The following is a 61,497-nucleotide window of genomic DNA, read 5'->3' as shown; positions in this document are numbered from 1 at the left end:
AGGTCGGGAGTTCAAGACCAGCCTGACCAACATGGTGAAACCCTGTCGTGAAAAAGTAAAAATAAAAATAAACTTAAGCCTCTGCTTCCATTTTATTTGGTTTTTTTTTTTTTTTTTACTTAGACGGAGTTTCGCTCTTGTTACCCAGGCTGGAGTGCAATGGCGCGATCTCGGCTCACCGCAACCTCCGCCTCCTGGGTTCAAGCAATTCTCCTGCCTCAGCCTCCTGAGTAGCTGGGACTACAGGCACGCGCCACCATGCCCAGCTAATGTTTTTGTATTTTTAGTAGAGACGGGGTTTCACCATATTGACCAGGATGGTCTCGATCTCTTGACCTCGTGATCCACCCGCCTCGGCCTCCCAAAGTGCTGGGATTACAGGCTTGAGCCACCGCGCCCGGCCCTAATACCTATTGTTTAAGAGGAATATATATGTGATGGAAATAAAAAGCCTGGCTTCATTTAAGTTAGATTACATTTATTTGTGGACACAAACAGAGGCCCACGTATGAGAGCAGAGAAGGGCAGAGGAAGGGAGCAGTGGGGAGGACGGTGTAGACTATGTGGGGCCCTGCTGTCCACACAGCAACCTGGAGCTTTTAAGGAGAGCATAGATTCAATGGGACTTTCACTCTGACAGGATCCCTCAGCCTCCCTGGACAGAACAGAACCAAGTGGGTCATGGCAGTCACAGAGAAGCTAGAAAGGTGTTTCCTGGGTCCTCCAGGAGGAGGGATAGGGGCTTGAACCAGGGAGGCAGGGGTAGGGTGAGGATATGCTTTTGGATGTGTGTGGAAGGTTGAGCTCACAGGGTTTTCTAATGGATGTGGTCAGCAAGGGGAAATCAAGACCAAGGATGAGGCCCGAATATTCCCCTGAGCACCTGAAAGGAAGGAGCTGTGTCCATAGAGGACTTCAGAGGGAAGGCTTTCAGGGGCGATGGTAATTCTGAGAATCCCCCTGACATCCAAATGGGAATAGGACAGAGACAGCTAAATGCAAATGCCTGGAGTACAGGAGGGGGGTCCAGGCTGGGGATGTTTCAGTGCATAGCTGGAGTGAGGTGATCATCACATATGAGGTAAGGAAGTGATGACGACAGGTGGAAGAGGACACATACTTGTCACTGGTGCTTTTGTGACAACATATGCTATCTTCAATCTTTTTGATAATAGTCATTCTAATGGATACAATCAGATCTGTGCCACACGATCTAGGAAGGCAGATTTCCAAATCTCAAGTAAGAGATCAGCATGGCCATACTGTCTGTAACTCTTGACAAACAAGAAGGAGCAAGAGGGTTAGGAAATTTCTGAAAAACTAAATTCCAACAAGACAATTACAAACACATGTTAATGCCCAAACAAGCAGCTCACGAAAGAAAAATACAAATAGCCATAAACATGAAAAAGTAAGCCTGAACTTTTATTAGAAGGGGAACCTCAAACCCACACATGGTCAGAAGTCATTCACCTCTGCACAGGGTGGAGGAAAACTCCAAAGTCAAGTGTTAAATATACCTTAAAAATGAAGATGTGAATCTCACTGCATGTATTTAGTGAACTTTATCAGGCATAATTTACATGAAATAAAGTGTCTGTATATTACACTCATATTATCTGAAAATTTGTCTTTGGGCCACATTTATCTATGAGAAGCATATTTTTTCATTAAAGGAAATGCTAATCTCTATAATGAGTACCTTTAAAAAAATCGCTCCTGTCCACACTACACTGAGTAGCAACATTAACCAAAAAGAAGTATCTTCTGCACTGGTTCATAGAATATGTGTTCTTCTTTACGTTTTACACGAAGATGCTGCATGGTTCTTATTTTAGAGGTGTCATTGAAACTGCAAATCTGTATACTACTTATCAGGGAAAAATTCTATAGCCACATTTCTTTAAAAATACCCAATATGCTACCATGACACATGGCAAAATCATCAGTGCCCACAGCTCTAAAGCCAGACAGTGTGTGTGTGCTAAGGATGTGAGGTGATGGATGGGGAGCATCTCAAGGCTAGGGGCCAGGTCAGTGCTATCTCTTCTCTCCATTGGCACCTAGACACAGAAACTATTTATTTGGTGAATGAATGAATGGCTACCACCTTCACTGCACCTAGGGCCATTCTTCATTTATTTAGTCCCAGACACTCCCACAGACCCTACAGAATCCTATATCCTGCAGGATCAATGACCTCATGGCTCAAGATGAGGCTGTGACTGGGGCCAGGAGTGACCAGTGCCCAGGTATAAACAGTGATGCACAGAAAAACACCTCAGAGTGAGAGGGTTTTCGACATGGGTGTCCCACACTTCAGATGTCCCCAGAGGTCCTGGTCCACACTGGCATTGGAGGGAAGTCCTGAGGTGGGAGGCAGAAAGTTGTCTCTTTTCCTTCTCTGGTCACCTTTGGGCAGGTCTCTGAGGTCACTTGGCTTTGGAGTTTTCCTCCATTCTTTCTGCTTAGAGGCGGATGACCTCTGACCATCTGTGGGTTTGAGGTTCTTCTTCTGTGAACTGCCAAGATCTCGTGCTTCTCCCCACAATGTCTCTTGTGACCTGGTTCGGTCCCCACAGTCCTCTTCTCTGCTCACACAGGAAGCTCGGGAAGCCTCTGCCTCAGAGATGCTGCTGCTGCCGCTCCTGCTGCCACTACCCCTACTGTGGGTAGGTGAGTGTCCCTGGGGCTGTGAGAGGGGCTGTGGGGATGAGCCCAGCTGACCCTCATGTCTCTACAGGGGCCCTCACTGAGGATGCAGGATTCCGGCTGGAGGTGCCAGAGTCTGTGAGGGTGCAAGAGGGTCTGTGCGTCTTTGTGCATTGTTCAGTCTTCTACATACAGTATGGCTGGAAAGATTCTACTCCTGCTTATGGGTACTGGTTCCGGGAAGGGGTCAGTGTAGACCAGGACACTCCAGTGGCCACAAACAACTCAACTCAAGAAGTGTGGAAGGAGACCCAGGGCCGATTCCACCTCCTCGGTGACCCTGGGAGGAACAACTGCTCCCTGAGCATCAGAGACGCCAGGAGGAAGGACAATGGTTCATACTTCTTTCGGGTGGAGAGAGGAAGAATAAAATTTAGTTACAAATATCCCCAGCTCTCTGTGCATGTGACAGGTAAGGCATGGGCTCCAGGAGTGGCACAAGGGGAAGGTTAAGGGGGCCACGGGGAAGGGCTCAGATGGGACTTGTATCCTTGAAGGGTGTTAGGAATGAAGCATGTCGGGCTTGGGAGAGGAGCTAGACCAGAGCCTGAGCTTCCTACAGGGCTACACCTTGGAAATCCCTCCTGATCCCTCATCCCCACCTCTGTCTTCACCAGCCCTGACCCACAAGCCTGACATCCTCATTCCGGAGTTCCTGAAGTCTGGCCACCCCAGCAACCTGACCTGCTCTGTGCCCTGGGCCTGTGAGCAAGGAACACCCCCCATCTTCTCCTGGATGTCAGCTGCCACCACCTCCCTGGGCCCCAGGACTTTCCACTCCTCGGTGCTCATCATCACCCCACGGCCCCAGGACCACGGCACCAACCTCACCTGTCGGGTGATGTTCCCTGGAGCTGGTGTGGCCACAGAGAGAATCATCCAGCTCAGTGTCTCTTGTGAGTGCTGGGGCCAGGATGCCTAGGTCCCTGAGGGTGTAGTGGGGAGAGGAGGACCAGGAGATAGGAGGACCAGGACTGGGGCCATTTGGTGGCTGTGTCTTGGACGCCTTGCTGAGTAGGGGAACTAAAAGGACCCAAGCTGTCACTCGACATTTCTGTGGGTTTCTAGAGGAGTGCCTACTTTCATCTCACCCCCATCCCAACTAAATGAGAAATCCTCTCTTGCTGTACTAGATCCTAAAATGAACCCAGCGATTGAAGTCTCCCTAGAAGATGGCACAGGTAGGACAGAGCCCCTCACCGTGGCACTGAAGAGCAGGGCCTTCAGCTCAGGGCAGAGCCAGGCTCTTGCCTCATCCTGACTCACTATGGTAACCAGAGACCCCTGTTGGCCAACTCAGGGATCCTCCCTATCCTCAGCTCCCATGGACACCCGAGCACGTGTCTGCATGGGCCCACAGATTCCTCCAAACACACGTCCTGGCCCCACAATAAAGACCAAGTGACATTCACACAGCAGGACCAGCCTTTGAGCCCTTATCCTCCACCTCCTAAAAACTCCTCCAGCCTCAACTTTTAATATTTCCCAGGAGTTTAATGTACTTCTGGACAGGTAATATAATCATATGGGCAAAAATGCTAAATCCATAGCAGAGTATGTCCTCAGATGCCTGTACCTGTCCCCAGAACCAACCAGTGTCCATCCTGGCTGCTCTGAGCCTTGGTGTATTCCCTGGAAGGATCTCAGAGGTCATTTGCTATCAGCAGCACAGACTGTCCTCACTCTCCTCTTGGACTGTGTAGTGTTCATTGAAGAGTTGGATCCTAATTCTGTATATATCTTCTTGAAATGGAAAATCATGTTTCTACCAACAGAAACAATGGATTGAACAGTCTTCTATCTACTTTACAAGTCTATGTCTATGTCTGTGGGATCAGTTCTTTAAAGCAAAATAGCTGGGTCTTATGTTCTTTCTGATTTTGAGAGATATGGCCAAATTGTTCTCAATCAATAGTGGATAAGTTTACATTTCCAACGGCGTGGGGTGAAAGTCTTCTTTTCTTTCTTTCCTTTTTTTTTTTTTTTTTTTTTTTTCCCGAGAGTCTCACTCTGTCACCCAGGCTGGAGTGCAGTAGCATGGTCTCAGCTCACTGCAACCTCCACCTCATGGGTTCAAGCAATTCTCGTGCCTCAGCCTCCCAAGTAGCTGGTAGACTACAGGTGCCTGCCACCATGCCTGGCTAATTTTTTGCATTTTAGTAGAAATGGGGTTTCACCATGTTGCCCAGGCTTGTCTCCAACTCCAGAGCTCAGGCAATCTGTCTCCCTCAGCCTCCCAAAGTGCTTGGACCACAGGCTTAAGCCACCATACCCAGCCGAAAGTGTGTTTTCATCAACCCAATGTGGAATGAAACATTTTTCTTTTTCCCAGTATTAGATGAAAATTGGTATCTCCATATAATTTTTTTTCTTTATATGAACTTTTAAAATTGAGATAAAATTAAATTGAGAAATCATTAAATTTACAATTTTACTCATTTTAAATTGTATGGTAAACTGGCTTTTAGTCACATATTGCACAACCATAATCATGATCTAATCCAAGAACATTCTCTTTACTTCAAAAATCCACTCCATTCGCATTAAGCAGTCACTTCTCATTATCCCCTCCTCTGGCAAGCACTAATCTGCCTTCTGTCTCTACAGATTTGCCTGTTTCTGACATTTCATGTAAGTGGAATCACACAAAATACAGCCTCTTGTGTCTGATTTTTTTCACATAACATAATGCTGTCAAGATTCACCCCTGTACTATGCATGAGTTCTTCATTTCTTTGGAAATCTAATATCCCATTGTATGGAGACACTACGTTTTGCTCATTCACTTCTCAGTTGATGAACATTACAGCTGTTAACACTTTTTGGCTATTACTAATAATACTGCCAAGAACATTCATGTACAACTTTTTGTTGGAACCTATGTTTTTATTTTGCTTGAGCATATCCCTAGGAGTGGAATTTTTAGGTCATGTTGTAATCCTGTGTTTAACTTTTTGAGGAGATGCCAGCCTCTTATCCAGTGTCAGCACCACTTTTCACTGGCACCAGCAACATATAGAGTTGCAAATTCTCCATATTCTTTTGAACATTCTCATTTTTCTTTTTAAAAAGAACTATGGCCGGGCACGGTGGCTCAAGCCTGTAATCCCAGCACTTTGGGAGGCCGAGGTGGGTGGATCACGAGGTCAAGAGATCGAGACCATCCTGGTCAACACGGTGAAACCCCATCTCTACTAAAAATACAAAAAATCAGCTGGGCATGGTGGTGCGTGCCTGTAATCCCAGCTACTCAGGAGGCTGAGGCAGGAGAATTGCCTGAACCCAGGAGGCGGAGGTTGTGGTGAGCTGATACCATGACATTGCACTCCGGCCTGGGTAACATGAGTGAAACTCCGTCTCAACAAAAAAAAAGAACTATGGCCTTCTAGTGCATATAAATTAGTAACTCATTGTGGGTACAATATGCATTAACATACTGATGAATGGTATCGAACATATTTTCATGGACTAATTGGTATTTGTATCTTTTTTTAGAGAAGTTTTCACTCAAGCTCTTTGTCTACTTTTAAATAGATTAATTTGGGTTGTTTGTAATTTGAGTGGTTTGTAAATTACATGCTCTTTATATATGCTGGATACTACACCCTTATCAGATCCGTGCTTTACAAATGTATTTTCCCATTCTGTGGGTTGTCTATTTGCTTTCTTGATAGTGCCATTCAATGCGAAATAGTTTTTAATTTTGATAAAGTCCAAATTATGTATCATTTCTTCCTCCAACTGCTGGACAGACAGGGCACAGCTTAGGGTGAGCCCTGGGCTGATGTGGTACCACATCCAGGGATTCAGGAAGGATCTGGAGAACCAATGTCCAAGTTGTCTTGGGAGAGGAAGGACACGGATTGTGGTTTAGCAGGTGAATGGGCCTCATCCCACCTTTTTGCAGGGAAATCAGGAACCATAGCAGAGGTGGTTGTTTTGGCTGTGGGAGTAGTGGCTATGAAGATCCTGCTTCTCTGCCTCTGCCTTATCATCCTCAGGTTAGCACTACTTGAAGACCAAGGGCAGGCATGGGGAGGGCAGAGGATATGATGCTGAATCTCAGAATCTCAATCCTGGGGCTATGCAGATAGTTTAAGAGGGCCTGGGGCCAGGCAGGAGGCTGAATTGGTGGTGAGAATTTCAGATGGGCCATTTGTAGTCAGTTTGTATCTTTCCCAACTGTGGGACAAATGTCAGGATGGGGTGCTTCCTCCTGTCATGAAGGAGGTCCAGACCTGCTCTTCCTCCCTTATAATCCCTCCAGCCTCTTAACAGGGCATAGGAAGGTGAGTTGGCTGCCCTTTGCTCCCCCATGTGGCCACACTGACAGGCCCTTGTCTCTTCACTCAGTGTCAATTTCTACAAGAAGGCAGCAGTGAGGGCAGTAGAAGTCCAGGAGAATGTATACACTGTCATGGATTAATCTCTCAGGTGAGTGATGTGGACCTCTCACCCTCCAACATCCTGTTGGACACCTCCTCCACAATGGCCTCCAGGATTGTTCTGCTCATGGCCAGAATTAAGCTAACTGTCTTCCTCCTCGAACCCGCTTCTCCTGGGATCTGCATCCTGCAGATGACATAGAGGCCACATCTCTAAAGTCAGAACCAGAGTGTGGGTCTCCACCTTGACCCCCTCTCTTCTCCAGATCCCATAAATCACTAGCTCTTGTCTCCCCTTCTCCTAAGCAGGGATCATCTTTTCTCCATCTTGACCCTGGTCATTCTTGAGGCTCACCTCTTCCCTGGTCATTGAACCCTTTTCACCTCCTGCCTCCATCTCTCCCCAACACAGGCCTCCAGACTGTGCTTCCAGATGTCTCCTCATCTAGTTCGTCCATAGTCTGAACGGCCATGTTTCCTCTCCATTGCTGGAGAATGAAGTGAAATGCCACTGCCTGGACTGAAGGCCTTTCATGATCTGTCCTCTGCTGGACTCTGCTCCTCATCCCCCTTCTTGCATCACCCAAAGTTTCACCACACCCATTAGGCCAAGCCCTCTGTGACTCTGAGACTTTGCATGTATAGTTCCTTCTCCTGAAATGCCCTTCCTCCCCATTCCTGCCAATTCAGGTCTTTATCATCCTTCAGGTTGTCTTAAATGTCACCCAGATGCATGTGTAATTTTGTGTAATTCTTCTATTATATTAAGCGGAGATGTGGCATTTATTCATTCATTTACAGGTATATTCAGTAACTATACTCAATATATATAACTACTATGTGCTAGCATTTCTGAATGTGCAAGAAGTTCATCAATAGATACAGATTCAAAGATCTCTGCCATCAAGCTGTTGTTCTGAAGAGCAGAAGGATAAAAATAAAAAGAAATAAATAAAACAATATCTCCATGTTGGATGGAGATATTTGTTCAGAGAAAAATAACTCAGGGAAAGAAGCACAAAATGTATTGGGAAACAGTTTCTATATCTGACAGTGGAAAGAGGTGATGTTTAGGCAAAGACATGAAGGTGCTTAAGAGGCAGGCTCTGTTTCTGAATAAGAGAAAAGCATTCCAGGAAGAGGATAAGGGGAAGAGCAAGTACATTGCTCAGAGGCAGCAGCAGGCCTGGGTGCTATAGACAACTGGGGCCCCGTGTCTGAGAGTAGAGAAAGGCTAAGGAGGGGAATAGCAGGGAGGATGCTGCAGACTGTGTGGTGTCCTGCAGTGCATACAGGAACCTGGAGCCTTTGGGAAGAGCAGAGACACAACTGGACTCTCACTCTGACCTTGACTGCCCAGGTTAGAGCTTGCCCAAGTGGGTCATGGCAGCCACAGGGAGACTGGGAAGGCACTGTTGGGTCCTCCAGGAGGAGGGATGAGGACTGAGCCAGGGAGGCAGGGTGGGCTGAGGACATGTTTTTGGATGTGTGTGTAAGGTCAAGCTAACAGGGATCACAAGCTCACAAGCTAACAATGTGTTCAGTGAGGGGAAGGCAAGACCAAGGATGAGGCCAGAGAGGACTTTGAAAGAATGGCTTTCTTAGGGGATGATAATTCTGAGAATCCACCTGACATTGGAATGGGATTAGGAGGGAGACAGCTGGATGTAAATGTCAGGAGCTCAAGAGAGGGGTCCAGGCTGGAGATGTTACAGTGCACAGCTGGAGTAAAGCCACGACAACAAAGTAAGGAAGGGGCAATTACAGACAGAGAAGAGGACACACATTTGTCATTGATGACCTAGGCAACAGCAGGTTTTTGTTTTCTTGTTTACTAACTCTAATCATTTACTTAGATCCTCTTTGATTTTTTAAAATCATATTTTCTGCTTTATTGAAGTGTAATTGACAAATTAAAATTGTATATATTTTCAGTGTATGTGATATTTTGTGGCTGTCCACCTCTTCCCTTCATTATTATTCTCTCTTAATTGACAGACAAAACTTGTATGTATTCAAAGTATACAACATCACATTTTGAAATACTGTATGTACACATGGTAGAAGGCCAAGTCTAGCTAAATAATAGACCCATTACCTCACACACACATGAACAACTCTGCAAGTTAAACTAACACCCTGTAGTCATCTGAAGATTGTTTTGTATCTGGCAATATTTGTTTTCTTTTTATTGATTTTGTTTTGCCTTGTGATAAGAACATTTGAAATTTACTCTCTTAGCCATTTTGAAATGTATGACATAGTATTTTTAACTGTAGTCACCATGCTGTACATGAGATCACCAGAACTTATTCCTCCTGTGTAATTGAAACTTTGTTCTTCCACCAACATGTGGCCACTGTCCCGAACCCCAGATCCTGGCCACCAAGGATCCACCCTCATTTTATGACTTTGAATTTTTCAGATTCCACATAAAACTGAGATCATGCAGTAGTTGTCTTTTTGTGCCTGGTTTATTTCACATAGCCTAATGTCACCCAGGTTCATCCATTCTGCCAGGGGCAGAATTTCTTTCCTTTTAAGGCTGAATAATATTCTACTCTGTGGATACTTATGCTGATTCCATATCTTAGCTATTGTGAATAATGCTGTAATAAACATGGAAGTGCAGATATCTCATGGGGTTACTGATTTCCTTTCCTTAGGATATATACCAAAAATGGTAGTTCTATCTTTAATTTTTTTGAGGAACCTCCATACTGCTTTTCATAATGACTGTACTAATTTACATTTTCACCAATAGTGCACAATGGTTCTCTTCTCCACATCCTCACCAATACTTGTTATCTTTTGTCTTTTTTACAATGTCCATTCAAACAGGAGTGGGATGATGTTGCTTTGCCGTTTTTATAAGCATTTCCCTAATGATTAGTAATGTTGAGCACTTTTTCACATGCCTGTTGGTCGTTGTATATCTTCTTTTGAGAAATGTCTATTTCGTTCCTTAACCCTCTTTTAAAAGGGTCATTTTCTTGTTACTGAGTTTTTTCAGTTCCTTCTATAGTCTATTTGCTATAGAGGAATACCTGAGGCTGCACAATTTACAGATAAAAGGAGTTTATCTGGCTCACACTTCTGCAAGCTGTATAGTCAGCATCACACCAGAATCTGCTTTTAGTGAAGGCCTCTGGTTGCTTCCCCTCATAGAGGAAAGTTAAAGAGAGCTGGTGTGTTCAGAGATCAGTCATGGTGACAGAGAACAAGAGACAGGTTGGAGGTGCCAGTCTATTTAAACAACCAGCTCTCCCGTGGAAACTACCTGTCCCTATGACCCAATCACCTCCCATTAGGCACTACCGACAATACTGCAGATCAAATTTCAACATGAGATTTTGAAAGGTCAGATATCCAAACCCATAGCAGATATTAACCTCTTACCTGATGTATGGTTTGCAAACATTTTCTCCCATTCTCTAGGTTGGCTCTTAATTCTAGGTTGTTTCTTTGCTGTGCAAAAAGTTTTTTATTTTGATGTAATCTCATCTGCCTATTTTAGCTTTTGTTGCCTGTGTTTTTAGGGTCATATCCAAAAAAATGATTACCTTGATCAACATCATGGAACTTTTTCCTGGTGTTTTTTTCCTCCAGCAGTTTTATAGTTTCAGGTCTTATATTTAAGTCTTTGCTTTGTTTATCGTGTGAGATAACTGAATCAATTTTATTGGAGTGGTGAAAAGGATCTTAAGATTTAATTGGAAAAAGTTCAGAAAAGAATCAGAGGGAGGTGGAGGTGGGAAGAGTGAGTACAAACAGCCCTTTAAGGAGTTTTGATGCAAAGGAAAAGAGAGAAATAGGTCTGGAGAAGGAGGGCTTTTCTCAGTTCTCTGCAATCTTCCATAGGTGCTCAATGAATTCATCCCTGGAGAATAGTCTCCTATAGCCACCATGGAAAATTACTATAAACTTGATGTTTTGAAACAAAATATATTATTCTCTCACAGGGAGGTCAGCAATTTGAAATCAGTAAAGCTGGAGAGAAAACAAGGCGTTGGTTGGACTGCAACACTAAGAGACTCAAGAGAATCCATTCCTTGCTTTTTCCAGATTGTTTCAGCTCCTATCATTTCTGGACTTCTGGCAAGACCACTCCTACCTCTGCCTCTGTGCTCATATTGCCTTACCCCATTTTGTGTGTGTCATCTCTCCCTCTGCTTCTCTCTTAACAGAACACTTGCAATTAGATTAAGGGGTCAACTGCATAAGTCTCCACTGGTCAAGATCATTAACTTAATCAAATCTAAAAAGACACTTTACTTATACAGTAACATATAGACGGTTCAAGGAACTAAGACTTAGGTTTCTTTGGGGGGGGGGGATCATTTTTCAGTTCACTGAACCGAGCTGACAGGTGACCTTCTGCACCCCTAGAATGCCTCCATCTGCCCTCCAGACCATGTCTTCTCTTTATTATTATTTTCCCTGTTCTTCCTTATCCTGACACACTAGAGGATCAACTCATGTAACAAATATTTATGGGAATTGGGGGCTGCTGTACTGTAAATGACATTGTTAGGAGAGCCAAAAGATAAGTTACAGACAGGGAGAAAATATCTGAACATAGATATCTGATAAGTGACTTGTATCCAGACTATATCAAGGACTCTCAAAATAAAAATATCAGTAATCAACAACCAAAAAAGCCCAGTTTTATAAACAAACAAACAAAAAAGCAGGCACTCAAGAATAAAAACCAAACACACTACTAAAAATGAACAAAGATCCTTTGATCTTTATCTCATTAAAAATAAAAAAACTAAATTAAAAAAATAGATGAACAAAGGGTGTGAATGACATTTCTACAAAAATACAAAAATGGCTGAAAAGCACATAAAAAGATGATCAACATCACTAATTATTAGGGAAATGCAACTCAAAACCGCAACACAAAAATGTCAGTGGGGCAAAAGCTGATTATTGGAGATTTAACACCCCACAGGCAATGGATTTATAGACATTAGGGAACTTTCCTGCTATATTGACATCATCTTACACTTTCCAAGCACAGAGTCCTGAAATCAAATCTGTACTCTTTCATTTGCTAAGTGTATGATATCATGCAAGCTCCTTAACCTTCCATGTTTCCATTTTTGGCTCTGTAGAATGGGCACAAGACGTCCTATCTCACCAAGATATTGTGAGGATTAAATAAAGCTACACAGGAAAAACACCAATCCTGATGCATAGTGACAGTTTGGTGCATAATGATTCCTTCCCCCTTGAACAGAAGATGCTAGTGACATTTGGTCCACAGTTGCAGTGGTCTCATCCCTGAAACTGTATCAGCAACATGTCTGTCTCACTCGATGCTCAAAACCCCAGCAGAGATGTCTTCCTGACTTTCCCTCCAACATCATCTCTCTCTACTCCTGAATCTTTTCTTTCCATCCCCCCCTGTCTTTTTTGGGTCCTGCTACAGGAAAGCCAGATATTAGCACTTTGGGAATTTTCTAAAACTCAGGGCTGAACATAGTCAAAGTAGTTCCCTTGTTCCTCAATCCACGGAATAATTTGAAGCTTCTCAATATGAAGTTCTAAGTAAGAGATTAGCAAACCTCATTTGTAAAAGGTCAAATAGTAAATATTTTCAGCTTTGCAAGCCATAAGGTCTCTGTTGCCACTATTCAAGCCTGCAATTGTAGCACCAAAGCAGCCACAATCTGCAAATGAATTGTATGGCTGTGTTCCGGCAAAATGATATTTACTAAAACAGGCACCCCACAGGCTGTAGTGTGTGCCTGGCCTCAACTCTAGGTTCCTCTGAGTCTCACCCAGTCTCCTTCTCCACTGGCACATCCTACACTCAAGCCATTCTCTGTGGACTCCATTCTCTCCATCCCTCCTCCACGAAGGACCGTCAGTCACCATGTCATCATCAGGCTAACACCTTCTTAGTTTTCAAACTGAACTCAAAAGGATGTCTAGATAAGATGGCAGAGGGAAGCAGAAGCTCATAACCATGCTCCTAAAAAACCTAAGTGAAATAATAAAAATCATTTTAAGAAAATCAGCCCCAACTTTACCAGCAGCACCCAAACCATAATAGGATAAACACATTATGCCGTAAGTTCATGATGGCCCTTAAATAAACAGATGGAAGATTCTGGTGTTGCTTTAAAAAGGCATGATGCCAAAACCTCACTCCCTTATCTCCCAAGGGGACAGTTGAGTCACATGTCTTTCTATGATAATGGCTGGCTGGTGATAGGGATCAATCTGTCCACTGAAACATTAAAAGTTTACGGTTAGACTTCGGGTCCAGATAAGATGACATCGACCCATTTTGTCCCTGCTCCAACCCTCTAAGCAAATCCTGAAGATGGTTCAAGAGACACCAAAGGAGAACTCTGAAGAGTGATAAGAAGGTGAGCTGGTTTAAGACCCCAGGACTGGAGGAACAATGCAGAGGCCAGGTATCTTGCATCTCCCCGCACCTGAGGAAGGATACCCCAACCCACCATTTCACAGCCCCTGACCCAGTAGCAGAAGGCAGCAGCTAGGTGAACTCTTTAGGTTCATCCTTTCCTGGGTGGAAGGGGAGCCCCCTACAAACAGGAGAGACCCACATCACTGGAAAAGGGGATCAGTGTGAGCCAGAAACAAGTGGCCATGAAGCACTATCATTCTCCATCAGGGCTGAGACCCTCCTTTTCTGCCCAGAGATACTGGGACCAGTGGGCAGAACTGGAAAAAGAAATCCGGTCATAGTATCTAATATTCCTGACCCCCAGTTTATTCCTTTATCAATTGTAGTGTCTAGTCTCTCACTTTTGGAAGTGTGTGTGTGTGGAGAGAGAGAGAGACAGAGAGAGAGAGAGGGGTATAAAGCAAGATAGTTAAAGAGCAGTACAGAGATCAGTAAACAGAGGGGCTTACCAAGTACATCCTCCTTCCCTGTGGCTCAGCCAGGTGGCACGGACAGACAGACATTGTCCACAGGAAGGACACTGCTTATGAGTTAACCGGAGCAGTGGGAAAAGGGGCCAGAGCGAAGAGCCCAGCACCATCCAGTCTTGATTGTCTGCCCCACCCCTGACTCCATCCATCCCTCTCAAGCAGGCCTGGGCACTTCTCACCCCTCCACCCTCCTTGGCTAGGACTAGGATCCTAGCCTCCAGGTTCAAGTCCTTCTGTAGAGTTAGGAAGTACTTGAGTTCAAATTGTTACAACGACCGTTCCCCTGCCTGGGTTTTCCCAGGGGCCAGAGTGTCTCCTAGTGGGTGGAGCATCATCCCTGGGAGCTGTGAGGCAGAATCTTGGTCAGACTCCAGTGCAGAGGTGGCAGGAGTCCAGGGAAGGGTCTGGTGACATCCTAGGTTAATGAAACTGGTCAGAAGTAACTGAGACCCTCCAGGGTGTGCTTTCATCCTCAGATTTGGGCTTCTTACTCCCTATGGGTATTAACTAGGGATTGGTGTAGTTCTGGGAAAAGGATGGGACACATGGGTATCCCTGGTAATTAGATGGGAATAATAAAGCTGATCTTGGACATCATTGGTAAGAAAGTGTTAATCACTCAAGATTCTTAGGACATTTTGCAGCTATTACAAGACCATGGAAAACAAAGTTTCCTTGTGATGTTGTAGCTGTCTTCCCACTAGACCTGAATAACCACAAGGCTGCTACTTCTCTTTCTCCATCTGAGCAGATTTTCACTTTTTCATTCTGTGACAAGATTTTCCTCTTTCTGTGTTTTCTAGCATTTGTGTCTGAAGTCTTCTGTTCTCTCTCTCTCTGCGTGATCTCAGCCACTCCAAGGCTCTCGCCCTGATTTCTCCCCAGACACTTCCCGCAGTTTCTGTCTAGCTCAGGCTGTCCTGATCCAGAGTCATGAAGTGGCAGGAAGTCTGGACCCTGTTGATAGGGCCCTGAGACTTAGTGAGAGGAACTTCATGCCCTTCTGACATTCCCCTATGTGTGCCTCTGTTTGAGGGCTCAGAGGTGCCCGTGTGGGGGTCTGGCTTCCTCTTCACCTGTGTCCTTTCCAGGATCTACTACACCAAGTGATCACACCCTCCCCAAAGTAATCCCTTATCTGAGTTCCTCAAATCCCACAACAGGGCTCACCAGCTGGTCCTCCAGAGAACCAGCCTTTTTTTTTTTGAGACAGAGTCTTGCTGTCACCAGGCTGTCATTGGAACCTCTGCCTGCTGGGTTTAAGTGATTCTCCTGCCTCAGCCTCCGGAGTAGCTAGGACTACAGGCATGCACCACCACGCCCAGCTAATTTTTGTATTTTTGGTAGAGATGAGGTTTCACAATGTTGGCCAGGCTGGTCTTGATCTCTTGACCTCATGATCCACCCACCTTGGCCTTCTAAAGTGCTGGGATTACAGGCATGAACCACCATGTGTGACCCAGAGCCAGCCTTTTGAGGCATCTGACATCACTACTGTTTTTTTTTTTTTTACTGGCAGGGTTGGAGACCGCTAGAGAAGAAAAGTGAGAAAAATTTGATTTCCTTTCTTCCTCAGGACAGAGGAAGATCCTGGACATGGGAGCATGAAGGGAAGGTCCAGACATGGAAACTCCATGATCATTATCTCCTATACCTCTCTCTTCTCTCCTAACCCACCTCTGCACATCAGAGAAACTCTTTGCTGATTTGGCCCTGCCATTCACAGAAAAACAAAAGAACTTCTGTTTACTCCCATACCTGGCTTCCAAAACTATTCCCTATACTTGTGAGTAAGCAAAGCAGGGAGAAGGAAGATACATATATAGATATATGTGTACACACACACATACACACACACACACACACATATATTTTATAATGCTTTAGTTACTGAAATTAAAGAATTACTTTATGCAAGATTCTGCTACTTGTGTGTTTACCTTTCTGCAGATTTGGTAAGGCTGCCAATCAATACATATTTATCACCTACTGTGTACAAGGCAAGTCCATGGTACTTGTGAGAGTTAAACATCTTTGCCTTCAGGGACTCACTTTCCATAGTGGGACTTCAGTGCACTGTGAGGAAACTTATCCTCTCACCTGCTCCCTGCCTATCTCCAATCTATTCTCCACAGGGAAGGCAGAGTCAATTCTAAAAATCCACTTTTCTCCTCCTTTCAGTAGCTCCCAGTCACCGAAATGGGAACAGCAGAAATCCTTAAGATGAGTCCAGGGTGTTACATGGGCTTTCTTATTTAGCCCAGGTAGGGAGCCTGTTTCTATCGTCTAGAACAGACCACAAACCAAAAAGTAAATGCATGCACAGACACAAACCCAAATTTCTTCATTTATTCTATCAAAGGATAGTTTTCAAAAAAAGGGGTAAAACCATGACTTTCATAAAGATATAAAATTGACACGTTAAAGATTTTTATCTAACTCATTATTAATGAGGAAACCAGGAAGAGTTCAAGGAAGCACCAATTTATATGAAGTAAAGGAATGTGGAAATAGATTGTGGATGCATATAAAACCAAACCAGCTTGCTACAGGGACTCACATGAACCTCCAGCAGAAGCAGACAACATGGTTATTAGTTATCTACAAATTATAGCAGTGCAAATAGTTCATAAACAGTAAAATGCTGGATACATTATAAGTAACTTCAACAAATCAACAAGAACAAAATCCAATAATCCCTTTAAAAAGTCGGTAAAAGACATGAATAGACATTTCTCAAAAGAAGACATACGAGTGGCCAACATATAAAAAAAAGTGCAACATAACTTATCATCAGAGAAATGCAAATTAAAAACACACTGAGATACCATCTCACACCAGTCAGAATGGCTACTATCAAAAAGTCAAGAAACAACAGATATTGGCAAGGTAGTGGAGAAAAGGGAATGCTTATATGCTGTAAGGAGGAATATAAATTACTTCAGCCCCTGTGAAAAGCAGTTTGGAGATTTCTCAAAGGACTAAAAATAGAACTCCCATTCAACCCAGCAATCCCTTTACTTAGTGTATACCCAAAGGAAAGTACATAATTCCACCAAAAAGATTCCTGCACTCATATATTTATCACACCATTCGTAATAGCAAAGACATGGAATCAACCCAGGTGCCCATCCTCGTTATGGTAGGTAATGTGGATAAAGAAAATATGACAGGTACACATCATGGAATACTATGCAGCCACAGAAAAGAATAAAATCATTTCACCCAGCGACATAGATGTAGCTAGAGGTCATTACCCTAAGCAAATTAATGCAAATAGAAAACCAAATATTGCATGTTCTCATTTATAAGTGAGAGCTCAACATTGGGTATACACAGACATAAAGATGGGAAAAATAGACACTGGGGACTCCAAAAGGGGAAAGCAAGTGTTGAAAAAATTCCTGTTGGTTACTATGCTCACTATTTGGGTGACAAGATCAACAGAAGCCCAAACCTCAGTATCACATGACACACCCTTGTAACAACCCTGCACATGTACCCCCAAATCTAAAATACAATTTTTAAAAATGCTAGGTTCAGATAACGACAGAAGGGTGTTCTCCAGAAATCACAAAATTTTGTATTGGAGACACCAGGAATCTTGTTTTCCTTATTCTAAATTTCCTTACATTTCTTAAAGTAAGTATGAGTATGTAATGAGCACCTAGTATGTTAGATGCAGAGCTCATGCAAAGAGGAGGGGAAGGGGAGGGGAGGCGGAGGGAAGAGATGATTAGTGAAAAGGTTTTCCTTAGACCCCGGATTTCCTTAGACCCCGGAGCAGAGAGGATGAAGAACATGTCTGAGGCCAAAGGGGCCAAGGGGTGGGTGGGGGCTGCAGCCAATCAGTGATTGGGTTATGGATGACTGACATAAAGGCTGGGTTTCCAGGGAACTCAGTGACACAGCGTGAGCCCGATTAGCTGGTCTAGACAGACAGTAATCATGCGACTAATGACCGGGTGCCTTACAGGGGACCGACCTCCTAAGAGGCTGACTGGCATGAGCTTAGCTAACTGCTCGCCGGCGCAGGCCATGGGGGCGCGTTACCTGATTGTCTGAGGAACTGGCTGGCGCGGGACTGACGCTGACTCGCCGGGCGCTGCGCTGGTCCCAGCCTCAGCTCCTCACGGGCCGCCTCACTGGGGCGATGACCGCTGGCTGCCCTCGGGCTGAGCAGGTGACTGGCCTGGTGGAGGCTGAGGAATGCGCCGTGGTTTCACCTGGTGCCTGATCCAGAATTGGCCTTGGATCCCGCAAGGGGCTCAGGGGGCTGGCGGGCCTAACAGTGACCCCGGCGGCCTCACCTGCCTGGGCTGCCTCATGCTCCAAGTATCTGAGGGACGCCTTACTGACAGAGCAGCCCCGCTCTCCTGGAAGCCCACTTTGTGCAGTTCCAATACAGGTGCCTGCAGCCGAGGACTACCGGGGATGCCCACAGGCCAGGCACTGCTGTGAGGCCAGGCATCCTCTGTCAGGGCGCGGAGCTGGCGGTGTGAGGGCTCCACTGTCGCCCCGGGCCCAGCCCACGCGCCTCGCACGTTGTGCGTCCACCCCACAGCCAATCAGTGGCTGTACAGGCCTCTTTAATAGCCAATCAGCAGCTTCAGGTGCCTGCTATGCAGCCCATCCGCCAGGCAGACGGAGCTTTCCCCCAAGAACACGTGCCTCTGGGAGCCGACACGCAGTCGCCAGAGCCAATCAGGAGCAGAAGGTGCAAGTCCCTCCCCCCACGTCAGGCCCAGAGGACTCTTAAGGGCTTGAGCCAATCAGCAGCAGTGGGCGGTGCCAGGGCTGTTTGAGCGCCAATTTTCTCCTCCCCGAGGCCTTTGCTCACCGTGTTTATGAAACCACGCTCCTCTCCAGCCCGGAGGACTCTGTTCCTCTTGATGAAATCTACTTTATTTTCTCACATTTTACTCACTGCACACTTTCGAACCACTTCTTGCTGCTCAATATTTTTGTGACAGCACCACTAGGATACAGGCTCACTGCAGATAGAGTTTTGGCTCTGGTTTTTTTAAGTTTGTTTTGTTTTTGTTTTTCTCACCGATGTTTCACCCATGGCCTTTCGCTGCGCCCTCCTCGCTGCTCCGGGATGAACTTGCCTTTCAGGCAGCCCTGCCCATCTCGCACCTCCTGGGCTCACCTGTCTCACCTGCCTGTAGATCCTCACCCCCACCCTGTGCTCCCACAGCCCCGTCCTCCCCGCTGGCTCAGCCTGGACCCCACCAGGCTGTGCCTGCCACTGTCTCCCCTGCTCAAGATGGGTGCCCCTCCAGGTCCGCCTCGCCTAGCCCAGACCTCCAGGCGCCTCCCCCCTTAAATGGGAGGCAACTGTACAGGGTGCAGGCGCAGTGAAGGCATGGTCTTCTGAGGGACCTGCCCCGTTCTGGGAAGGGAGTGTGAGTGTGCGGGGGAGGGGACAGCCCTGCAGATGTCAGAGGCGGGGCAGGGGCAGGACAGGTGTCCTCTGTAAGGAACCCTTCCCTTCCTTTTTCTCCTTCCATCCTCTGAGCGGCCCCATGTCACAGACTGGCCCAGACCCCTGTGTGACTCTGCGTCCACCGCGGGCCACACCAGGCTGTGCTCACAGGAACACATGGAATCCTCTCGACCACTCCATGTACTCCCTTGCCAGGGCTGCCTTGAGAAAGGAACACAGACCGAGTGGCTTCAACAACGAATTTGTTTTCCCACCCTTCTGGAGGCCGGAAGTCTCAGACCAAGCTGTGGTCAGCGTTGCTTCCTTCTGAGGCCTCTCCGTATGGGTGGCTTGCAGGTGGCACCTTCTCCCTGTGTCCCACATGCTCTTTCTACTGAGCATGTCTCTGTCCTAATCACCCCTTCTTTCTTTCTTTATTTTGAGACAGAACCTTGCTTTGTCACCCAGACTGGAGTGAAGTGGTGATATCTCGGCTCAATCTAGCCTCGGTCTCCCGGGTTCAAGTGATTCTCCTGTCTCAGCCTCCCAAGTATCTGGGATAACAGGCATGCACCACCACGTCTGGCTAATTTTTGTATTTTTAGTAGAGACGGGGTTTCACCATGTTGGCCAGACTGGTCTTCAGCTCCTGACCTCAAGTCATCTGACTGCCTAGGCCTCCCGAAGTGCTGGGATTACAGGCCTGAGCCATCATACTCTACCCCTTAAAATCCCTTCTAATAAAGACACAACTCATGTAGAATGACAGCCCACCCTAACGACTTCATTTTAACTTAGTCGCCTTTTTATTAGTCCCCGTCTCTAAATATGGTCACATTCTGAGGTGCTAGGGGTTAGGACATCATCATAGGAATTTGTAGGGCACACAGTTCATCCCTGACACCCATAAGTGTGGACATCCAATAATGCACAGAGCGGGTAAGCCCCTTCCCAAGACAGCACCATAGGTTTTACAGAGCCCAGCTCAAGCCAGCAGCCAACCGGCTACTGAGCTTATGCCCCTGACCTCTCTCTGTGAGGACTCAGATGAGGAACGCCCAGGGCAGTGGGGACCACCAGGAGCTCCTTACTGAGGACAGGACTCCGAGTGACCCTTGAGGATGATTAGGGCTGGACACGCAGATGCTCAGGGCCTGCCCAGGAACACAGAGCATGTTGGCCACACCTGAGTCTGCAGAGAACATTGCTTCCACATGCTGGGTTCTCCCTTAGGCCGAGGGGAGGGTGCTGTGATCCCTCCATGGGATAGATGAGACTGAGACTTGGAGGGAGAGGGACGAGGACCCTCACACTCCAGAGCCAGGGCCTCCCCCAGCATCTTGGGCTCAGCCTTATTCCCCATACTGGGCTCCCAGGGCCTGGGCTGTACAGTCACCTCCAGGAATGCTGGGTCAGGGTGCACTAAGTAGGTTAGGAAGGCCCAGGACCACCTGTGGGACCACATGCTCACGGCCCCTCAGAGTCCTGGTGCCCTCCATTCTGCCCCTGTATACCTGAGACCGAACCTTCTAGCTGCACAGGGCCCTTGGTTCCACAAGCCCTGCCTGTGTTTCCAGCACCAGGCCCCTTACTAATAGGAGCTGGGGTGGTCCAGGGCTCCTCTGCCCTGTCGTTCACTAGGGAACTTCCCAAGGAAGGAGACAGTCTGTCACACTCTCCCCTTTGTCTCTATCCCCCGAAAGGAGGAGATGCTCCTGGTGTGGTTGTTGTGCTCATTCATTAAACATCACCTCCCCCACCTCGGGGAACCCCTCTCCATCTCTCATGCCTCTTGGTTCCTCCGCCCGTCCTTCCTGAGTCCCAGCCCTGGCAGGACCAACCCTCCCAGGAACCTAGAAGCTGTAATGGCCAGGCAGTGCCTGCTTCCCTGGGTGTGAACAGTGGTGTGGGAGGGAAAGGCTGTGGGCAGAGAGCCCACAGCTGTGGTTTGGGGCCTCCCTGCTGCGTGCAGCCCCCACTGAAGACCCTGTCTGGAAAGTAGACTGGCCACTCCTCAAGAGCCCTGATAGCTCTGGCAGCGTGAGGCAAAGGTCCCCTTTTGTGGTCAGTTATTTTTCTGATCTTACCCCTAGTCTTCCTTTGGGGCCTCCTCTAGGGCCCTGTGACACCAAGGCTCTGTGACTCTCACCCTAAAGAGGCTCACACTGCAGCTGCTGCTGCCCCTGCTGTGGGCGGAAGAGTGGGCCTCGGGGAGAGGGGCCGTGGGGCTAGGCTGGGTTGACCCTTGTTTCCCCACAGGGGCCCTGGCTCAGGATATGAGATTCCGGCTGGAAGTGCCAGAGTCAGTGACGGTACAGGAGGGTCTCTGTGACTGTGCATTGCTCCATCTTCCACCCCCATGGGTCCCTGTATGACTCTAGCCCTGTCCACGGCTACTGTCCCAGAAAGGGGATGATTTCCATCAGGATCCTCAAGAGGCCAGAAGCAATCTAGGTGGAAAAGAGCAGGAGGAGACCCAGGGTTGATTCCACCTGCTTCAGACCCCAGGCCAGAACCTGCTTCTGGATGTCAGAAATACACAGAGGGGAGACACAGGTACAGATCTCTGTCGGGAGAAAAAAGGCATCTGATACTCAGGGGTGTTCGAGGATAGATGGAAACCTGTACATAGAGGGCAGCTCAGAGCCTTCACCTTATCTACCCTTGGAGCAGTGAAGGTATCTTGTTATAGAAACCTGAATGGACTAAGAGGGGAATTGCCAAAAGCACACAGGTGCCCTGTCTTCTGCTCCAATGTCTGACCAGGAGTCACAGCCTGGCCTTGTCCATAGACCATTCCTGAAGGAGGACAGAAGGACAAGAAACAAAGGCTGTCCCTCCTCTGTGTGCCTCCTCCAAGGTGGACCCAGGCTCTCTCCAGGACACCTGACGTCTTGAGTATCTGACTCTCACCTAGGACCCTGTTCTGTGTGGTCAGGTCCCTCCACAGGGCTGCAGACATCTCCAAGATCAGGGCTCTGCTCTGCATCAGCACCACGGACACCACCACCGTCGTTGCCTGGGCAACACCAGGAGCCAGAGCCTGTCCTGGGAAGAGGGAGCGCCCCCTAGGGACAGTGTCCTGTCTCCTGCTGGGGTTGGTCACATGGAGAAGTCAGAACTTTGTAGCTGGCTGGCTGATGGTTTCCAGTATAGTGGGAGGGTGAAAGGAATGGAAACACAGTACCTGAGAGTCCAGGGATTCCAGAGCTCCAGGGAATTCACATTCCCATGGCTGCCTGAAAATTCTAACCATGTCCACGCTGCCCATTCCTTCCCGAGAATTCACATCCACCTCCAAAGAGCAAGATCCTCCCTATTCCCAGTCTGCTTCCCGCTTCACAGCCACCTACCTACCCTCTGGCATCAGAAACATCAGGTGACTTGTCTGTCTCCCAACCCAATGTTTCACTCCTCAAAGGCAAGGACTGGTCCTGTCCTGTTCACCATTTGCTGGATATCTCAAGGCACAGCGCAGTGCTCCTGACCTAAATGAAGAATGAATGAATGAATGAATGAATGAATGCATGAATGAAATTTCTTTCCTCATCTCATGTGAGCGACTTGGCAGTTCTTCCCTCTCAAATTAACATCAGCTTTCCCTGTCCCAGCCTAGTCTGTCCTGGGCAGACAAGATTGATGAAGTGGCTCCTGATCAGACACTCGGGCAGGAGACAAGGCACCTGTGTGATTTGGGCAATACACTTGCTCTCTCAGCCCATTCAGGCTTCTACAACGAAATACCATAAACTGGCTGGCTTATAAGCAACAGAAATTTATGTCTCACAGTGCATAAGCTGGGAATTCCAAGATCAAAGTGCCAGGAGATTGGTACCTGGTGAGGTCCTGCTTTTTCATAGATGATGCCTTCTCACTGTGTTCTCGCATGGTGGAAGGCCATGCGAGCTCCTTGGGGTCTCCTTTACAAGTGCACTAATCCTATGTAAGAGAACTCCACCATCTTCAAATACCATCACGCTAGAGGTGAGGATTTAATTGGAAAAGGACACAAATATTTAGATCATAGCACTTGACACTGAACCCTGGTGTCTTCTACAAAATGAAGAAGTGGGGATACATACAGGGGCCTCCCAGGTCTTCTGGGTCATAAGTGGGTTATTAGAACCTGTTTTATGCTTAGAGTCTCTGCAACTTTCTCTTTTTTCTACTTTCCGCTTTTCTGCTTTTCTTTCTTTCTTCTTTTTTTTTTTTCTGAGATGGAGTTTCACTCTTGTTGCCCAGGCTGGAGTGCAATGGTGCAACCTCGGCTGACTGCAAGCCCTGCCTCCTGAGTTTGAGTGATTATCCTGTCTCAGCCTCTTGGGTAGCTGGGACTATAGGCACCCACCACTACGTCCAGCTAATTTTTGTATTTTTAGTAGAGACGAGGTTTCACCATGTTGGCCAGGATGGTCTTGATCTCTTGACCTTGTGATCCGCTTGCCTCAGCCTCTCAAAGTGCTGAGATTACAGGCATGAGCCACCACCCCCAGCCGTTTTTCTGCTTTTCTTTGTAAATTGAGGACCATGGGAAACACAAGGGCCATGGCTCAGCCTTGCTGACCACAGAGATGCTGTAGCTGCCTCTACTAGGAGAGAGTGATTGGGTAAGGATAGGTGGCACAGGATGGGGAAGTGGCAGCAGATATCAGCTGCAAATGCAAGTATTGGTGATAGAGGTGTGCGTCAACTATGCGCACCCAAGCCCTGCACCTGCCCTTCTCGATTGTCACAGCTGATCTACTCCAGGTCATGGGCAATTGGGGGACAACATGAAATGTACAGATGCATGAAATTACGTGGAAGAAAACAGACTGTAATTGTTTATGTATACAACGTCTTCAGAAAAACCTATGCAACACTATAGTATTCAAGGCAGTGCAAACAGATGATAAAACTATGTAGCAAAGCAAGGAGAAAATCAGCATTCAAGTGAGACTAGGGATGCCTTCAGGAGGGAGTGGGGCACGACTGATAGGAAGGGGGAACACATGGGCAGTCCTGAGTGCTATTAACGTTCTATTTCTCTAAGGGTGTTCATATGTGTAAATCACTGAGATGTCCTGTCCTTTTTTTAAGATGGAGTCTCTCTCTCTGTCACCTAGACTGGAATGCAGTGGCGCAATCTCGGCTCACTGCAACCTCTGCCTCCCAGGTTCAAGTGATTCTCCTGTCTCAGCTTCCTGAGTAGCTGGGATTACAGGTGCCCACCACGCCTGGCTAATTTTTGCATTTTTCATAGAGATGGGGTTTCATTATATCGGCCAGGCTGGTCTCAAACTCCTGACCTCAGGTGATCCACCCATCTCAGCCTCCCAAAGTGCTGGGGTTACAGGTGTGAACACCGTGGCTTGCCTGATATGTTCTCTTGGGGTCAGTTTTATCTACATCTTCTATTTCCCTGAAAAGAAATGTTACAAGAAAACTGACATGGGTCTAAGGAGGTTCCACCTCCCAGGGTCCCCCACCACTTCCTCCCAGCCAACAGCTACACAGTTAAATATAATCTTCTGTTTCATTCAGGTGTACATTTCTTCAAAATAATCCTGCCCAGCGTTGAGTGTGGACACCCCAGGGCTGGTGTCCTTGCTCCAGGGCTCCTGTTCACCTGGAGCCTGCAGGAGCAAAGCCTTGGGGCTGGTAGGCCCCTCCTGCTGTGGAGTCACCAGGGGTACTCTGGTTGACTGAGATATCAGCGGTGACGAAACCCGTCCTGATGACCAGATAACCACAACAAAGGGAGAAGTGCCTGCCCTTGTCAAACTGACCCCTTCTCTTCTGACCCTTCTCCTTTTCAAGCCTCAACAGTGACAGCCTCAGTTTCCCAGGCTTCCTGTGAGCCAGGCTCTGCTCCATGTCTTTGGTGTGTATCAACATGAGGAATCCTCACCTCCACAGACCTGTGTCCCACAGCTGAATCCTCCTAAGACTGAACACTTAACCTAGGGGAGAGCAACCCCACCCTGTCTGTACCCCCACTGAAGCTCCTGACATGGGGAGCTCAGATGTCAGGAGTCTCAGTGTCTCCCCTCTGCACAGTGACTCCTTGGGGACTGCGTCCGGCTCTGCAATGTTGACCTCCTTGTGCAGAAGGGGGGTGCCCACCTTGTGGCTGCTGAGGGAGGGAGGAGAGGCTGCCAGCTCACCCCACCTGCAGTCCTGTCTCTCATGGCCCTGAGTCCCACCTTTGGCAGGTCTGACCTCCACAAACAGTGACAGCCACAAAGGAGACTCGGGGACTGGCCAGATGGACCCAGTTTAACCTTGCAGAAAATGTTGCCCAGAGGCAAGGGTGAGGCAGAGACAACAGGACCAGCCTCGAGGGTCCTGATCATCCACCTCCTGAACACACCCCTTTCTCTACAGCATCCACAGCCCTGAGGAATGGCTCATCTCTTTCAGTCCTGGAGGGCCAGTCTCTGCACCTGGTCTGTGCTGTTGACAGCAATCCCCCTGCCAGGCTGAGCTGGACCCGGGGAAGCCTGACCCTGGGCCCCTCACAGCCCTCGAACCCTGGGCTGCTGAAGCTGCCTCGAGGGCATGTGAGGGATGAAGGGGAATTCACCTGCTGAGCTCAGAACCTTCGGGGCTCCCAGCATACCTCCGTGCGCCTCTCCCTGCAGAATAAGGACACAGGTGGGTAAGGGAGTAGCTGGGGGAGGACCCACCTGCCTCGCCCTGATGTCCACTCATGGCTCCTGAGCTTCAAGGAGAAGCTCAGCTCTGGTCTGTGCTCAGGTGTGAGGCCTGGAACTTCCCTCTGACCCGAGCATCACTGTCCTCTTCCTGCTAGGAAAGGGGTAGGGTTGGGGAGAAGGGCGGAGTGGATCTTGGAGGGGAGGAGCTGGGGCCTGGACAGGTGTGTCTGGGGAGACAAGTGCTTTGCCTTGCAGCGCTTAGACTAGGATGAGACACATGACACACTTGCCTTGGCAGCAACTGTAAGAACCAAAAATAAAACAGCAAGCAAGAGAAATAATATTGTGACACAATCATCTTTTTTTAAAAAGTAAAAGAAAATGCAAAATAATTCCATGGTGAACAAAAATAAAAATTTTAAATTTAAAAAAACTGCTCCCAGCACTCTCATGCCTCATTGGCCTCGCCAGACGTCTGCAATCCTCTTCCTTCCTATTCCTGCTCTTTGTGTCTGGGAAAGCTGGGAGGAGAATCAAAGTCTAGGGCCTTACAGGCAGCAGGAGGTGAAAAGACCCAGTTACTGAAGGTAAACCCCAGAGATAACTCCAATCCATCTGCAGGCACTGTGTGGCCTGTGTCAGGAGTGACACTGGGGCAATTGGGGGAGCTGGAGCCACAGCCCTGGCCTTCCTGTCCTTCTGTGTCATCTTCATCATGTAAGCATTGACCCTGGGGAGGGAGGGAGAGCCCTGGGGGAGGGTGGGCTGGGAACGGAATCCCTAAAGCCGGAGCTGGAGGGACTTGCATAGTCAAGAGCTTAAAGCAAGGGCAAGAAGGCGGTCATGGGTGCACAGTGAGAATTTCACAAGCACCCTTGTTCATGGGGCTGCAAGTCTATGGCAAACCTCAGGCCCCACTGGCCAGAAGGCTGGAGCCTGTGTTCTCCACATTGGGGTCCCTGGGACTGCTTCACTCCTCTCTCACCTCAGTCGCCCCTCCAACCCTTTAACAGGAAACATGGCAGTGGGTGGGAGGGAAGAGGGTCGGTCCACCCACTACACCTTGATCTGTACAGACTGAAAGACTCTGGTCTCTTCACTCAGAGTCAGGTCCTGCAGGAAGAAATCAGCAAGGCCAGCAGTGGGCATCAGGGATACAGGCATAAAGGATGCAAACACTGTCAGGGGCTCAGCCTATCAGGTGAGTGATATGGGTGTCTTCACACCCAGCATCCAGCCTAGACACCTCCCACAGGATGGCCCCCAGGATTGCTCAGCTAGTCATGGCCAAAGTTATCTCCTCACCTCCTCCTCCTAACTACAAGCTGACTTCTCCTGCAGGATTCCCCATCTTGCTGACAGCATGGCAGCCCCTTCTCCCTGACCAGGCATGGAGGAGGGTTACCTCCTCTCTGTCCTTCCTGTCTTCCCCTACAGCTGAAAATTCACCATATCTTGTTGATTTGCCCCACAAAGAACAGCTAGCAACACCTCTGTCCACCCTGATCCTCTCATTGCTGAGGCATCAGGATCGTTTCCTTGGGTCTTGTCATCTCCCTGCCTCTCACCTCCCCTTCCCTATCTGGAGGGATCATCTGGAAGCAATCACTGCCCAGTTCTTCTGCATTTGCACAGCTGTCCTCCATCCCCATTGTCTAGATCAGAGGCCAGCAAACATTTTCTGAATGACCAGTTGGTAAGTATTTTTGGCTTTGTGGACTATGCAGTTGCTGTTCCAGCTACTCAACTCTGCTGCTGTAGAATGAAATCAGCCATAGACCACGTGCTAATAGTGAGTCACACTGTGTTCCAATAAAACTTTATTAACAAAAACAAACAGTGGGCCAGATTCAATCCAAGGGCTCTAGTTTGCTAACCCTCTTTGAACTTAAAATGATGATGTTTCATTATATACCATTTTCAATTTGTCAGTACTAATTCCATTATTTAATGTTCTGGATAAAACTGGTCATTAAACATACATGAAACCATATAAAGAGAGACAGACATTGTTCTTGTGCCTCAGGCTCCAATTGGCTCAGCAAAGCACATTCAAAATCCTGAGTTTATTTAAATTTTTGTTCTCCATGGAGTTTTTTGGCACTGATTTGATTTTAAAATATTACATGAGGCTGAGCACAGTGGCTAACAACTGTAATCCCAGCCCTTTGGGAGGCTGAAGTGGGCAGAACATTTCATTGGAGACCAGCCTGGTCAACATGGCAAAACCCCATCTCTACTAAAAATATACAAATAGCCTGGCATGGTGGCACATGCCTGTAACCCCAGCTACTCAAGAGGCTGAGGCACAAGAATCGCTTGAACCTGGGAGGGGGAGTTGCAGTGAGCCGAGATGGTGTCACTGCACTCCAGCCTGGATGACACAGCAAGATTCTATCTCAAAAATAAATAAATAAATAAAAGGGCTATAGTCTATAACTGGCCATCTGGGCAAGCTGGGAAGTGTAACCTCTGGTAAAAGTTGAAAATCAGGTGTTTTGAGGGAGGAGGGGTTGGAGCAGTTTTATGTTGGATGGCTTGGCTAAATATACATATTTACACATTTATAGGCAGAGTTGTAAGTATTTCTGAAAGGGAGTTATGCATATGTGTGATGGATAAATACCTAAGTTATAGGCAACTCATGTTTATTTTGGGGGGAAGACTTAATATTTAAATGTATTATTGTTGTAACCGAGCGAGTCACAGAAGAAGCGCCACACTCTGAGTTCAAATTACGAGTCCTTTATTTGCCAGCAACCAAGAGTCAGCTCACGCTCAAAACCTCTTGGCCCTGAAGAAGGGGCTTCATTTCCTTTTATACCTTGCTTAGGATAGGGGAGGGGGAGCCTAGCTGAAGCAGAATTTTACAGAAGCAGAACAAGCAAGTTGGTAGGAGGAGGCTGGTAACCAGGAGGCAGGAGATTCCCATAGTTGCTGGTTACTAAGAGTATTTCCATACAATTACCAAGAGGGGTGGCAGGGGGGACTTTCCATACAATCAGTTACCAAAAGGGGCATTCACAGTAGCAGGTGTGCTTGCCAAGCAGGATGTAGTTATGACGGTTACAGGTACTGAGCACAGCGTGACCCAAACCTCAATGGTTCAAGGATCTGAGTACGGCGTGACTCAGTAATGCACCTGTGGGGGCTGTGGCAGGGACGGAGAAGCTGAGCTGGAGCTTACAGCTAAGATGGAATCAGGCTAGCACAAGTTAGGTTATCACATTATAATGAAGCCATCTATGTCAAGAGGTGAAGCAGGGATGCAGAGGCATTTAAGTGAGTAGCCTCTGTAAACTGGCAAAATTAGCCTATGGTTGTTTTCTTAGGAGAAAGTAGGTGAAATTAGTCTTTTGCTTAATTAAAGCTGTGGTTATGGCTGGTGGAACAGGGAGGTCAGTTAGCATCTGGCAGTGGATGAACAGCAAATTGTTTTAATATTGTTTATTTTGAGGCCAGTGTTTGTTGAGCTGATAGAGAAAAAGAAAATCCTTGAGGCTGTCCAAACAGTAATTTTTCAAGTGCTACAGTTTTTTAAGTGCCTGTAGCACCCTTTCTGGCTTCTAGAGGCGCCTGCATTCCTTGGCTCAGGTCCCTCTCCCAGTCTGCAAGGCAAGCAGCCTGGCATCTTCCAATCTCTCTATGCCCTCCTCCATTCATTTGGCAGACCTCCTGTGACTCCATTGGGCACAACCAAATAATCCGGAATAACCTCCCCATTTCAATATCCTTAGCCTGATTCCATCTGTAAAGTCGCTTTTGCCACGTAAGGTAACAGATCCACAGGTTTCAGGAGAGTGAGGCATGGACATTTTGGAGGGGTCGTTATTCTCCCTGTGAGAGGGGTATAATCTCTTTGACTGACTTGTCCTCCCCACACCACCAAACTGGGAGCTTCCCAAGGGCAGGTGACAAACCCAGATCAAGGCCCTGTAATTCTCTCTTAGTGGCCCTCTTCCTGTTCATCTTAACATAGTTCACACATAGATATTCATTTGCTGGACAGTCATTTTTTGTCACCTCCCTCAATTAAAGAGTGAACTGCAGGAGGACAGGACCCACGCCTACCGTGTCCACCATGGTCCATCCAGCACCAGCTCAGGGCCTCACACACAGGGGACCTCAGCAGGACTCCAGGATTTGGAGTCAGAAGGAACAGACTGGACTGGGTCCTAGCGTAACAGGAAGTTTGGCTGCAGTGCTTACTGTTTCTACCTGGTTTTTGTTTTGTTTTGTTTTTTGTTTTCTTTTTGACACAGAGTTTCACTCTGTCACCAGGCTGGAGTGCACTGGTGCGATCTCGGCTCACTACAACCTCCGAATCCCTGGTTCAAGCGATTCTCTTGCCACAGCCTCCTGAGTAGCTGGGATTGCAGGCACTTCTACCTGTTTTTTAATGTATACAGTGGAGATAATAATAACATATTCTTCATGATATTGTTTTGGGAAGTTAATGAGATTAGTAAACACCAAATGAGGTGCTCAGTAAGTATTAAACATTGGAGGAAAGCATGGAAGAGACTTCAGCAAAAATGCAGGTGCAATGAACGGAGGACGGATCTCCTGTCTCCTTGCCGGACTCCCCCACCCCATCCTGGCCCCACTCCTCCGCTTTGACTCCCTTCTCTCTCTCTCTGCTCAGGGCCCCCTGACTGAAACCTGGACAGATGGCAGCCCCCCAAAGCAGCCTCCCCCAGACACAGCCACCCCCTCCTCAGGGGAGGAAGAAGAGCTCCAGTATGCATCCCTCAGCTTCCATAAGGTCAGACCTCAGAACCTGCAGGGACAGGAGGCCACTGACAGTGAATACTCAGAGATCGAGATCCACAAGTGAGAAACTGCAGAGACTCAGCCCTGGTTGGGGGGTCACGGTCCCTCCAGGCAAAGGATAAGTCAGAAGCTGATTCTTATCAAATTCACAGCCTCCTAGAGCCCCATGCTGTGCAGAAGGTCACCAGGGCTCCCTCTTCCTGTTGAACTGAAACTAGGACCAATATCTCCCCTTTCCCAGGCCACCTTGGCCCTCCCTGCCCCCAGCTTCTGCTACCCACCATTCTCCTCTGTACGTCTCTGAGGTTGATTATTTGAGATTCCACATATAGGTGAGGTCATGAAACACTCTCTGAGCCTGGCTCATTTCATACAACATAACGTCCCCTAGGTTAGTCCATGTTGTCTCAAATGACAGAAGCATGCACTGAATATTTTCAAAGAGCTAAGGAAAGATTGTAAATGTTTTCACACAAAAGATGGATATTGGTACAGATGGGTGTGCTAATCATGCTGACTTGATAGCTCCATGGTGCATTCGGGTGTGGAAACCTCACTGAGGCCGTCTCAAGGCTACTGGGCTACTCAGGGCAGGGATGGCATTTAAAGCCCACCCGATTCTGAGATCTCTTCTCTCATCCAGCACTGAGTTAAGCAACCAGCAGGGTGGGTACCTTTTGGCATATGTTTGCAGGAAACAATATTCCTCAGGGGATTTGTTTTTTCCTGAAGAGGGTGCAGCAGTATCCCAGAGTCTCCTGGATGTGACAGGTGCATTGAGGGGGTAAAGGCCAGGGACCCCTGCCTCAAATGGATATGTCTTTGTTTTCCCAAAAATTTTTAAATTTTTTTTAAATTGTAGGTTGTTTATTTCATTGTTTTTTCTTGAAATTTAAAAATAGCATTAGCTTTTCAGTTGAGGCAAATTTACCTACCACAAAACATGCAGATCCCACATGTGCGGTACCATGAGCTCTGTCAAATGGGAACCTCTGTATCACCAGCTCCCCAAAGACAGAGAAATTTTTCATCACTCCAGAAAGATCCTGGTGCCCTTACCAGTCAATCCTCAGCCCCGAGAGCCACCACTTTCTGGTTCCTGTCACTATAAGTTACTTTCCGTGTCCTTGAACTTCATATAATTGGCATCGCCCCATATGTACTCTTGTGTCTTTCGTTTTTCACTCCGTATTCTGTGTTTTGAGATTGGTCCATATTGTGTGTGTCAGCATCTGCTCCTCTTTACTGCCGAGTAGGACGACATTGCACGAGCACATCACAGTTTGTTTACCCGCTTTTTTCTGTTCATGGATATTTAGTCTGTTTTGGTTTTGGTGATTCTGAATATAGCTGCTGTGAACATATTTGCACAAGACTGTATATAGAGGTTTTGTTCATTTGTTTGTTTTTGAGATGGAGTCTCACTCTGTTGCCCAGGCTGGAATGCAGAGTGGTGTGATCTCAGCTCACCACAACCTCTGCCTCCCGGTTCAAGAGATTCTCCTGTCTCTTCTGATATACTTCTTCTTCTTCTTCTTTTTTTTAAGGATAGTGGGGAGTTTAAGTTTCCCTTAGAAATAAGAAGAAAATTTTTTGAAACTATGAATGACATGACTTCAAGTCCTTCATTGGGAAGAACTCAAGTAACAAACGTTTAATTAAAAAAAAAAAAAAAAAAAAAAAAAAAAGCTGAGGTTAACAACCTGTATACCTCATGTGTACGTGAGAGATAGCCAGGGGAAAACAATAGATTTCAAAGAGGCGGCTTCGAATTCAGGCTTAAATAGCATCTTCTGCGGAAACAAAGAAAGAAGGGTGTGGGCAGGCCAGTTACTGGAAGGTGAGGTCGGGGAACACACTGGGAAAGAGGAGGGAGGCTTGTTTTGCAGGTCACGTGGGTGCCTCCTCCCTTGATGAGAGGTTGGTGAGTGAGTCACCTTCTCTTCCTGGTACAGAGGGAGACCTCCTTACCATCGGAGAGTCCTTTGTAGATGTGATTTTCCCTTTAAAAAGGGTAATTTCTTCCTTGATTCTCAGAGTGTCTCCTGTGTCTGTAGGCTCTCAAATTAATCTTTATGCCAAAAAGGCACATTTTGGGGTGGCGTATTTTGGTCTCCTACAGCTGTATTTTGGGGTGATGTATTTTTGGTCTCTTCCATTCTCATAAGGTTCAAAAGATCTGTTGTGGGTAAAGCACTCAGAACAATAATCAATTAATACTAAACGCTCACTAACAGCGTTCTCCAATTAACTGAAACTATTTCCAGCTATTTGCACAGGTCTCACACGAGGTTTGACTTGATCTTTAGTTTGAAAGGACTGGAAAGTGAAGGGTTATGACTCCCTCTTGTGGCCAGATTATGAATTACAGCCTCTGCAAATCCCCATAGAAGTTGGTTCCGGCAGTGGAGAACGTATTAGCTCATTCCCTTCTCCTGTGTTGAGGATCACAGGAGGTTCTCCCTTGGCTTGCTCAGTATTGGATGGGACGCTGGTAAAAAAGGCATCATCCCACGAACTGCTGCAGAGAAAGAAGAAGGTTTCCCCTGGCACTACACTACAGGGAAGTTTTACAACAAAACCTTTCAGCACATGGGGACAAACGTATTTCCTGCATTCAAATCAAACACACATTCCTCTTCCATCTCCAGAAGAGAACAGACTGTAACTCTGCCTGGTATCAGGCAGCACGGATGCACACGTACAGGCTGCTCAGAGCTCCTGCAAAGTGAGAGAAGCAGACACACGCAGGGGTTGCTGCAGGAAGCAGAAGCATCCCTAAGAAAAAGACGGACAAGGGACGCCCCCTCAGGAGCAGCTTAGCAGTGTGAATTAAAAAGAAGGTAGGGAAATAGCCTCCACCATTTATTATTTTTTTATTTTTTATTTTTTTGAGATGGAGTCTCACTCTGTCATCTAGGCTGGAGTGCAGTGGAACGATCTCGGCTCACTGCAACCTCCACCTCCCCGGTTCAAGCGATTCTCCTGCCTCAGCCTCCCGAGTAGCTGGGATTACAGGAACATGCCACCACGTCCGGCTAATTTTTGAACTTTTAGTAAGATGAGGTTTCATGTTGACCAAGCTGGTTATGAACTCCTGACCTCCGGTGATCTGCCCACCTCAGTCCCCCAAAGTGCTGGAATTACAGGCATGAGCCATCCTGTGTTCCTCTGGCTGGACTGGAGGACAGTAAGGAAACAGTGCAAGGCTGATGCTTTCCAAAGAGTCAGATATAGTCCCCCTGTCAGCAGTGAGCAGGGGATGCAAGCCCACCTCATATCACTAACCCTAACTGCCATCAATGAACAAAAAGCCATTAATAAAATCCAAATCCTGGAACAGCTCTGAGGAAACAAGTGTCAACATTGACCAAGTCAATAAACATGTCAGTGTCTCTGGCCAAAGATCACCAAGTACCAGAAGTAGATGTGTAGTTGGGTTATTACTCATTGCAGTGAGGAACCACGAACACCATGGAGTGTATCAGTAAGAGAGTATTAGAACTGGCTTATTGTAGGATTTGGGCTTGTGTTAGGTGATTCAGGGAAACTTTTTAAAAAGCAGTGTTTGTTTCTTTGGATGTCAGGAAGTCAGGATAATTCTAACACTGGATCTTAATACATCTAATCAAGAAGGAGAAAAAACTAGACCAAAGCTACCTTAGTCAGTTTGGGCTAGAATAAGAACTACCACAGACTGCGCTTTGGGAGGCTGAGGTGGGCAGATCACTTGAGGTCAGGAGTTTGAGACCAGCGTGGCCAAAATGGTGAAACCCCATCTCTACTAAAACTACAAAAAAAAAAAATTAGCTGTGGGTGGTGGTGGGTGCCTGTAATCCCAGCTACTCGGGAGTCTGAGACAGGAGAACTGTTTGAACCCAGGAGGTGGAGGTTGCAGTGAGCTGAGATCATGCCACTTCATTCCAGCCTGGGCAACAGAGCAAGACTCTGTCTCAAAAAAAGAAAGAAAGAAAGATCACAGACTAGGTAGCTTAAAAAACAAACATCTATTTCTCATAGTTCTGGAGGCTGGAAGACCAAAATATGAATGTCAGTACAATTAGCTTCATAGTGAGGTTCCCTCCTCCTGGTTCACAGATGACTGTCTTCTCACTATATCCTCACATGGGGGAGAGAGAGCTCTGGTCCCTTCCTCATTCCTGTAAGTGCCATAATCCCAGCATGGGTGTTCCACTTCCATGAGCTCACCTAAATCTCATTGCCTCCCAAAGGTCTCATCTCCAAATATCATCACATTAAAAATTAGGACATCAGCCCATTAGCCAGGTGTGGTGGCTCACACCTGTAATCCCAACACTTTGGGAGGCCAAATCGGGCAGATCACAAGGTCAGGAGTTCAAGACAAGCCTGGCCAGCATGGTGAAACCCCGTCTCTACTAAAAATACAAAAAAATTATCCAGGCATGGGGGTGCATGCCTGTAGTTCCAGCTACCTTGGAGGCTGAGGTGGAAGAATTGCTTGAATTTGGCAGGTGGAGGTTACAGTGAGCCGAGATCGTACGACTGCACTCCGGCCTGAGTGACAGAGGGAGACTCTGTCTCAAAAAAAAAAAAAAAATTGGGACATTAATATATGAATTTTAGGGTGACACCAACATTCCGTCTATAGGAAAGGCTATGGTTGTAATTGGTAAATAATCATCAGTCTTTCCTGTTACCCTAGATGGGAGATATTTGGCCATTTTCCAATTTGGACAGTGGTCTTGCTTGTGTCTATGTTAAGACATGACTATGCTGTGCTCTTATTCTTGTCTTGATCCATTATGCTCAAAGGATGTCCTTGTCTGGTTTTGATGTCCTGTGCAGTGATTGACAATAAGAGTTATACCCAGACCCAGCTATGAGTGCTAGGCCAGCTTCTGCACATTAAGGGCTGCCCCACTATTTTGTGAAGGGAAAATTTAAAATGTAATTTGGTAAGAAGACATGAGGATGTCTTTTTGCACTTGCAAAATGTTTTCTTCACTAGAAATTAGGTTGACAGGAGGTGGAGGTTGCAATGAGCTGAGATTGTGCCACTGGGTAGCAACAGAGTGAGACTCCATCTCAAAAAAAAAAAAAGAAAAGAAAAGAAAAAGAAAAAAGAAATTAGGGTGAATCCAAGTTCCTCCTCTAGTGCTATTTCACTCTCCTTCTTGCCCTGCAATGTGCTATTCTGACTTGAAGGGGAAAGGACGGAGGCCCAGCTAAGAGCTCCTGCAATATACACGACCCCAACCCAGACAAAGCAAAGACATGTGGCCTGAAAAGTCCTCAGGAGCGCATTAATTGTTCTTGGTTGGAAGTCATTTGAGAATGACGCCGTAGGCCGGGCGCGGTGGCTCAAGCCTGTAATCCCAGCACTTTGGGAGGCCGAGGCGGGTGGATCACAAGGTCAAGAGATCGAGACCATCCTGGGCAACACGGTGAAACCCCGTCTCTACTAAAAATACAAAACATTAGCTGGGCATGGTGGTGCGTGCCTGTAATCCCAGCTACTCAGGAAGCTGAGGCAGGAGAATTGCCTGAACCCAGGAGGCGGAGGTTGCGGTGAGCCGAGATCGCGCCATTGCACTCCAGCCTGGGTAACGAGAGCGAAACTCCGTCCCCCCCAAAAAAAAAAAAAGAGAATGACGCCGTAGCGAGGAGGAAGATACGGAAGCATTTTACATTTTAGGGAGGATGAGGGAAGTGGGGTGGTCATGGTGACTTTGTGCGTAAATATGCTCCTCTGTCAGAAAGTTGGATCTTTCGAAGGGCCGTAAAGAAAGCACAATCATAATTTGTAGGCGTAATGAAAATGAATGCTGTCATTTGGAAGAGCAATATTTGCAAATGTGTCCAGAGCCTGGGATTCGTTCCCCTGAGAGCCTCCCGTCTGCAGGACCATGGACAGCGCAGGCTCCGGGCCTGCGGCTCTACAGTGGCGCCTGCTGGGGAGTTGGAGCGCCCTCTGGGGGCGGGGTCCTGAACTACAGGACAGCCAGGGGTGGGAGGAACCCTGAACCGGGTCCTGAGCCTAAAGGACCCAAAGACTCTGGTCAGGGAAGGTCCAGATCCCCCTTCTTCGGACAAATCCTCCTCGGTTCCTTCGGGGTCTCAGCTGCAGCCACTACTGGGGTCTCCATCATCGCCAGGCCCCTGGCCCTCGACCCTCCCTCCTCAGGACACAGTCAAGCTCACACAGTTTTCTAACGGATGTGGTCAGACAGGGGAAGGGAAGAGAAAGGATGGGGCCAGAATGTTCCCCTGGGCACCTGGAAGGAAGGAGCTGTGTCCATGGAGGACTGCAGAGGGGAGGTTTTCAGAGGAATTGATAATTCTTAGAATCCCCCTGACATTCGAATGAGAATTGGAGGGAGACAGCTGGATGCAAATGTCTGGCGCTAAGGAGAGGGGTCCAGGCTGGAGATGTTTTAATGAACAGCTGGAGTAAAGTGATGACCACAGACGAGGAGAGAAAGGGGTGATGACAGACAGAGAAAAGGACACACTTGTCATTGGTGACGTTGGCAACAGCAAGGCTTTGTTTCTTGTTTACAATTAATTTATGTAGATTCTCTTGGAGTTTTTAAAACCATGTTTGGTGCTGTATTGCGATATAATTGACAAGTAAAAATTGTATATATTTACAGTGTACATGATTTTTGTGAACACTAACCTCTGCACTTTATTATTATTATCATTTACTTGACAGACAATGTGGGTAACCCCCCATGTAGGTACCGAGGAAGGAGAGCTAAGCAGAATCCAGGAACAATTAGGGCCTGAAGAGTATCTCAGTTTATAGTGTTACTAGTCAGTTATTTCCCTTTATATAATCCTCTCTATATAATCATATATTAGTTCATAGAATGAGTGCCTAAATAATATCTCACCACTCAGTTATTTCCCTATATATATATATCTTAGTTCACAATCGGAGGAATGTCTAGAATAGACATGGCATACAGCATGAATTAAGGAATAAGCAGCTTATAGTCAGAGGAATTTCTGGAGCAGACACAGTTCAAAGCATGATTTAAGGGAAAAACAGTTATACCAGGACAAGAACCCATGGCCCAGGCGGCAGCGTTCAGTATTGTAAAGATACCCACTGTATGGCAGGCTTGGGGCAAGAGCCACTCCTCCTGATAAAGGAGTTGTAGGACCTTGCACCAGTTCTTGTGGAAGGCTGCCCTCAGAACGGCAATCCCTCGAGCATCCGAGGGCTCAAAACTCCTCCAGATAATCACACCTTGGTGACTGTGAACTTTATCAGCTCTTGTTACTGTGCTAGCTCAAAAAGCATCCTCCTATAGAACTCACTGGAAGCTGCCAGCAAGTGGCGGTAGACCCTGACAGCTCTGTCACTGCTATGTGACTTAAGCATCCTCCTATAGATCTTCTTAGGAGTAGCATGCCCATAGATACAGATATTGCACACTGCACCCTCTTCACTGCGCATGGCCCACCTCCATGCCTCGGTGACCTAATGGGGATGGACCCCTTACTGCACACGGCCCACTTCCTTGCCTCAGTGACCTAATGGGGGTGGACCCCTTGCTGTGCACTGTCCAATTCCTAGCCTAGGTGACCTAATGGGGCTGGACCCCTTGTTTTATTGCTCATGACCCTATCACTATCCTTATAGATGACTTCACTCACTACCCTGTCCCCTAACCTGTACACAATAAATACAGATGCTTCTGGACATTCGGGGCCTCACCTGTCTCCACTTATAGGTGGCGTGCCCCGCTGAGCCCAGCTGCATTTTCCTTGTACTTCTGCGTCCTGTCTCTTTATTTCTCGGATCCTGCACCTCAGCACAGCATAAGGGACACCCCATGACCCTGTAGGGCCCTTAGCCCTACAGACAAAAATTATACGTATTAATGATATACAACATCATGTCTTGAAATACTCTGTTTACATGGTGGAAGGGCAAGTCTAGCTAAATAACAGATACATTATCTCACACATTTATGAACACCACTGCACTTTGAACTAACACCCTGTAGTCATCTGAGATTGCTTTTGTAAACTAAAAATAAAATCCTAAGCATCCCCCACTGACTGAATGGACCTCTTGGCCAAAGGGACCCCAGAGAAATCTTAAAAACAGATTTCCCAGCCATGATGGGACAGGAGGTCAGACACGCTTTATTATATCCTACCTTTTGTGGTTTAGACACAACAACATCCAGCATTAATATTAAAATAGAGATCATAAGACTGACAGGACAGACTCTTTGTGGCAAAGAGATGCCGAATTACATACAAGACCTAAGGCCATGCCAGGCAAGGTTAAATCATGCACCCTTACACTTAAAGAATAAACTATGTTCTAGCTTCTGCAAGGTTTCCCTTTTTCTCTAGCAGCTAGGTAAGCACGGGCCTTGAGAGAGTCACCTGAGATGGCCACTTGTACATCTTCTTTCGAGAAATATCTCTCTGGGTTCTTAGCCCTCTGTTTAATAATTTGTTTTCCTGCTCTTGAGTTGTTTTTAGTTTCTTTTATGTCTTGGACATTGTCTTGGTCCATTTGTTTTTATATATTGGAATACCTGAGGCTGCATAATTTATAAAGAAAAGATGTTTATTTGGCTCATAGTTCTACAGGCTGCATGAGAAACATACAGCAGCATTGGCTTCTGGTGAGGGCCTCAGGCTGCTTCCATTCATGCCAGAAGGCGAAGGGGAGCCACGGTGTGCAGAGATCACATGGTGAGTAAGAGAGAGAGAGAAGGAGACAAGAGGGAGGTGCCAGGCTCTTCTATGCAGCCCTAAAAAAAGGCTCATGTCCTTTGCAGGGACGTGGATGAAGCTGGAAGCCTTCATTCTCAGCAAACCAACACAAGAACAGAAAAACCACACACTGCATGTTCTCACTCATAAGTGTAGCTGAACAATGAGAACACATGGACACAGGGAGGGCAACATCACACACTGGGGCCTGTTGGTGAGTGTGGGCTTGGGGAGGGATAGCATTAGGAGAAATATCTAATGTAGATGATGGGTTGATGGGTGCAGCAAACCACCATGGCACGTGTATTCCTATGTAACAAACCTGCACATTCTGCACATGTACCCCAGAACTTAAAGTATAAATAAAAAGAGAAAATAAATTAAAAAAAAAAACAACCAGCTCTCAAGGGAACTAATAGAGCAAGAACTCACTCATTACCATGAGGATGACATCATGACCCAAACATCCCCTTGGACCCCACCTCCACCACTGGGGATAATTTCAACATGAGATATGGAGGGGTCAAATTTCCAAACCCACAGCAGACAATCGCCTCTTATCTGATGTATGGTTTGCAAGCTTTTTAAAAACGAACTTTATAGGTTAGCTATTCACTCTGTTGATTGATTCCTTTCCTATGCAGAAGCTTTTTATTTTGATGCAATCTCATTTGTCTATTTCAGCTTTTATTGCCTGTGCTTTTGGGATCACATCCAAAAAAATAATTTCCCAGGTCACTGTCATGGAGCTTTTCCCTGATGTTTTCCTCTAGAAGTTTTACAGTTTCAGGCCTTGTATTTAAGTCTTTCATCTATTTTGAATTCATTTTCTATATGGTGTGAGATAACTAACAAAAGTAGTTTTGTTTTGTTTTTTTTTAATTGAGACAGGTATCACTCTGTCACCCCGGGCTGGAGGTGGTGGCACAATCATGGCTCACTGCAGCCTCAACCCCATGGGCTCAGACGAGCCCCCTGCCTCAGCCTGTTGAGTAGCTGGGACCAAAGGCATGTGCCACCATGCCTGACTAATTTTTTATTATTATTTGTAGAGATGCAGGTCTCAGTCTCACTATGTTGCCCAGGCTGGTCTCGAACTCCTGGGCTCAAGCAGAAGCTGACTGTCCTGCTTCAGCCTCTCAAAGTGCCTGGATTACTGGCATAAGCCACCATGTACAGCTTACAACAGCAGTTTTAATGGAGTGGTGGGAGAGGGTTTGAAGACTTAATTGGAGAAAGTTCAGAAAAACAATCAAAGGAAGGGTGGTGAGAGGAGTGAGTACAAATAGCCCTCTGAGGAGTTTTGCTGCAAAGAGAATCAGAGAAATGGATGTGGAGAAGGAGAGCTTTTGTCAGTTCCTTCTCTGCGATCTCCCAGAGGTGCTCAATGAATTCAACCCAGTTTTAGTCTCCTATGGTCTCCATGGCGATTTGCCACAAACTTGATGTCTTAAAAATGAAGATATTGGCCAGGGGCAGTGGCTCACACCTGTAATCCCAGCACTCTGGGAGGCCAAAGCAAGCAGATCACCTAAGGTCAGGAGTTTAAGACCAGCCTGACCAACATGATGAAACCTCATCTCTACTAAAAATATGAAATTAGTCGGGCACAGTGGCGCATACCTGTAATCCCTGCTACTTGGGAGGCTGAGGTGGGAGAATCCCTTCAACCTGGAATGCAGAGGTTGAAGGCTGAGATAGTGCCACTGCACTCCAGCCTGGGCAATAAGAAAAAAACTCTGTCAAAAAAAAATAATAAGATATTGTTCTCTCACAGTTCTGAAAGCCAGAAATTTGAAATTAGTAAGGCTAGGCAGAAACCCTCCAAGATTCAAAAGAATCCATCCCTTATTTCTTCCATACTATTGCAGCTGGTGTCATTCCTCAGCTTCTGGCTGGACTACTCCTATCTCTGTCTCCGGGATCACATAGCCTCACCCCCTTTTATGTGTGTCACATCTCCATCTGCCTCTCTCTTATCAGATGCTAGTGATTAGCTTTGGGAGTCAACTACATAATCCAGGAAGATCGCCACCGGTCAAGATCCTTAAGATAATTAAATCTATAGGCACTTTACTCATAAGGTAATATTTATAGGTTCAAGGAACTAATATCTAGATTTCTTGGGGCAGAGGGCATTATTCAGCTTACTGAGCTGCCCATGTGACCTTCTTCCCTGCTAGGATGCCCCCATCTGACCTCCAGACCTTGACTTTTTATCATCTTTGCTCTGCTCCTCCATATCCTGGCACACTAGTGGGTCACCTCCTGTATGATGTATACTCAGGGAAATAAGAACCTGTGGCTCTGTAAATAATAATAATAACAATAATAATAGATTGTTAAGACAGCCAAACAAAAAGTTACAGCCTGGGGGAAAATATCTGAAAATAGGGATCTGATGAATGTCTTCTATCTGTTGTTAGTAGGCCTTTTCAGGTTCCTAACTTTGCTGCACAAAAGAATTTGAGAGTGAGTCCAAAGTAAGAGTAGGCAAAAAAGTTTACTGCAAAGTGAAAGTACACTCTAAGAGGCAGAGCAGGCTGTTCAAAGCTAGAGACATTGTCTAGTGCCTTGAAATAAATCCCTTTATGGGAGTTGTACATGCATATTCATAAAGTACCTGTGAGGTCAATTACGCAAAGGTGGACGTGTGGTTGGTGCATGCACTCAGCATCTACATGCTCTAACACGCATTACATGTATCATTATCGTATAAAATCTCTACCTCGGAGTGTGTTTTTTACTATTAAAATGAGGAAAAGGTCACTATAAGCTAAATGTTGAACACAGCTGCACATGGAGGACCCTGAAGAAGTTCCTAATCCCCTCACCCAAGGCAGGAATTTGTAGCTAATAGCTTCTGGGGCTTTTGGTACTGATTGGCTGGAGACTGGGGAAGCTACATCATGAAGAAGTGGATTTTGTTCTCATTCCCAGGCCACATTGGGTACAGGAACTTGTAACCATCTGGTGGTCGGCCAGTCCTGTAGGATTGCTTATCTTGCAAAAGAGTTAAGTGCTGATGCACAAGAGTGCAAGTGAAAGGAGACCGCTGTGAAAGGGGCCTGTGTGGCTTCACACAAAGGAACATGTCAGTATGGCCTCTGAACCCTACTTTTATCCTGCCTCATATCCAAAATATATCAAGAAATGGATGGTTGCGGTGGCTCCTGTCTGTAATCCCAGCAGTTTGGGAGGCCGAGGTGGGTGAATCACTTGAAGTTAGGTGTTTGAGACCAGCCTGGCCAACATGGTGAAACCCCATCTCTACTAAAAATACAAAAATTTAGCCAGGCGTGGTAGCGCATGCCTGTAATCCCAGCTACTAGGTAGGCTGAGACAGGAGAATTGCTTGAACCTGGGAGGTAGAGGCTGCAGTGAGCCAAGATCGTGCCATGGCACTCCAGCCTGGGCGACAGAGCGAGACTTGGCATCAAAATAAATAAATAAACAAATGAGGTGGTCAGATCATGAGGTCAGGAGATCAAGACCATCCTGGCCAACATGGTGAAACCCCGACTCTACTAAAATACAAAAAATTAGCCAGATGTGGTAGCATGCACCTGTAGTCTCAGCTACTTGGGAGACTGAGGCAGGGGAATTGTTTGAATCTGGGAGGCAGCGGCTGAAGTGAGCCGAGATTGAGATACTGCACTCCAGCCTAGTGACAGAGCAGGGCTTTGTCTCAAAACAACAACAACAACAAAACAACTATATATATATCAAGAACTCTCAAAGCAAAAATGTCAATAAATAACAACAGCAGCAACAAAAGTCCAGTTTGGGGCTTTTTGTTTTCATTTTTATTAATTTATTTTACTTTTTGAGATAGGGTCTCTTACTCTGTCACCCAGGCTGGAGTGCAGTGGTGCGACCTTGGCTTACTGCAACCTTGACCTCTTGGGCTTGGTGATCCTCCCACCTTAGCCTCCTCAGTAGCTGGGACCACAGGCATGGCGATCACCCCTGGCTAATTTTTGTATCCTTTGTAAAGACAGGGTTTTACCACGTTGCCCAGGCTGGTCTCAAGCTCCTGGGTTGAAGTGGTCTGCCCACCTCACCCTCCCACAGTGCTAGTATTACAGGGGTGAACCACCAGGCCCGAACCCAGTTTTAATTTTTAAAAGCAGCTACTTAACAACAAAAGCCAAATGACATTGTTAAAAATGGATGATGAGTTATGAATCACACAAAAAAGAATACAAATGGCCAATAAGCACAGAAATAGTCAACAACACTAGTCACAAGGGAAAGCAAATCAAAACCATAATATCAAGACATCATGTTGTACACTTTCAATAGATACATTTAATAAACAGCAACAACAAAAACAACCACAGTTTAAAACAATACCAATCATGACAGTTGTTATTTTAAAACATGGGCAACGACAAGTGTTGCAAGAATGTGGAGAAATTGCACTCTTGTGTATTTCTTGTGAGAAAATAAAATAGGAAGCTGCTATAGAAAGCAGTAGAAAGTTCAAAAAGTTTCAAAAGAATAAAATAAAAATAGAATGATCAGATGATACAGCAGTTACATTGCTGGGTATATACTCAAAAGGACTGAAAGCAGAAATCTGAGCAGGTTTTTATGCAACTATGTTCACAGCAGTATATTCACAAGAGCTAAAAGGTGAAAGCAGCCCAAGTGCTCAATAGACAAATGGATAAACAAAATGTGTTATATACATAAAATGGGATATTATTTAGCCTTAAAATAGCAATACTGTTTTAAATTAAAATAGCTGACACATTTTGCAACATGGATGAGCCTTAAACATATTACATTAAGCCAGTCACAACAGGACAAACGCTCTGTGATTTCATTTATATGAGGTGTGTAGACTAGGCAAATTCACAGACACAGAAAGTAGAACCATGCTTGCCAGGGGATATGAGTTATCACTTAATTGATACAAGAAGATAAATTATTAGAACAGAACTGGCCCACCAACAACAGCTAGAAGTCATTCATCAGATAGCTATTTTCAAGATGCTGATACAAGGTTTCAGTTTGGGAAGAGGAAGACATCTCAGGAGATTAATGGTTGTGTTAGGTTGTCCTTGCATTGCTATAAAGGAATACCTGAGTCTGGATAATTTATAAATAAAAGAGGTTTAATAGGCTCATAGTTCTGCAGGCTGTACAGAAAGCATGGTGCTAGCATCTGCTCAGCTTGTGGTGAGGCCTCAGGAAAATTACAATCACGGCAAAAGGTAGAGGAGAAACAGGCGTCTCATGTGGTAAGAGAGTGGGAGCAAGGGAGAAGTGGGTAGAAGGTGCCACACACTTTCAAACAGCCAGATCTTGTGAGAATCACTATCTCGAGGATAGCACCAAGCCATGAAGAATCCACCCCAGTGACCCAAACACCTCCCACCAGGCCCTGCCTCCAACATAGGGGATTACATTTCAACATGAGATGCGGAGGTCCAAATATCTAAACCATATCCATGGTGGTGATTTACAACAACGTGACTATACTTAACGCCACTTACCTGTATGGTGAAAAAAATTTTTTGTTTTGCTGCATATTTTACCATGATTTTTAAAAAGCAGTTGAAGATTTGATCAAGCACATCAGTAAAACAGAAAAATGAATGGCAAACAAACCCATGAAAATATGCTCAATATCATTTGCCATTAGGTAATTATGGATTAGAACCAGAATGAGGTAGTATTACATGTTTAACAGAATGATAAAAAATATATATATATAGTAAGTTTTTTTTTTTAATTCTGCTAATATCAAGTGCTAACAAGGATGTGAAGTGCCCAGACTCATATCTACTGCTGGTGGGACTACAAAGTGTTATATTCACTTTGGAGAACAATCTGGCAATTTCATATCAATTTAAACTCACACCATATAACCAAGCGCCTGGCTCCTAGGTATTTATCCAACAGAAATAAAACTTACGTCCACATACAGAAACCTGAATGTCAATGTGTTTTTGTTTGTTTGTTTTTGAGACGGGGTCTCGCTCTATCACGCAGTTTGGAGTGTGGTGGTGCAATCTCTGCTCATCACAACTTCCACCTCCCAGGCTCAAGCAATCCTCCCGCCCCAGCCTCCCAAGTAGCTGGAACCAAAGGTGCACGCCACCACACCCAGCTAATTTTTTGTATTTTTGGTAGAGATAGGGTTTTGCCATGTTGCATAGGCTGGTCTCAACCTCCTGAGTGCAAGCTATCCTTTTGTCTCAGGCTCCCATACCGCTGGGATTACAGGCGTGCGCCACTGCACCCGGCCCACGTCAATATTTATAGCAGCTTTATTTCACAGTCACAAAAACCTGGAAACAATTTGAATCTTCTTTAACTGGTAAATGTCTACTAAGGATCCACCAAAACCTTGCAGTACCAGTCAGCAATTAAAGAGAACAATTATTGATGTATTTGCCCAATCACAGGGCTCAGGCTTTAAAGGCAACATTTTGTATGGTTCCATGTATATGGCATTCTATAAAAGGCATATCAATATGGATGAAGAAGAGATCAATGTCCTTTTAGGAGTTAAGGGTGAAGAGAGGGTTGACTACCAGAGGACAGCAGGAGGAAGTATTATAGGTCATGACAATCTGCTGACACTTGATACAGTAGTAGTTTTGGCTACATAGCTATCTACATCAGTCGGCCACATAGAATTGTACATGATAAAGACTGAATTCAACTGTATCCAAATTTAAATAAAATAAAAAATTGGGCCGGGTGTGGTGGCTCACACCTGTAATCCCAGCACTTTGGGAGGCCAAAGTCGGCAGATCACGAGGTCAGGAGTTCAAGACCAGACTGACCAACACGGTGAAACCCTGTCTCTGCTAAAAATACAAAAATTAGCTGGGCGTGGTGGCATGCACCTGTAATACCAGCTACTCAGGAGGCTGAGGCAGGAGAATTGCTTGAACCCAGGAGGCGGAGGTTGCAGTGAGCCAAGATCATGCCACTGCACTACAGCAACAGAGCAAGACTCTGTCTCAAAAAAATAATAATAATAATAAAATAAATGGAAAAACATGAGATACTATTAAATTCTTATTAGAAGTATCAAAATATAAAGAGTGAAAATACCAAGTATTTACAAGGGTATGGAACTACTGGTATTCTGGCACATGACTGGAAAAAGTGGTAAAAGTCAAATTATTTTTGGACAAATTTGGCAATTTCTACCAAAATTAAACATACAAGTAGGGTTTGGTCTTATCATTCCTCTTCTTATGTATACTCGTGAGGATAAAAATATGTCTATAAAAAGACTTCCGTGTGAGTATCATTAGTGAAAAAATGGGGAAGTCTCAAATGTCTATCAATAGGTGAATAAATATAAGACTATAGTATATCCATATAATGGGATGCTATTTAGCAATATCACACTGTGAACTATAGGTACATACAACTTAGTTCAGTTTCAAAAAATATGCTCAGTGTCAGAAATACAGACACAGATAAGTACATTCCTTCCTAGGAAATTTTGAAATAGGCAAAAGTGACACACCATGAGAGAGAGCATATTGGTGGTTGCCTGGCACAAGAAGTGCGAATGATGAACTACAAAGAGGTTAGGTAAAGCCCTTGGTGTAGTAGAAATGTTGTGTATATTATTGTGGCAGTCACAATAGGGCTGTATACACTTGTCAAAACTCATGGAAACAAACACTTCAAGTGGGTGCACATTATTTCAAGTAAATTATACCTAGCTCATTATAGTTCATTAGTAAATTATACCTAGTTCATTAGTAAATTATACCTTGTTCATTAAACAAACACAATAAGACTCACATAGTCATATAACCCTCTAGTCCATGAACATGGTATAATTTCTTACTGTTAAAAGTAAATATACTGGATATTCTATTATATGCATATACTTTATTTAAAAATAATATACAGCAAGATATTATTTATTGGGGACTCAATTCCTTATATATAAAAAGAGGATGAAAACAGCTCTCTATGGTAAGCAGGAGGAATGAACATTTATCTAGATACTACTGTGTATAGAGATTTTACCTGTATATGGTTGCAAATACTATTATGTCTTAGGCATTGAGGATCTGCCTCACAGAGTAAAATGAAAAACCAAGGCCGGGCGCGGTGGCTCACACCTGTAATCCCAGCACTTTGGGAGGCCGAGGCGGGTGGATCACGAGGTCAAGATATCGAGACCATCCTGGTCAACATGGTGAAACCCCGTCTCTACTAAAAATACAAAAAATAGCTGGGCATGGTGGCACATGGCTATAATCCCAGCTACTCAGGAGGCTGAAGCAGGAGAATTGCTGGAACCCAGGAGGCAGAGGTTGTGGTGAGCAGAGATCACGCCATTGCACTCCAGCCTGGGTAACAAGAGTGAAACTCCGATGTCACCAGAGGTATTGGTCCAGGCTCTGGTGCTCCTGGGAGGCAAGACTCAGGTTCTGCTTCATTTCCTCCCCTCTCTAGGCAGATCTCTGGCATCTCTGGCCCATGAGGGATCTGTCCAATGTGTGTGGAGGAAATGAGCTCTGAACACGTGTGGGTCTGAGGTTCCTCTTCTGTGCAGGGGTTGAGGTCTCCTGCTCCTCCCCAGCTTCCCTTTCAGTTCTGCAGCCCTTCCCCTCCACTTCCTTCCTCTTCTCTGCTCACACAGGGAGCCCAGGAGGTCTCTGCCTCAAAGATGTCACTGCTGCTGCTGCCGCCCCTGCTGTGGGCAGGTGAGTGGCTGTGGGGAGAGGGGTCATGGGGCTGGGCCAAGCTGATCCTCATTTCCCCACAGGGGCCCTGGCTAAGGATTCAAGATTCTGGCTGAAAGTGCAGGATTCAGTGACAGTGCAGGAGGGTCTGTGCGTCCTCGTGTCCTGCACTTTCTCCCTCCCACCCTCCTACCTCAGGAATAACCCAGTTTATGGTTACTGGTTCGGGAAAGGAGCCACTGTATCCCTGGACTCTCCAGTGGCCACAAACAACCCAGATCGAGAAGTACAGGAGGAGACCCAGGGCCGATTCCGCCTTCTTGGGGATCCCAGGAAGAACAACTGCACCCTGAGCATCATAGATGCCAGGAGGAGGGACAATGGCTCATACTTCTTTCGGATAGAGACAGGAAGTACCAAATACAGTTACATATTCACCCAGCTCTCTGTGCATGTGACAGGTGAGGCACGGGCTCCAGAAGTGGCCACAAGGGGAGTTGAAGGGTACTGCAGGGCAGGGCTGGGATGGAACCCCGATACTGGGAGGGGTTTAGGAGTAAAGCCTGTCATGCTTACAGGGGGAGCTTGACCAGGGCTTCATCTTCTCTCAGGGCCTCACCTGGACCCTCCCTCCTGATCTTGCATCCCCTGCTTTCTCCTCATCAGACTTGGCCCACAGGCCCAATATCCTCATCCCTGGACCCCTAGACCCTGGCCACTCCAAAAACCTGACTTGCTCTGTGCCCTGGGCCTGTGAGCAGGGAACACCCCCCATCTTCTCCTGGATGTCAGCTGCCCCCACCTCCCTGGGCCCCAGGACTACCCACTCCTCCGTGCTCATCATCACCCCACGGCCCCAGGACCATGGCACCAACCTCACCTGTCAGGTGAAGTTCCCCGGAGCTGCTGTGACCACAGAGAGAACCATCCAGTTCAATGTCACCTGTAAGTGCTGGGCCAGGATGCTGTGGTCTCTGAGGGTGCAGGGGAGACAGGATGGGCTGGGGCTGGGGACATTTAGTGTCCTGGAAGCCTGGCCAAGTTTGGGAGCTAGAAGGACATAAGCCCTGTCCCTTCTGCATTTCTGCGGCTTCTGGTAGGAGTAAGGGCAAATGTCTACCCTTATTTCATCCCCTACCCACAAATGAAGGAAACCCTCTCTTCCTCTCCTAGATGCTCCACATAACCCAACCACTGGTATCTGTCTAGCAGATGGCCCAGGTAAGAAGGAGCCTCCCTGCCTGGGGCTGTTACTGGCATTGTGTCAGGTTTGGTCAGATCTGGACTTTCTGAGTCAAATGTTCAGAGGCAAAGCCTGTAGTTAGACACAGGTAGACAGACACCAGGCACCTTGGATAAGGATATTTGGAAATGACTAGCAACTTCTTCCTTCCCCATCCAAATAATGCTCTTTATCTCACTCCTGTCACTGAATGTCTTGGGGTATTTTACTTTATTTTTAGTTGATATATATAATAATAGTACATATTTATGGATTGCATAATGATGTTTCAATACTAATAATGTATGGTAATCAGATCAGGGTAATGGCATATCCCTCATCTTGAACATTTATCATTTCATTGTATTGGGAACATTCAATTTCCTCTTTCTAGCTATTTGAAACTACATATTATTGTTAACCATAGTCAACCTACAGTGGTATAGAACACGAGAACTTATTCTTCCTTTCCAGGTGTAATGTTGTATCCTTTAACAAATTTCTTTCCCTGTCATTGTTCCCCTAACCTTCCCAGTCCTTACTATTCTCTGTTCTACTTTTCACTTCTATGAAATCAACTTCTTTTGATTCTGCTTATAAGTGAGAACATGTAGTATTTAACTTTCTGTTCCTGGCTTATTTCATTTAACAAAATGTCCTCTAGCTCAAACCATGTTATAATGAATAACAAGATTTCTTTATTTTTTATGGCTGAATGATAATCCGCTATGTATATATGCCACATTTTCTTTATTCATTCACCTGTTGTTGAATGACACCTAGGTTGATTTCATATCTTCCTATTGTGGATAGTGCTGCAATAAACATGGAGGTACAGACATTTTTTCAATATACTGATTTCCTTTTCTTTGTATAAATGCCCAGTAGAATTGCTGGATCATATGGTAGCTCCATCTGTAGTTTTTTGAGAAACTTCCATACTCTTCCTCCATATTGGTTATATTAGTTTACATTCTGGCCAAAAGTATATAAGAGTTCCCACTTCGCTACATCCTCAACAGCATTTGTTAATTTTCATCTTTTTATCACAGTCCTCCCAGCTGGGGTGATGTTACCTCATTGTGGTTTTTATTTGCATTTCCCTGTTGATTGGTGATGTTAAACATTTTTTATACACTTGTTAGCCATCGGTATATCATCCCTTGAGAAATGTTTCAGGTAATTTACCCATTTTTTTAATCAGATTGGGGTTTTCTGTGCCATCAAGATGTATGAGTTCCTCATATATTCTAGATATGAATCACCTGTCAGATGAACAACTGGCAAACAGTTTCTCCTATTCTGTAGGTGCCTTTTCACTCTGTTGATTGTTTCCTTTATTGCATACAAGCTTTTTAGCTTGATATCATCTCATTTATTCACTTTTGCTTTTGTTACTTCTGCTATTGAGGTCTTATTCATAAAATATTTTTCCACACCAATGTCCTAAAGCATTTCCCCTATGTTTTCTTCTAGTACTTTTATATTTTTGTGTCTTATATTCAGGTCTTTGATCCATTTTGAATTGATTTTTGTACAGGATGAGAGGTATAAGTCTAGTGGCATTATTCTGTATATGGCACCAGTTTTCCCAGCATAATTTATTGAAGAGACTGCTCTTTCCTCAATGAGTGTTCTTCATGCCTTCGTTAAAATTCAGTTGGCTGTAGTAGTAGGTTAATTTCTGTCTTCTCTATTCTGTTTCATTGGTCTATGTATCTGCTTTTTGCCCATATCATGCTGTTTTGGTTAATGCAGCTTTGTAGTGTACTTTGAAATTGGTAGTGTGATGCCTCCAGCTTTGTTCTTTTTGCTTAGGATTGCTTTGACTATTCAGGCTATTTTTGGTTCCATGTGAATTTTAAGATTTTTTTCTAATTCTGTGAAGAATGACATTGGTATTTTGATAGAGCCTGGTTTGAATCTGTAGGTTTATTTAGGTAGTATAGTCATTTTAGCAATATTAATTCATCTGATCCATGAGTATGGAATGTCTTTCCAGTTGTTTGTATCTTCTCCAATTTATTTCCTCAGTGTTTTGTAGTTTTTCTTCTTGAGGTCTGTCACCTCCTTGGTTAACTTTATTCCTAGGTATACTTCATTCTCTTATAGCTATTGTAAATGTGATTGCCCTTGTGATTTATTTTCAGCTAGTTCATTGTCTGTGTATAGAAATGGAACTGATATTTGTACAGTGATTTTGTATCCTGCAAATTTACTAAATTCATTTGTCAGTTCTAGGAGGTTTTATTTGCTAGAGTCTTCAGGGTTTTTTGGTAGTTTTTTTGTTTTGTTTTGTTTAAGAGATGGAATTTTACCATGTTGGCCAGACTGGTATTGAACTCCTGGCCTCAAACAATCTGCCCACCTTGGCCTCCCAAAGTTCTGGGATTACAGGCATGAGCCACTGCATTTGGCCAAGTCTTTAGGTTTTTGCATGTCATTTGCAGAGACAATTTAACTTCCTGCTTTCCAATTTGGATGGTTTTTATTCCTTTCTCTTGCCTAATTGCTCTGGTAGGACTTTCAGTGCTATGTAGAATAAGAGTGGTAAAAGTGGATATCCAGTTCCCAGAGGAAAAGCTTTCAGCTTTTCTGCCTTCAGTGTGATGTTAGCCATGGGTTTGTCATATATGGCCTTTTTTGTGTTGAGGTACTTTCCATCTGTACCTAATTTATTGAGAGTTTCTATCATGAAGCAATATTGAATTATATCACATGCTTTTTTTCTACAACTATTTAGGTGATCACATGGTTTATGTCCTTCATTCCATTGACATAATGTATCACATTTATTGATTTGCATATGTTGAATCATTCTTGCCTTTTGGGATTAATCCCACTTTATCATGCTGTATTATCTTTTCGATGTATCGTTGGATTCAATTTGCTGGTATTTTGTTAAATATTTTTGCATCTATGTTCATCAGGATATTGGCCTGTAGTTTTCTTTTTTTTATTGTCTCCTTTCTGGTTTTGGTGTCATTTGAGAAGAGTTGGTGTTATTTTATTTTTTTAAAGGTTCAGTAAAGTTTAGCACTGAAACCATCTAGCTCTGCAATTTTCTTTGTTGGGAGAACTTTTATTATTCATTCAATCTCATTACTTGTTATTCGCCTGTTGAGGTTTTCTATTTCTTCTTGTTTCAATCTTGGTAGATTATATGTGTTCAGAAACTTACCATTTCTTCTAGACTTTCATATTTATTGGCATATTGTTCATAGTAGTGTCTAATGATCTTGTGTATTTCTGTGGTAACCATTGTGACATCTTCTTTTTCACTTGTGATTTTATTCATTTATGTCTTCTGTCTCTTAGTCTAGCTAATGATTATCAATTTTATTTATTTTTTCAAAAAGCCAACTTTTCATTTCATTAGTATAGTATTTTTGACTGCTAAATTTTTTTTCTTTCGGTACTTTGAGTATGACATCCCATTCTCTCCTGGCCTATAATGTTACTGCTGAGAAACTCACTGTTAGAATAAGAATAATCCTATATGTCACTAGACACTTTCACCTTGCTGTTTTTACAACTCTTTACTTGACTTTTGACAATTTGGCATAATGAGCATTGGAGAGGACTTGTTTGGGTTGAATATTTTGAGGGTACTTTGAGCTTCCTGGAACCCAATGTCCTTCTAGTTCCCAAGGCTTGGGAAGTCTTCACCTGTTATTTGATGTAGCATATGTTTTCTACACCTTTTCCATTCTCTTCTCCATCTGGAAATCCCATAATGTGAATACTTGCTTGATTGTGTCCTGTGAATCCTGTAGGCTTTCTTCATTCTATTTTAGTCTCTTGTTTTTACCTGCCCGTGTTATTTGAGATCTGTCAAGTTCAGAAATTATTTTTTTTTTTTTGCTTGGCTTAGTCTGTTGTTGAAGCTCTCGATTGTGGAGTACTTCATTTTTTATTTCATTTATTGAGTTCTCAGCTGAGGATTTCTGCTTGGATATTACATCTTTTTGTTTAATTTCTCTTTCAAGTCATGAATTAAAACAATGGGACACAGGTGTCCCACTACTTGGCTGACCTGGGGTACGTCTGCTGGAGGTGCCAACATGGCTGTTTTGCAGGGCTGGGATGAAGTTGAATGACTTCTTGGCTGGCCTAGGTGTGTTTTTGCTAGAAGCAGCACTCAGAGCTTTATCTAGGGTTTGGGATATGGGTGTACGACTGCTCGGCTGGCCTAGAACGTGTACCAGCCAGTGGTAGACCATGGGGCTGTTTTTCAGGACTAGAAGGCAAGCACACAGCTGCTCAATCTGCCTGGGGTTATGTCTAAAGGGCTGGCCCACAAGGCTGTTTCTCAGGCCCTAATTGTGGGATAGTGGCCTTTGGGCAGGCCAGAGGCATGTCTCTCAGGGCCTGTGTGTGGGCACATAACCTCTCCCCCAGCCTAGGGATGTATCAGCTCTTTGTTATGTCAGGGGCCTCTCCCATTCAGGAGAGTGTGTACAGTAGCTTGGCCAACTCAATTATGTGTTCACCTTGAGTGGGACTATAAGACTGTTCCTCTGGCTGGAATTACAGGTAGCAGGGGCTGGTTTCCCTGCTGTTCAGGACCAGAGTCACAGCCAATCCTGGGCTCAGGCTCCATGCAGATCTAATTGTGGTATTCAGCCACTAGTGCAGGCTTAGGGGAATGAAGATGTAGTTACAATGATGAAGCGGTGCATGGCCACTGGCCCCCGGAGGAGGTATATTCCAGAGATGGCTGTGGTCTCAAGGTAGTGCTATGTTGCAGCAGCTTGCCCACAGGGGTTGGTTAGGGAGCTGGGAGTGCACACCATGTGCTCCTAATCCAGAACCATGCAGCTGCATGAATTCCTGGCAGCTCTTCCAACTGTGCTCGGAGCTTATGAAGACTGTAGGATTCACCAGTAGTAAGGAATGTAGGGATCTGCAGTGGCACTGGGGATTGGTTGGATTCTTGTTTATTATTTCCCTATAAGGGGAAATCCTTCTTGTCTCTGGGACAAACCAATCTGGGCTGTGGAGATGGAGCTGCAAAGGCTGGGTGCCTCGATGCTGCCCTCTTGGGCTTCCAATTACCACAGGTAACTCTCCATTGCCCTGCTGTATTACAGTACTCTCCCTTTGACACACCACTCAAATCTTTGCTGTTTATTCATTGCCTTGGTCCTTTCCTGTCCGGGAGCCACAGGGGAGGATGAGCTCCAGGTACCTCTAGTCAGCCATTTTGCTCCGATGGGGGCATTTTTAATAGGTTTTATTTTTTAGAGTAGTGTTAGTTTCAGAGCAAAACTGAGTGGAATCTTCTAGTCAGTGAACATCTTGGGAGCATTTTTAAATGAGCTTTATTTTTCATGTGTAAAGTTCACAGAAGAAATTGAGCAGAAGGTACAAAGACTTCCCATATACCCTCTACCCCCACACATAGTCTCCCCCACCATCAGCACTCCCCATCAGAGTGATACATTTGTTACAATCAATAAGCCTATACTGACATACCATTGTCAACCAAAGCCCATAGTTTACATTAGGGTTCACTCCTGGTGTTGTACATTTTACAGATTTTTTAAAAATGTATAATGACATGAATCTATCACAAAAGTATCATATAGAATAATCACACTTCCCTAAAAATCGCTTTAGGGCATTTTTTTTCTACTGTCCATAACTCAACCCTTAGCCATGACCTCTGTTCCAAAGACCAATGCTCTCTCCACTGCCCTATTCCAATTAATAATGGCATCTGGTCCCTCACAGGACAGTAAGCTCAGCAAAGGCAGGAATAGTTCCCTCAGTAGTGGTCATCAAACTGTTGACAGATGATGCTCAGAGACACGCCTCTGACTCTGAGTGTTGGGATCTAGAAGGCACAGACAGGCAGGTCCAGGAGAACTGCCTGGGTCTGACCCAAAGGTCTGAGAATCACCTCCCTGCCCCACCCTGCTTCCAGGCTCTTTTGAAGGCCAAAAGGACCACCTTTGACCCTGAGTGATGGGGTCAGTGGGAAGAAAGAAGAGACAAGGCCTATCAGCATTCCAGTGCTTGTGCTCTCAATCTCTCTCTCTCTCTGTCTCCCCCCACCACCCCAAAGAGGCTCAGAGCTTCACAGTACTTCAGTGGCTATTTCTGAGGTCCATTTCAGAGAAACCCAGGATGGAGAGGTACCTGGCTGCTAGAAGAGATGGTGCCTTGTGCACCGGAAAGAGAGGGCTGAACAAGAGGTGTTAGGTGCACTGTGTGCTTTATCTCATGGTCACGGTCTATATTGATGTCCCATGATGAGTAGGAAGATCTAGGAGCTGAATCCCATTTTGGAGGTGAAGACACCCTCTCTACATGCTGGAGAGGAGGAGACACATACCTATTTATCAAGATTAGAGTTCACCCTAAGTCTTTTTTATCTGCAGGGAAACAAGAGACCAGAGCAGGAGTGGTTCAGGGGGCCATCGGAGGAGCTGGTGTCACAGCCCTGCTCATTCTTTGTCTCTGCCTCATCTTCTTCATGTGAGCATTTTCTCTGGGTCAGGTGTGGGCCAGAGGTGAAGAGGATGGACCTGGTGTAGAAGGGTCCTGGAGGGGCTGTGAGGGCTGGAGAAAGGGCAGGGAGTAAGGTGGGTGTACAGAATCCAGCCTGAAGCCACTGGGCTAGGCATGGGTCTATTCTAGGCCTCTGGTCTCAGATGTCCAAGAAGTGGGAGGTAGAAGGAGACCTTGTTACTAAGTCTTGTTTGAAGGCTTATGGATTAATCCCACCCCTTACCTGCCAAAGTCCCTCATTCCAGACTCATAACAATGGCCCTACAGCCTGAGAAAACCAGGCTCAAAGACCCTGGTGTCTTCCATCAGAGTGAAGATCCACAGGAGGAAAGCAGCCAGGACAGCAATGGGCAGGAATGACACCTACCCTGCCAGAGTGCCAGCCTCCCTGGTGAGTGATGGGGTATCCTGACATCCAGTCTGCCCTGCAGACACCTCCTCCCAAGATGGCCCACAGACATGCCCCATTCAGCATTTCCAGAACTGAGCTCATTGTCTTTCCTCCTGTTTAACACTGCAGGTTTTAATTTTATTCAGGTATGTTGAGGCCAACAGATCAGGAGATGACGGCCACTGGAAAGGTAGTTTCTTATTCACCATTCCCAAGAGGAGAGGGCATGCCACACCACGCAAATCCATGTAGAGAAGCACCAGGGTCAGTCAGGAAGCAGAGGGGGCAAAGGGAAAATGGGACAAGAGCTTTTATTGTGGCTTTCATGGAAAAGAATGGACAAGACAGGATAAGCAAGCTAGGCGGGTTTACAATTGGCTACCTTGAACAATTTCAGCAGACTCTGGAGTATAGGGTTTGTCTCTAGTTGTCTTGTATGTGGCCCTGGTTAATTAGGGCAGGAGGATTGTGGCCTGGAGTGTGGCTCAATAAAAGATCCAGTCAGTAGTGTGGGCTTTAGATTGACTGGTTTGCACATGAAAGGTACACTTGTAAGCAAGTCCTTTATCATCTCTAGAAATCTACTATCCCTGGGAGAGGCAGCCTCTCGAGGGTCAGCAATGCCCCAGATGTCAAAACATCAGAAACACTTGGTTGACACACCCCTAAACATATTTCTCTTGATGGGTTCTCCATCTCACTGACGGCACTCTTGTCCCCATTAACCAGCCACAGACCTGGCCCCCTTCTGCCCCAGTTCTCTATCTCTTCTTCCTGTGCCAGTATGCTACGATGCATGTCTGAGCTTCCTCTGGACACAGCTTAACACAACCACTCCTTCTGAGCCAAGATACCCTCCCACTCCTTATTCTGCTACAGCCTTATCTCCCATTTCTCCTCTCCAGAACATTAGCTCCATAAAAGGTAATTGTCTCATCATTTCCAAGTTTGAAATGCACTTCTTCTCCATACTGCTGAAAGACCGGCATTCCAACAACTTGGTCTGGCATTTGGGGCAGGAAAACCAGAATCACCATCAGCACTATGCTCCCCCAACATTAGCCACTCAATCACCTCAAGCGGAGCAAGGTTTTTCATCTCAGAATCATTGCTGAGCTGTCCCCTCCTCCTCAAATTCCTAATAGCTACCTGCCCAACTCCAGTGCATCCTTCAAGCTCTGATTTTTTTTTTAATTTAACTCTGACTAAAGTGAACACCACAGTAAAGTTTTTGAACACAGGGTCAATAAGCACCCATTCATTCTGCAAATATCTATATAATACCATTTGTCAATTGTTGTAGGTCCTTGTGCCAGTTTTATAAACACATATTTTACAAATATAAAATATTCCTCCTATCAGGGGCTTACATCAATTGGTGAAAGGTATGAAAATAATGAACAAATAAGTAGTGCAAATATACATGAAATAGGCATGAAGTAAGTGCTATGGAAAGAAATGAAATGGGAGAATGGATTAGACAGTCCTAAAGGCCAAAGAGTAGCCTTTGAGCCAACACCTCCAGGAAGAAAAGGAGTACAGTGCGAGCACTAGAGAATCATCGAGGGAGCAGCAAGGCTCTGAGGCTGGAGCACAGCTGATGTTTTAGAGAAACAACAGTTAAGACAGTGTGGATAAGGCAGAGTTACATGTTGGGTGTGGGCTGTGGACTGAGCAACTGCAGGTAGGAAATGAAGTTGAAGAGACATAGAAGCTGCAAATATTGCAGGGTCCTAAGTTCATTATAGTTATTTATGCTTTTAGAGCAGAAGAGTGACATGAACGGACACTCATTTTAGTGGGAGTCACTCTGGCTGCTCCATGAGAAATTCTAGTACATAGAACAGAAGAGAAGATACCAGAATAGAGGATACACAGAAAATCAAACCAAGAGATGACTGACTCAGACTTAGTTCCAACTAAGAATGATGAATCTGATGTAGAAAAATTTGGTTCCAGATACACCTTGAAGGTGGAGTCAACAATATTTGTAAATGGAGTGATGGAGTGCATGCAAGGCATGAGCAAAGATAGCTCACAACCTCTGCTTGATAGCTGTCTCAGATGTCACGGGTCCACAGATATCACAGATGTCATAGATGCCTAAGAAGACTCCATAGATTTCATAGATGTCTATAGATGCCAAATATGATGTTCATGTGATTTACGCAGTATTCAAACTTAAAATATCAAATTGCCAATGATTAAAATTGCCAACCCTGAAGGAGAAGTATATTTTCAAGTGTATAGCAAACATTATTTTGGTTACTGTAAGTTTCAGGTGCCTCTGAGACATCCAAGTGGAAACGACAAGTAGCAGGCAAGTGTCTGGAGCTCAGAAGAGGGGTCTCCATGGGAGACACAGAGGTTGAGGGCTTCCATAGCAACAACCAATAGTGGATGAATCTACAAAGAAGAGAAGGGGACCATACCCCTGGAACCCTCCAGCATTTAATGTTAGGGAGATGAGGTGTAAATGGTGAGAAAGCTGAGAATGAGTGGCAACTGAGTAGGAGCCAATGACCAAGAAAGTGCAGGCTCTAGTGTTGGTGGCCAAGGGGAGATGGAGCTTCATGGAGGAGAGATTGGTCATTTGTTTCAAGTGCTGGTAAGTCTGGTTAAGACAGAGTTTGAGAAATGACTATTTGCATGTAGCTAAGTAGTACGACAGCAAAGCAGATCTGATTTTTTGCTGGAGGAAGATCTCAACTAGAGAGAGTTCAAGACAGAATGGGAGGAAAGGAAGCAGAAACTGAGTTGAAGGACACTTTTGAGAAACACTGCACCATATCTAGAACCAAGAAATGGGCCTGCAGAAGAAAATGGTAGTACCCTGTAGACTTGCCATTTCTCCAGCATCTGCTCTTGTGTCTCCCATGATACAATGTCCCCTGTTTTGTGTAGGAGGTCCCAGAGATCTGGGACTGAGTTCAGGGTCAACAGATGTGTGACCTTGGGAATTACCTAAACTCTCTGAGACCTAGTTTCCTGGTCTGTGAAATGGATAAAATTATGGATGCTAAAGATGATGTCAATGTAGCTGCCCAGAATTTTTCCACATTGGTCCGTGTGTGTATTCAAGAGAACTGGGAATCAATCAATACATGCTACAACTGTTAGATAATGAATAAGTGGAGGCTTAATAAACATTTGATGAAAGAATGAACTAAATGAATAAATAAATGAATAAATATTCTGTCAGAGTCAAATTTACTTCATTGACCCTCTCTACCTTCTCCCGGCCCCCCTCATTACTGCCCTGCTCTAACCCCCTTCTTTTCTCTCCATAAGGAACACCAGAGGAAGTCCAAGTTACATGGCCCCACTGAAACCTACTGTGCCGCCCCTACTGTGGGGATGGACGAAGAGCTGCATTATGCTTCCCTCAGCTTTCATGGGATGAATCCTTCCAAGGACACCTCCACGGAATACTCAGAGGTCAGGACCCATTGAAGAACCCACAAAAGCATCAGCCTCAGCTAGAAGATTCACATCCTCTATGGGTCAGGGACCAAAGGCTAATTCTTAGAGATTTAACACCCTGCAGGCAATGGGTTTATAGACATTCTGTGAGTTTCCTGCTATAATGTCATCATCTTAGACTTTGTCACTAGAGAGTGCTGGAATCAAATCTGTGCTCCTTCATTTACAAAGTGTATGATATCACACAAGCTCCTTAACCTTCCATGTCTCCATTTCCTTCTCTGTGAAATAGGTGCAAGAAGTCCTATCTCATAGGGATCCTGTGAGCATTAAATAAAAGCACGCATGAAAAATGCCAGTCCTGGTGCAGTGAGAGTTTGACGCATACTGGTTCCTTCCCCCTTGAACAGAAGGCATTAGTGACCTTTGATCCCTGAAATTATATCAGCAACATGTCCATCGCACTTGCTGGTCAAAACACCACCATACATGTCTTCCCTGACTTGCCCTCCAACATCATCTCTCTCCACTCCTGAATCTTCCCTTTCTATCCCACCTGTCTCCTACTCAGATTTCTGCTTTCTTTATGTCCTGCTACAAGGAAAATCACATATTAGCATTTGGGAAATTTTCTAAAACTCAGAGCTGACCATAGTCAAAATACTTCCCTAGATCCCCAGCCCACAAGAATGACATTCTAATGTGACATTCTAAGTCAGAGATGGTCAACCAGTATTAGCAAAGGGCCAGATAGTAAACATGTTCAGTTTTGCAAGCAAAATCGTCTCTGTTGCAACTATTAAACTCTGCCATTGTAGCACCAAAGCAGCCACAGACAATCTGCAAATGAATTATATGGCTGTGTTACAACAAAATGCTATTTACAAAAACAGGCAGCCCACCTGCTATAGTGTGCTGACCTCTATTCTATGTCGCTCTGACTCTCACCCAGTCTACTCTTCCATTGCCATATCCTACACTCTATGGACCCCATTCTGATGCATTCCTCCCTCTCTGTTTGCATCTACATTCCTCCTCCAGGAAAGGCTGTCACCATGTCATTATTGGGCTAACATCTCATCCTTCCAAATGACCTCCAAGGTAGATGTGCAAAAGGAAACTCACAATCATCCTCCTAAAAAGTCTAATTAAAAAGATAAAAATCAGTTTGAGAAAACCAGCCCCAAATTCATCAGCAGCACCCAAACCATGACAGGAGTGAAAGCATTATGCCATAAGCTCATAATGACCCTTAGATAAACAAATGGAAGATTCTGGTATTGCTTAAAACAATGTGTGGGCCTGGCACAGTGGCTCATACCAGTAATGCCAATACTTTGGGAGGCTTAGGCAGGCGGATCACTTGAGGTCAAGAGTTTGAGATCAGCCTGGCCAACATAGTGAAACTTCGTCTCTACTAACAATACAAAATGTAGCCGGGTGTGGTGGCACATACCTGTAATCCCAGCTGCTCAGGAGGCTGAGGCGTGAGAATCACTTGAACCTGGGAGGCAAGGTTGCAGTGAGCCAAGATCTCGCCACTACACTCCAGCCTGGGGGACAGAGCATCTGTATCAAAAAAAAAAAAAAAAAAGTTTGATGCTTAACCCCCACTCCCTTATCCCAGAAGGAACGGCTGAGTCACATGTCTTTCTATGGTCATGACAGGCTGGTGATACCAATCAACCT

General features: G+C 45.5%; 2 protein-coding genes across 8 annotated transcripts; both read left to right on the top strand.

Annotated features, from left to right (window-relative positions):
• Positions 1-2,275: 2,275 nt before the first annotated feature.
• LOC116540792 (myeloid cell surface antigen CD33-like) lies at positions 2,276-16,592 on the top strand. Of its 3 annotated transcripts, none has more exons than XM_032264536.1 (7): positions 2,276-2,676; positions 2,744-3,124; positions 3,330-3,608; positions 3,846-3,893; positions 6,620-6,713; positions 7,066-7,146; positions 15,532-16,592. In XM_032264536.1, exons 1-6 carry the CDS (start codon positions 2,631-2,633, stop codon positions 7,136-7,138), a joined length of 921 nt encoding a protein of 306 aa, XP_032120427.1. In that variant the 5' UTR covers positions 2,276-2,630; the 3' UTR covers positions 7,139-7,146; positions 15,532-16,592. The 3 variants fall into 3 exon arrangements, with proteins under 3 accessions (XP_032120427.1, XP_032120426.1, XP_032120425.1); XM_032264535.1 differs by lacking the exon at positions 15,532-16,592 and adding an exon at positions 7,510-8,054; XM_032264534.1 differs by lacking the exon at positions 15,532-16,592 and having other exon boundaries at positions 7,066-8,054.
• A 31,456-nt stretch (positions 16,593-48,048) lies between these two features.
• LOC116540697 (myeloid cell surface antigen CD33-like) lies at positions 48,049-60,161 on the top strand. Of its 5 annotated transcripts, none has more exons than XM_032264321.1 (7): positions 48,049-48,277; positions 48,340-48,717; positions 48,923-49,201; positions 49,430-49,477; positions 55,865-55,961; positions 56,240-56,385; positions 59,677-59,878. In XM_032264321.1, the coding sequence occupies exons 1-6, from the start codon at positions 48,241-48,243 to the stop codon at positions 56,352-56,354; spliced, it is 954 nt and encodes a 317-aa protein (XP_032120212.1). In that variant the 5' UTR covers positions 48,049-48,240; the 3' UTR covers positions 56,355-56,385; positions 59,677-59,878. The 5 variants fall into 5 exon arrangements, with proteins under 5 accessions (XP_032120212.1, XP_032120213.1, XP_032120214.1 ...); XM_032264319.1 differs by having other exon boundaries at positions 48,150-48,277; positions 56,304-56,385; positions 59,677-60,161; XM_032264322.1 differs by lacking the exon at positions 49,430-49,477 and having other exon boundaries at positions 48,054-48,277.
• The last annotated feature ends 1,336 nt before the right edge of the window (positions 60,162-61,497 follow it).

The sequence above is a fragment of the Sapajus apella genome, unplaced genomic scaffold (assembly GCF_009761245.1).
Source record: "Sapajus apella isolate SASKATOON/1434 unplaced genomic scaffold, GSC_monkey_1.0 scaffold144, whole genome shotgun sequence".
Classification (NCBI taxonomy): domain Eukaryota; kingdom Metazoa; phylum Chordata; class Mammalia; order Primates; family Cebidae; genus Sapajus; species Sapajus apella.
This window is presented reverse-complemented; position numbering and strand designations above follow the sequence as displayed.

Coding starts and splice junctions, on each gene's coding strand:
- LOC116540792 (XM_032264536.1), top strand. CDS start 2,631: ATGCTGCTGCTGCCGCTCCTGCTGCCACTACCCCTACTGTGGGTAG. Junction 2,677..2,743: donor ACTACCCCTACTGTGGGTAG/GTGAGTGTCCCT, acceptor ATGTCTCTACAG/GGGCCCTCACTGAGGATGCA. Junction 3,894..6,619: donor CTCCCTAGAAGATGGCACAG/GTAGGACAGAGC, acceptor ACCTTTTTGCAG/GGAAATCAGGAACCATAGCA.
- LOC116540697 (XM_032264319.1), top strand. CDS start 48,241: ATGTCACTGCTGCTGCTGCCGCCCCTGCTGTGGGCAG. Junction 48,278..48,339: donor GCCGCCCCTGCTGTGGGCAG/GTGAGTGGCTGT, acceptor ATTTCCCCACAG/GGGCCCTGGCTAAGGATTCA. Junction 48,718..48,922: donor GCTCTCTGTGCATGTGACAG/GTGAGGCACGGG, acceptor TCTCCTCATCAG/ACTTGGCCCACAGGCCCAAT.